The following is a 68616-nucleotide window of genomic DNA, read 5'->3' on the forward strand; positions in this document are numbered from 1 at the left end:
TAATCTTTATTTTAGCTTTCACGCCATCTTACCTTCCTGCCATTGTAACAGCAGCCATTGTATCCTTGGCCATGTGATTTTCCTATTCTTAAGCCAATAATAGTATACCCACCGATAATTGTATAGCATCAAACTCATTTAGTACTCCAAAGCTAATGAATTCTTCCCACATGATATTTTCAGTACCAGCTGCATCAACAGACACCAGGCAACAATTACAAATACGCAAAAGAAATTCAATAGAACATAATCCCTTAGTCAAAACAAAAAAAATTCCTTCCAGTAGCACCTTAAAGACCAACTAAGTCAGTTCTTGGTATGAGCTTTCGTGTGCATGCACACTTCTTCAGATACTTGAAGAAGTGTGCATGCACACGAAAGCTCATACCAAGAACTGACTTAGTTGGTCTTTAAGGTGCTACTGGAAGGAATTTTTTTTGTTTTGACTATGGCAGACCAACACGGCTACCTATCTATAATCCCTTAGTGTTCATTTTCCTCTACTAGATGCTTCACAGCCCTTGTCAGTTTGACACACATTGTTATTCAGGTTTGCTTCCGATGGCCAATAAATTAGTTGAACGCACTTGAGCACTTCTGTCCAAGTACTTGAAGTATGATTTCCTGCACTTTCATGAAATACTTTTTGCTTCATAAAAGGCATAGTGGTGAAGTCTGTGCATGTTGAAGGATCAAGGTTCAGCTTCCCACATAATGAAAATCAAGTGCCCCTTAGGCACCATCTTTTTGCACAAGAATCATAGTAAGTTAATTTGTATCTATTAGGAAGTGCGTAATCTCCCTTGAGTTCAATGGGACTGACTTCCAGGTAAGTGTTTACAGGACTGCAACCTAAGCAGCTCCTTAAAACACTGCAGTGGAAGTTATTTTTAGAGCTGGTCACTTTGTGTCAGTACATCTTCCGGGTGATTGAGTTGATTTATGTGCCACTTTCCCACAAATAGCTGTGCCCAAAATGGCTTACAGGGAATGTTCAAAACATCAAAATACAAATATACAAAATATGCCAATAAATTAAAAAATGACGCCCAAAAATGTTAATAAGTCACGATGAAAGAAGAATGGATACTGAAACTTAAGCAGAAATGGCGAAACTTTCCAGAAAAATAAGAAATCAGTATAAACTTTTTAGAAAAAGAATGGAAATAGTTTATTGAATATTTACAAATAAACTCTAAACAGATAAGAACACTGGCAGGATTATTATAACTGCAGTTTTTTAAGAGTATACACTTAAAGTAGATGAATAAATAAGTTAATTTTGAATATGCAGAAAAAACAAAAAATAGATTTAAGGAACCTCAGAAAGAGTTGGAAGGAAGTCGAGTTTAATGTCAAAATGATTGTAACATTATTGAAATATATAAAATTGAAAATCAAAAATAAAAAGTTAAAAAAGTAAATTCAAAAATGACAAAACTCAAGCAATTTAACAATAAATTCAATTATTACCAAAATAATAGTAATCTAGGTTTAAGTACATAAAGACCAAATCAAAAACGACATTGTTAGCCGACATTGCAGTTGTCTGGTACTAGTCTTCCTGCACCCTAAGGAGCCTGGAATAAAACACAGTTCAGGGCGACATATCGCTGGCTCCCATCTTCTTACTCTAGAGGAGGCTAGCAGCAGCAGCAGCAGCAGCAAAAAAAAAAAAAAAAAGGCAAATGCCGGAGACACTCCTCAGCAGCCTGATTGAAATGCACTTCAGAGTGTGAACCTAGACCACACACAGCTGGAGCCTTTGACGCTTTGCGCGCGCACCCACGCACCTGTCGCAGCAGCAACCACGCGTGCGCAGTAGCGGACGCCTCTCCGGCTTGGAATCAGACACTCTCCCGCTCAACCCCCGTCCCCTCTCCAGACCGGAAGTAGCGCGTGCGTCTGCCTTCCCGCGCCCGACGCTTCCTCGGAGCCGAAACGGAAGCGGAAGCGACCCGGAGAAGTTGATCTGCCTCACGCTTGGCAGTCACGCGACCTGGTTGACGGGAGGGGGAAGGAGCTCGCTTAAAGGGAGGGCGGCTGTTAAAGGCGTTGAACCCGGAAGAAAGCGGAGGTGCGTATGGGGAAAGGGGGACCCGACAGTTAAGAGGCCTTCAGGAGACCGGCAAGGGGGAGGGAAGGCAGGAAGGCTTGTCGCTGTGGGACCAAGAAGTGGGTTACTGTTGTTGTTGTTATTATTATTATTAGTTATTAGGACACGCTTAGTTCATTCCGTACGCAAAAGGAGGAGTGGCGATTGTTATTAATAATAATAATAATAATAGTAATAATAATTTATTTGTACCCCAGCCACTCTGGGCGGCTTCCAACAAAGATTAAAAATACATTAAAATGTCACACATTAAAAACTTCCCTGTCCTCTCCCTTTCCTGATAATTTCGGAGCTGAAGCCGAAAGCCATCGGCCCTTGTTTCCTCAACTGGGTTTGGGCGGCGACGGCTGGAAGTTTCTGGCTCCGTCGGGCTTCTGTACCAACTTGAATACAATACTGGGAGGGGGCTGGGCAGGTAAGCCCCCGCCCCCCGCGTTATCGATCACACCATTTGAATGGCAATGCCTGTCGAGGGGGCCCGACCCCTTCACATACAGTATTTGACTGAGGGGGCTGAAGGGACCTCTGCCCTAGAAGAGTCGGCTCCTATGCAGGGAGGTAATGATGGCGCGGTGATTTGGTCATCCTTAGCGCTGCTGATGACATTCTCTCTCTCCCCCCCCCCCCCCAGTATATAAGTGCCAAATGGTATGTATTTGGTACATTTTTGCTTTCGCCTTTATCTCTTCATGTGGGCATCCAGGAAAGAACTTGGGAGAGTCACAGCCCTACCTTGGTAGATAGACCGCGATAAGATACTGCTGGTGTTGTACAGTGGTACCTTGGTTTAAGTACTTAATTCATTCCAGAGGTCCGTTCTTAACCTGAAACTGTTCTTAACCTGAAGCACCACTTTAGCTAATGGGGCCTCCTGCTGCCGCTGCGCCGACGAAGCACGATTTCTGTTCTTATCCTGAAGCAAAGTTCTTAACCTGAAGCACTATTTCTAGGTTAGCTGCGTATGTAACCTGAAGCGTATGTAAAGAACTTGGGAGAGTCACAGCCCTACCTTGGTAGATAGACCGCGATAAGATACTGCTGGTGTTGTACAGTGGTACCTTGGTTTAAGTACTTAATTCGTTCCAGAGGTCCGTTCTTAACCTGAAACTGTTCTTAACCTGAAGCACCACTTTAGCTAATGGGGCCTCCTGCTGCCGCTGCGCCGACGAAGCACGATTTCTGTTCTTATCCTGAAGCAAAGTTCTTAACCTGAAGCACTATTTCTAGGTTAGCTGCGTATGTAACCTGAAGCGTATGTAACCCGAGGTACCATTGTATCACCGTTTACACTTGAAAGAGAGATAGAGAGCTTTCTTATTGCTGGTGGTGCACATGACTCCCACATAAGCCGCAGGAGCACACATTCATGATTATGATTATTATCCTTTCACCTGCAGGTTCCAGGGCAGGTTATGACAATTTAGAATTAAAAACAGTTAAAGCAGATTACAATCACAAGAATGGGGTAGGTCAAAGGGTACGTGGCGAAGCAGAGGAGGTCTAAAGGAAATGACTGAGCTTATCTCCAGCAACTGAAGGGCGGATCTATCTTAAGGTTGCAAAATTAGGAAATATAGTATATGTATTCTGCAATGTAATGTAAAGCACTGAGTCGTTTCAAAGGAAGAGTAGCTATTGCTCCTTTAGCCCAGATATTGCTGCAGCCTGATAGCCTCCCCCCCCCCACCAGATGGGGTCAATCCAGTTAAGCCCATGTATAAACTCTTCCGCACCACTGGACTTTTCATCCAGCCCAACATTATCTCCCACCAACCCCTTTGGGGTGGGGTTTAGCATTTGCCTGAAGAAGGGTTCGTTTTTTAGTTATTCACTTTTAAGTTGTTCCAAATAAAGGCTTTGGGTAATAGTCAACTAAGTTTTACTTAGAATAGGCCCATTGAAATCAGTAGACTTAATAATGTAAATTACTTTCAGTGGATCTGAGTAAAACTTTGTGCCACACATACTCTTGGTATTTGAATTGGTTCCCCTAGTGGATCAGCACGGTAAGCCTGGGGTTTTTTTTTCTTTTCGTGTGGGAGGGTGCCATTGCAGTCCTGTAACTCTGTACGTTTTGTATTCTTGTCTGTCTTTTGTTTATCATTCAGAAGGGGTTCCAATTACAATATAGATTTTCCTCCTCCTGTGTCTATAGGATCCCTGTAGTATAGTACATTTGCACTCCAGACAAATAAGTGGGTATACCTCGTTACTCTTTCTGGGAGAGTTGTTCTGTTGTCTAAAAAAACCATGGTCCCATGCCTGGGTGTCGGGCTTCACAGATTTGGCTTGTCACGGGTTGGAATTGCTATGGGTTGACATTTCCCAATAGCAACTCTGCATTGAGTGACTTTGAGAACAAGCTGTGAGTGCTAAGTGTAGCAGGGGTGTTGTAGTAGAAATTTGTTCTCTGCTATATTCACATAGAAGGGCAAATTGTTTTGTCACAAAACATGCAACTTTTTTCCCCCAAAGGGTTTGGACTGTTCATTTGAACACTTCTGACAACATGGCGGATGTAAGTATAATTAGCACTATAATGCACATTTTGAAGTGGCTTGTTGAATGTGACAGAGAGCTGTGTACCAAAGTATTATGCCTAAAAGAGTGGCCATTTCCCCTGCTTTCAGGGACAGCTTATGGTGTAATGGAGGTTTCCAGTGAGTGATTATGAGTGTGAATGGAAGACGTAGTTAATTCTCCAGTACATGACCTCTTAATGTGTGCTGTAAGTGACTAAGGTAAACAGTTTCCTTTTCTTTCCTCTTCTAGGAATTGAAAAGGTTCCTGTACAAAAAGCTCCCAAGGTAAGGTACCTATGTAGATTTACATTCTGAACTTTTGAGTTTCACATATCAGGAAACCTGTGTTGAAATTTCAAACCCAGTGCTAAGTGGGAGTTGGGAATAATTCTCATTTATCTCAGAGCAATGTCCTGAGTCAGTAATGCTTATGGAGTTAGCCTTAGTAGGATTTAATGTGTTCTATGAATACTGTACCTTGAAAAATTGTTGCTTTCAGGTACCTAATTGGAAAGTGTTGGGGGGTGGGAGCTGTGTCCCTCCACTTATTGAGGAACTTCATACTGGGGGCTGTAGGATATTGCATGGAGGTACACAGCTTAAGTCAGGGAAACTTGCAACACATACCAACCATTTTAGCAAGAGACTTCTGTTCTCTCCCCCACCCCCGCTCTCTCACACACACGTGTCTGTGGCTCCCAGCCTTGATTTAGTAACCTAATAATTAGGTAACCTAATATTAATACTAAATGGTTCCAAAGTTTTGACACTACAAGCCGAGACATAATACTTCATTAGACTTTTATCATCCTTTCTCCAAGTAGAATATATGCATCTGCTTAGCTTCAAAGTTTGGTCTGTATTTCCCATCAAATTCTTTTTTGGACCAAGAATGGGAATAATTTTCTGAACCTTTAAATTCTTCAAAGGGGTTTGAGAATGTTGTGGGTTTTGACTGAGGCATTAATACAGTGCTGTAATTGTTAAATTGCAGGTTGTGATTAATTGATTAGCTGAGTAAGGCTAAAAAAAGATGCAGGTGGCACCATCAATGTGAAATAGTTGACAGTATTTCTGGTTAGGTTGCTAAAAATTCTACCTCTTTTACTTTTCCAGTGTTGAGGGACTCCATGCTATTGTAGTGTCAGACAGAGATGGTGTACCTGTTATCAAAGGTAAGAGATAACATGTGTATTTATCTGGATAGGATATTTGCATCAATTTAATGGAAATATAAAATCCTTGTTTGCTCAAAAGCAAGACGTTTCCTCCTACTTTGAAATAGACAAAAACATGAAATCATTTTCACCTTTTAAACTTTTCCCTTGTGCATCCTGATTCCTAAGGAGAAATTTTAAATATAACTAGCTACACATATCCACTCCCTGTCACCCTAGTCTTCTGTTGGCTTATAGTGTAGACATGAGTCAGCAGAGATCGCAGTGCCTATTCGTCAGCTGTGATGCACTTTCCTGGATAGAATAAGTGGAAGAAAAGAATACTGTTTGAGGAAGCTGTATGTGTAAACCACTTTCTTGGTGCTTTGGTAACGCTCTGAGCTGGTTTCCTTCCGAGTTACATTAGAAGGAAAAGCTGCATTCAGGGCTGTGTGCACTCAGTCCTCAAAACTGCAGTCTTCATTGCCATACTGTACTGCATTAAACAGTGTAAAATGGCATATAGTTGCTTGATGTTTACATGCTTTGTATATTTGTGCCTTTACAAATATAGTTGGACTATAACTTCCATCATCCCTGACCATTAGCCAGTGGTGTGGGATAATGGGAGTTGTAGTCCAACATCTTATTGGGCCCCAAGCTTCAAAAAGGCTGGTATATTGCTTGATGATTTAATTTGTATACTGCCTTCAATTCTATTATGGGGTAGGGAGTGGGGGAGGTACGGTTTAGGCAAGGAAAGGATGGATATCGGATTTGCTCTTGGGTAGTTAGAAGAGATGGAGTTCAGGAAATTCTGCCTGAAGCAGATGATGGATAGTTGACCTTGGAGGGCACTTTAACTCCACTTGCTGAGCATTAGGAACCCACTTGAACACACCTTGGCTTTGTCAACAAGTTCTTTCACAGACATGACTATTGACTATTTTTTTAAAAAAATGTTAACTGTGCCATAGTATTGCAAGATCTTTTGGAATTGCACTGTGCTTCAATCTCACTACACTTGCGAGGACTAGTCCCTTGAGTGCTGCTGGTTCAACTAACAAAATGCCTGTTATCTGTGCAAAATGTGTCTGTTACAATATTTGGAGACTGGCTATAGAGTGTCCTCTTGTTCTAGTTGCCAACGATAATGCTCCAGAGCATGCTCTTCGACCGGGTTTCTTGTCAACTTTTGCACTCGCAACAGACCAGGGCAGCAAGCTTGGGCTTTCAAAAAACAAAAGCATCATTTGTTACTACAACACATATCAGGTAAGATGTATTGTGTTCCTTCCAGAATTGGCGGATGAATGGATTTTGCAAGAAATGTAATGAAGCATTGTATTGGAATGGGAGGAGTGGTGTTCTGTTTCAGCAAGCAATCTCCTTGTGCCTAGCTGTTTTGGCCAATATCATAATCTGGCAGGATGTTTCCTTCACCTTTTTAATTAGTCTAGAAAATTATTGTTAACAGCACTACATTGCTGATGCATTGTGTGCCAGTGTCTTGTAAAAATCTATTCTCATCCTTACCCCACCAATGGCTGCCAGTAATGTTGTGTAAAGTTGGGCTCCAACTGCCATCAGCCCCAGGCAACATGGCCAATGGTCAGAGCTGATAGGAGTTCAGCAACAAATGGAACCTGGTTAGAACCATAAGAGGCTAGTGAACTGCCTGCCAGAAAACATTTACTGTGTGCTGGATTTTGAAATGAAATGTCTTTCTTCTTGTAGGTGGTTCAGTTCAACAGGTTGCCTTTGGTTGTGAGTTTCATCGCTAGCAGCAGTGCCAACACAGGTACGTCTTCAGGACTGAGAGGCTTTGCTGCCTTCAGCACCCATACTGCTAGATTTAAGTTGTAATATGTGGGTACACTTGTGTTTTTTCAAAATGCTAAGTACTTAAAAGAAAAAGGCCAGTTGCATGAAATTGGCAGGCAGTTCCTCTCCAACTCCCAAGTTGTGGATAATATGATAGAAGCAGAGCCGTACAACAAAAGTCACAGTGACCGGACAACTCAGCTCCACTAGTCCCCTCACCTTGAAAAAGCCACGTGAGATTTTCCTAGGGCAGGGGATGGGCCAACTGGGAGCAAGGCATCCCTCTTTCTCTCTTCCTCCTTGCCCTGTGGACTGTGTGGGAGTGGGGAGGGACAGTTTGCCCATGCCAGAGGTCTAGGTTTCCCCCACCTGCATAAAATTATGCAGGAACACAGGTTCTCCACTCCTGTTAAGGGATGGCTCAGCAGAGGTGATTGTGTATACTGCTGCTTTGGCGCAAGGAGCAGAGTGTGGTTTCAGCACGTGAACAAAGGGAATGAAAGCTCTTATGGGCCAGATCCTGTGTTGCCTCTGCAAGTATCTAGTTTATAGTCAGTGGCAGTGAGAATGTCTTGCTCCTGTGCCAAAATGTTGGCATGAAGTTCAGTTTCCCCAAATAATGTATAGACAGGTTATCAGTTCACGTTTACAAATGGATCCCTCTAGTATGATATATAAACTTTGTTTTTCTCTCTCTTCCCTTCCTACTTTATATATATGTTTGTGTAGGGCTGATCGTAAGCTTGGAAAAAGAGCTTGCTCCCTTATTTGAAGAGCTATGGCAAGTAGTGGAAGTCTCTTAACCTGGCACTTTATCTCCAGAGTGAAGCATCTCTTGAATGCTGGACAGGAAAGATTGATTTCTTTTTTCCAACTCACTGCCGTGTAACAAATGTCTTGGAGCAAATGCTACTTTGTCTTGTTTTAAATAATTTGAACAAGTTGCATATAGAGCAAAATGTAGAATACGATGAGAAGGGGGTTCGGGCTGCAGGTGCATTTGTTAAAACTACAGGGTATTGTGGAGACCAGCTGATGACTCCCATGGAGTTAACTTCAGGCATGCACAATATATTTCATAGGAAAAAAATACTGTTCAGAATTGGCTACCCCCAGCTCACTTGCTGTACGAGTAACGGGTGTGCCTGTCTTTGAACTACCACTATATGAACAGTGCAAAAATACGTTTTCCTTTCCCATTCTTGCAAATGAAGACTTCCTAATATTTGCTCACATTGTGCATCAATGCTAGAAAAGCTTCCCCTCACAATCAGTGACTCATGGTTTGTTTGGATAGAGAAATACTAATAGCCTGGAAGCTTTTTTAAAAAAACAGGTACATGCTAGTTCTCTTCAATACTGCTACAGCTGAGCTCTTACAGAGATCGCATCAATCAGTGTTCTTTTTGCATACGTATTTGTAAAACAGAAGGATGAAATTTCTTGTTTTATCCCATTTCTATTTAAGTTCATGTAATTCTGTTGCTTTGCTGCTTCATCTTACATTTTGCATGTCCCTAAACAGATTGAAATAAAAGTGTGAATAAGATGTGTAGCCTGATTATTACCAGAGAGAAGAATCTTGCAAAACAGCATTCTGGCTAACTTGCTTAGATTTGGATAGTGTTTCTGTGGTGCAGATGTGGAGAGAACTTTGGCCCTCTATATGATGTAGGATTACAACTCGCCACTGTCCGTGCTTGCTGTGGCTGATGGGACTTATTGTTCAACAGCATCCGGAGAACCCACTCCTGCTTTGGTGAGGTAAAATGAAAACCCAGGCAAGGGTGAACTTAGTTGGACACTGTGCGGAGAGAAGAACAGAGCAAACCCTGTTTAATTCAGTGGTGCTTATTCTTAGCCCAAGTATGCAGTTGTAACCCCACTTAGCTGGAGTAAGTCCTCTTGAATTCAATCGGGCTTCTGAGTAAGCAAGGATAGGATTATCTCTTTGCACTGTACTACCTTTGTCCCAGGGAGAGAAGCGTGTGTCAAATTCCAGGAAAGGAAGGAAATGCTGCAAGTATCTGAGCATTGCACAAACATTTGAGACATCTGACATTTCTCGCTAAAAGATGCTTAGAAAAAAACAACAGGTCCTTGACTTGCGAAGCTGGACCCTGTTACTCTAGCATACAGACAAGATGTTCTCTTTTCTGTTTATTAGAAATTTTACAAGAGATACAAAATGCATTAAATTGTTCCAGATACAGCTCTGAAAAGCCTTCCTTAGTATTGTCCTGTTCTCTACACCTACCCTGATTCCCAGCACTCACAGTATATTTTGAAATGTTCCTGCTGCTAACACAGAAGAATATTAAATAATAGAACACACAGAGAGAGAATAAAAATGGTTGCTTTACAGGGTTAAAAAAAACAAACTAGTACAATAGGCTGGTCCCCAGTTATCTTACCTTACAGTAATCAGAAGAGCACTTTGAATGCTGTTGGCACTTATGCTCATTAACACGCACATATAAAAAGGACATTTCACTAAAATATATTGGCAGTTGCATCTGCTTTTGCATGCCTCCATGGTAATTTTCTCCATGTGCTGTGACTTTATGTCTTGAGCTTGGTTTCTAAAGAGCATGTGGGACAGGCTTGGAATTATTGGCACTGTATGCTAAACACATGCCCTCCCATGTGCTGCTGGTGGCGTGCTTCCATAAGATTTGGCTGGTCACCATGGAAGACAAAAAGCTGGACTAGATGGCAGTTTTGTCTGATGCATTTTTCATGATCCAGCAAGTGAGAGAAATAACTTGCTAATGTGGTTTTCCCTGCTAGACCAAAGAATGCATGTTGAATGCATGCAGATTTCATTGCTGGGTGCACATTCCGACACACAAGTTCCATTTGAATTAGCCAATGTCGATGGAGATGAATCTTTCCATCTGTGCTGCAGTGCACATGGGAACAAACATTCTCAAACACGGTCATGGGTCACTAACAAATCACAGAAGTCTGTGTGGGACCAGAAGTTCACTTATGCTAGAGTACATGGTGTAAATGGCTGAGAAAACAGTCCATGCCAGATGTGTAAGGATGAACATCTTCAGAGGTAACACAATGACCCATGCTATGAGAAGATCCAAGACATTTAAGCTGAAAGTTCATTCATTTGGTGCAGCAGGTGTGTGTGGGAATCACACCATGGAAGTGGAACCTTAGACATCAGCGTATGAGGATCAGCTGTTCGTGAATATGTATGATGGCTTTTAAAGAGGGTTAGACAAATTCATGGAGCATAGGTCTTCAGTAGCCATTAGCCACAATAGCTAAACGCAGAATATCCATCTTTAAAGGTTGCATTCTTCTAGTTATCAGATGCTGGGAACAAAGATTGGCATTTCCAACATGCCACTTTTGTAGGTTTTCTTTGGGCATCTGGATGGGCCTGAAGGGTTTTTGCTTTTAAGCAGTGCAGAAGTTCTTACGGTCACAATGACAGGTTTGATGGAGCATTAATTTGAACCAACCTGGGCCTTTGTGGCAGTTAAGATTTGCTGAAGAAATAGCTACGGCCTGAATGTGCCTGAGTCACGCTGGCGTGCTTGTCTCCTTATCTGCGACTACAAAAAGAAAAAGAAAAACCTGGTATTTATATAACAGAGAGATGAGTTTATCAAATGGGATATTTTCGCTCTATAATCTCCATTAAGGTGCTGATATTTTTGATTGTTCCCTAATCATCCAGCTTGGTAGGCCTGCACTGGCAGGTATCAGAAGTTAACTGGCGGCAGTGGTGCAGACAGTTGGCCTGGTTTGTTTATCACGCTAAACCAAACCATAGCTTAGTGCAAGCATGTGAGTTCCTGGAAGGAAGGTCTATGGCCTCTCTGGACATTCTGCTTCTGGGCTGAGCTGCCAAGTTTTGGCTTAGAGTGACAGGCAAACCAGGCTACTGTTTCCGCTATGTGCTGCTCAAGAAATAACTGAGCCTAAACATGTGCAACTGCTACGCTTGTAACCCTTTCCTCCTGGGTCCTCTGCTGCCGTCACCCATTGCCTCCAGGGCTGAACAGCTATGCCCTCCATGCCCAAGGTAGCCCCCTCACTTCTGTTGCCCTCCTCCCTCAGTAGTGTACGTTTCCGAGCACAATTCAAAGTGTTGGTGTTGACCTTTAAAGCCCTAAATGGCCTCGGTCCAGTATACCTGAAGGAGCGTCTCCACCTCCATCATTCTGCCTGGATCTGAGGTCCAGCGCCGAGGGCCTTCTGTCGGTTCCCTCGCTGCGAGAAGCCAAGTTACAGGGAACCAGGCAGAGGGCCTTCTCAGTAGTGGCACCCGCCCTGTGGAACACCCTCCCACCAGATGTCAAAGAGAAAAATAACTACCAAACTTTTAGAAGACATCTGAAGGCAGCTCTGTTTAGGAAAGCTTTGAATGTTTAATAGGTTATTGTATTTTAGTCTTTTATTAGAAGCCGCCCAGAGTGGCTGGGGAAACCCAGCCAGATGGGCGGGGTATAAATAATAAATTATTTATTATTATTATTATTATTATTATTATTATTATTATTATTTATTATAGCTAGATGCCCACACCCTAGTGCACACTTATAAACAAACCATTGCTACAATTCAGCCTGTAGAGCAGGGATTCAGAGTTATTTCCTCCCTTATGGTTTTGTCCCCCTCCACCAATGAAGCTTGGGGGGGGGGGTTGTCCTACGGAAGTCGTCTCAGATGCAGTGCAAAAGAACAGCAAATGGAATGGAAAACTGGGTCTGTGCTGCACAGAAGCACCATGACTTCTGCACTGGCTTTTGGATAGGAAAATAGGAAGTTGCCTTACCCTGAATCAGAACATTGGCCCATCTAGCTAACTCAGCGTTGTATAAACTTTATACTCTCTGACAGTGGCTCTCCAGGGTCGCAGACTCACTCCTCTTTGTGGAGCGGCTGGGTACGAAATGATATTGTTTAGGTAAAAGCATGTGCTCTATATCTCTGAGCTACAGACCTCCTTAGCTTATATACCGTATTTTTTGCTCTGTAAGACTCACTTTTTCCCTCCTAAAAAGTGAGGGGAAATGTGTGTGCGTCTTATGGAGCGAATGCAGGCTGCGCAGCTATCCCAGAAGCCAGAACAGCAAGAGGGATTGCTGCTATTCTGGCTTCTGGGATTCAGAATATTTTTTTTCTTGTTTTTCCTCCTCCAAAAACTAGGTGCATCTTATGGTCTGGTGCGTCTTATAGAGCGAAAAATACGGTGTACTTGTTTAAAGGCTAGGGATATCACTTTCTCTTTTTACATGCATAGTAAGGCCAGTGAGGAAATAAAGGGTTCGGCGTTACACATTTTCAACATGAAATGTTTCCTTTTATCTTAAATGCACCAAGCGAAAGCTTAAAACACTCATCTGAACTTGAGGGATAGGCACTTCCTTACCAGTTTCCATTGCAGTATTTTAATCCATTCGTCTGCTTCTACTCCAGTCTTTGCATAAAGGTAATATGTTCTCAGTGGGAATACTAAACTGTAAAAAGAAAAATTGTAAAAAGACCTGGTATCACAAACATAAGCAATACTAGCTGCAGCCAACACCCATACTCCATTTTACCAAAGAAGAATTGAAGCTAAATTTGGTTTTGGTTTTGGTTTGTTTTATTTTAAAAAAAAAAATGATCTCACTTTTATTCCAAGTAAGAATTCAAAGCAGCTAACATTAAAAAACTGAAAAGTAGGGTCAAAACACCAAAGTAAAACACAGAGCCAGTGGCAAAATAAATAAAACCAGCTGAAAAAGACATTTTCCCTCTGTCACTTCATCAGCATACAGAATTAACTTAGGGTCTTCAGCAGCACTGTTGGCTTTGGCTACATATACACAACCAGCTTAAAATGCTTCTCAATTTGGGTCAAAGCTGGATTGCAGGAAAACATGTAAAAATGCAGTATATTTCCTAAGAAACTACAAGATAGATACACATTCTGGATAATGTAGATTCAGTATACTGCTTCCCAGGCCCACAATGGGAACACACTGGATGCAGAGTAAACAGAGGGTGTACACCAGGCATGGCCAAACTTGGCCCTCCAGCTGTTTTGGGACTACAGTTCCCATCACCCCTGACTACTGGTCCTGTTAGCTAGGGGTGATGGGAGCTGTAATCCCCAAACAGCTGGAGGGCCAAGTCTGGCCATGCCTGGTGTACACACAGCCTTGAAGGAGAACTGGAGATTTAGAAATATGTCCCTTTCTCATGTGTAAAATGCTGGAGGAGGGTATGATTGGTTAAAAAAAAAAGAACATTTTAAAGCATATATATTATTAGCATATTTATCAACAGAATTTTGTAAGGGTACGTGCTTCAGGGCATTATTGAATAGCCAAGGTTTTGCATGCAGAAAACACAACAAATGTGGAACTCAAAGGCTGCCTTGGTTAAGAATAAGCTCATTCATAGACACAAAGGAAGTTGACTTATACCGAGTCAGATCACTGGTCCATCTTGCTCAGCATTATCTACACTGACTGACAGTGGCAGCTCTCCAGGGCTTCAAGCAAGAGTCTTTTCCAGCCCTACCTGGAGATGCTCTCTGCTAACAAAACAGATATTCTGCCACTGAGGGATGCCCATTCCCCCATGCTAAGCCACAGTAAGACAGAAAGCAAGAAGGAAAGAATAAAGTCAAGGAAGGGGCAGCTGCCGTGTAAAGCTGTTGAGACACCAAGGAAAGCAGGAAAATCACTCCGTGGAGTTCAGAGAAAGGGCTTGTTGATGGGGCTGGTAAATTGGAAGTGTGGGCATTCACTGGGCTCCTGAGAAGACAGACTAATAAATTTATTGTCTTCATAGTTCACGAGTATTGAAGTAATTTTACAAACACAGTAATTTTCATCTAGGTCTCAACTTACCAAAAACAATTGACTTTGTCCTGGGAATAGTCGAACTGCACAGCTGAGCATTCTGTTAGGTCGAGCGCTCTGATTGGCTCTGTGGACTTAAAAGTAAGTTATCTTTGAAACAATCATTCTTCCCCCCTCCCCCTGTAATGAGCAGAACCCCCAACTCCCCAAATAAAGATGCCGAGGAATAAGTGAGGCCCTGTCTACACAAGCACTGTTACCCACATATGTACTGGCACCCACCTTTATAATAAAGAAGCAATGCTTGCGTCATCCACCCACTCCCCATTTTGACTGAACAGACAAGACAGAAATGACTAAGACTTCCACAAAGTAATGTGAAGTGCGTGGGAACCGCTGGGAGCCATTAGCGGGAGGGCATTTGCTTGGCGAAATTGCCTTTGGCCCATATGATTTGGAAGGATCTCAACACTCATGTCCATATGCAACAAACTCAAGGGATCAAAACATGGCCGCCCAAGTGCAACTTGCCAACTCACCGTCTGGTCTTTGTAATATTTCAGCTCATTCCTATGCAATGTAAACCACCTGGTTTTCCAATTCTGAAAGAATAAAGATGGTGGTATTAGAGGAACTTAGGCATTTGAAAAAAATACAAGAATGAAAATGGCAACACAGGCATTGAAAATGAGCTCCCTTTCTTCTCTTCTGCTTCAGAACATGTATATAGTACTAACAACCATATACTTCTTGCTGTGCAGATCATATGTATTATTTTATTATTATTACCAGGGCTTCTTTTCAGCCAGAATTCACTGGAACTCAGTTCCGGCACCTCTGAGGTAGGCTCCATTGCCATTTTAAGAGAACAAGAGATGTTCCTAGTGAATTCCAGCACCTCTTTTTCTAGAAAATAGCTATTTTTTAATTAATAAACTATTATTAAATTTGCATTGGCTTTCTACACAGAAGGAAAGGGGAGGCACACAAGTCACTGACATTTCTTACCTTAACTATTCTGCCTTGTTTTGTCAAATATCCTTCTTTTGTGCCTAACTGCAAGGAAAGAGGTAAAGGTTAACCAAAAGGATGGGGATGAAGGCAGGAACATGTACACATTGATCATGGTCATTACACAAGCTGGCGAAGCAAAACACAGCAGGAGCTTTTATGACCTGATAACTGTCTGTTCATTTTATCCTTAAAACTGGGTCACTGTGTTCTCTGCCAAAAATATGGGCCCCTGTCTACACCTGAGGTAAACACACAAAATAATCATATTGGTTCTGATGAAATGACACCCTCTTGTATCACAGATTAAACCAGGCACTTGTCATATTCTCTGAGGTATATGCTGTCAAAGGGCACAGAGGGTCAAATTTTAAATAAATCCTGGGGCAATTCAGCATTGTTTGACTTCCAACAATGTGTTCATTGTATATGTGCAGTAACGTGGCACTAAATGCTGAACTAGGCCTTGATGGCTAACAGCATGATGTGTCTCAGATGGTCAAAGACCATTAATGACACAGGCAAGAAAGCAGAAGTGGTTTTAAAAAACCCAAAAAAACCTTTCCAGTCAAAGACAGCCCTTGTTCTCTACAAAGACTATTATTAATTATTATTTCACTTTCAATTGTTTCCCCTATGAAGCTTAAGGTAGCATACATGGTCCTTCTCCATTTTCCCCCTCTGACTGAACCAAGGTCAGACTCTGACTGAACCAAGGTCACCTGATGAGCTTCACGGCTAAGTGGGGATTTGAACACTGGTCCCACGAGTCCTAGTCTGACACTCTAACAACTCACCACACATAGCCAAGCTCAAATAAAGAAAGAATACTGTGCTTTTAGTAGGGTTGCCATATTTTGAAGAGCAAAAAAAGAGGACACATTTGCCAGCTTCTACTTTTAACTTTGGATCACTATGACAACTCTACCCATGAAAAGGAGGGTGTGTCCTGGCAAAAGAGGTCATATGCAACCCTACTATGCATTATTTATAATACCTCAAGGATCCTAGAATGAAATTATCAGCAGCCTGAGACTGAGATCACTTATTGAACAAATGACTGAGATAAGATTCAAACCAGGAACCCCTGACTCAGTTCACACACCCTAAGGGCCAATCTAGATGCAATGACAAAGACGCTTTTGCAAATTGCAGTCAGAGGAAAGGGAGGAGAGGTGACTAGATACAATCAGGACCCAGGTTGCAGACCTCGAGGAAAAACTATAAATCTTCCCCAAGCTGCTACTGAACAGTGAGTAACACTTAAAAGCAGTGACTCACTGACGGTGCATTGGGGACAAGGTCAGTTTCCGTCTTTCCGGTCTGCATTGCCGTGTGAACCCGCACAGATTCGTAAATGGAGGGCTCTTCCACCATCTTCGGATATGGGTTCTTCAATATAATCAGGGTACCTAAAAGAAAGTGGAAGCTAAGTGACCTGTACAGAAAAGGAAAATGCAGGAAGCACTCAAAAAAACCAAATGGCAGATGAGCTGGCAGCAAGATCAAGCAATAATTCAAAAAAGCCACAGGATCAAGCCAATTGAGAGACCTAAATGAATCATATAGTCTAGTCCCTCACCCTTGACACAGGATATTTATTAGAGTACAGTAGGCACACAACTTACGTGGGGATCAGGGGGGTTGTGTGCAAAGGCAAAAGTGAACCAATTCAGGAAGACTCCCGGAACCAGCCCTGTGTGACTAACCCTACCTCATTGGGCTCTGGGAAGGGAGTGCGAGGCCTCTGCAAAGCCTTCCAGAAACCTTGATGTGTGCCTCGGAAAGAGGTGGTTTCATAAGCTGGGAATCACAATGGAAAAGGACTGCCTCCAGGTTGTCGCAAGATGGGCCTCAGCAAGCTGTGGCACAACCAAAGACCTTAGCTCATGGGCAGGTGAGGTGTATGTGTCCCAGCACATCTTGGAGTGCCACACCCTGAGATTACGTGCCACTTCATTGGTACCTCTTAAAACATTGTCCCCCTCAAGCAGACCTTCAGCTGGACCAGCCACTGACCTGCCAATGTGGTGCAATCTTCTGTCAGGCAGTTCAGTGGTGGAGGAAGTCTCTCAGGCACCTGGTGTGGCGTGCTGAGGGGCGGGGCGAGCTGCCCGGCAGTGCACGCAACACCCCAAATGGATGCACAGACGGCACGCATGGTGCACAATATGGACGCACAGACAGTACCGCCAGGCCTCAGCCACCCTACAGCTGGGGGGATGGAAGCGGGCGGACAGCGTGGAGCCTGCAGGCACCTGAGATGCATGGCTCGGGCGTGCTGCAGGCCTCATGGTGAGTGCCGTCTGCCATTTTGTAACCCCCCTCAGGGTGACACCCGGGGCAGACTGCACCCCCCTTCCTACGCCCCTGAGGCAGTTTCTCCTCTTAGTCGCTGTTATAATGGTAGGCAACAGCCACATTACCCTGAGTGTGACCTGCTTCACCTTCCCTGAGGCAACACAAGAGCTTCGCAGAATTTTAATTGGGCAAAGGAAGGTTTGAGATTTTTAATCTATTGAGACATTTTTTAAATCTCCCAGGCTTTGTGGAATTTGCATCGCTTGCGTTATGATCTTGGGAATTATTTAGCTCAAGTGTCAACCTTCTGTTCCTGAGTATTGTTTCACAAAGGCAAGCAACGTGGAAGTGGTACTGTCAAGTTCAATGCCTGTTTTCCAGCTGGTGGCACTGTCCATTTTAGGCACATGAAAGGAGCTTCACAGAGCTCGCAAAATCTGATTAGGGAGCTGGTAAGCCACTGGGCAAGTCTATCATTCAACACTGGAGATCAGATTCACTGATCTCAGGCGGCATTAACTCCTTAACTGTTAATGGATCTAGCAGATGGCCGGGGAGTTGGTGGTGGGGCAAGGATGGAACAATTGTGTGCAAGGTTAATCAAAAAAGAATTAGGGTGTATAAGTGGGATAGGCATTTATTCTGTTGTATTTTTAACAGCTTACAATGGAGAGGAGGGATGAAGGATTTACATTGGGCAGGGAAGTATCATTTTTCTGTTTCTTTTTCTATATATATTTGTTTGCTGAATATACTGAAATGATTGTTCATTCTATTTATATTGTGGTGACCTATGGCTTTCAGCAATAAAGTTTTATTCAGTCATTCAAAAATAAACCAATTACTGTATAATCTAGCTTTTAAAATCAAGCTGAAATCAATGGCTCCAAGATAAAATAAGATAGTTCTAAAAAGTCTAGGAGATTAAATGCATTTTCACCTGATGCTAAAAGCATCTTAATGCAAGCACAATACAAGTTTCATTGGGGAGGGCATTCTATAATCAGGCCACAATCAGCAAAAAGGCCCTCTGCTTAATAGTCATCCACTTCACCCCTTTAAGGTAGGGAAAACTGGAGAAGGGCCTTCTATGAAGAATTTAATGTCCGGGCAAGTATAATAGGGGCTGGTGATCTCTCACCCACCCACAACGGGTTGTATCCGAAATAGTCCCAACTGCACAAAGACTTCCACTTGTGCAATTGAATTTACCCTCCCTCTCCTTCCCCTGCATAACCCCCAAATCTGCTTGAGATTTGGGGAAAATCCCAGAACAGATTTGGGGTTGGGTGAGGCAAGCAGAACTCCTTCTGTCAATAGGATGACTTTGATGGATACAATGCAAGTCTTTTATTTGACCATTGATATCCCATCTTCCATCCATGGAGCTCAAGGCAGTATCTACAAGATTCCCAGCTGGTCTCTCACCCAGATACAGTACAATCCAGACTCACACCTACAAACAGCAAAGATAATGTTGCACCGATTTCTGGCCATGTCCTGAGTCTCTTTGGTTTTATTTCTGGAAGCAATAAACTTGGGAAGCTTTGGGAAAGGGACTTATATTTGTACTGTTGATTGTTCTTCCTCTCCATCAAAGAAAAGGATAAATGACAGTAAGGTGAAATCACTCCTGACACATAGAACTTATGGTGGTCCAGACTATGCAAAGACAGGAAGAGACAGGGCTGAGTAGAGGACTGGAGTAGAGTTAGGGCATGCTAAAGCAGGCCATTGGTTTGTATATGTCCCACATCCACCAATCTCTCACCAAGCAAAGGAATCCTCAGATGGATCTTTCTTTAAACCCCAAAATCTGAACAAAACTAATGTGGGCATGTAGGGAGCTGATTCAGAAAAGGATACCCCCTTCACAAAGGCCACAGGGGCAGGATTCTGTCAAAGTATGAATTAGAGCCCAGGACTGCTCATAGTCCTTGACTAGCTCTGCTTCTTTCAGGTTAGCCAGATATTTTAGTGCTCTTGAATTTCAGTCCCCATAAATCTTATTTGCCAGCTAATCAGTTGATAATTGGAGCCTTTATTTTCCTTCTGGACCAATACCAAGCACTGCAGGGGGGAGAGGACCTCCGTCACCTCTTGTGTTAAATAACAAACCTATTTAGGAGCTGTTTAACAACAGAGCTCAAGTTTCAGGGCACTGAGTCAGTGGGGGCCAAGTCAATGGGGGTTTAACACTCATGTCAGGAAATAGATATGACACTTCAAAGAGATTAAACCCTTTCTGGCCTGGAAAGCAGTGGCTCTTTAAAACTGCACCAACACCAGACCCAGGGGCTACTCTTGGTTCTCTATTACCCCTTTCATCACTAATCTGATAAGATCTACTGAAATGTAAATATTAAGAAAGGAGGATAAATTCTTGATCCAAAAAGCAATACATACAACGATGCTTCTAAAAATAAATTAATAATAATAATAATCAGACTAACTGTTGCATCAGGAATCTACTGGCAGCACAATCCTATACATTGTGAAGTGAACCCCATAAGAAAACCCCATTGATAGGAATGGAAATAAACCCCATTGATGTCAATGGCAGGCAAATGTGCATAGGGTTGCAGCCTTCAGAAAACAATAAGTTTTCGGATAACACAGAGTTGGGTTCAATGGGAAGAGCTACCCTCTGGCTGAAGGAGTCCTTCCCTCGGAGGAATCTTTGGGTCCAACCCATAGAAGCCAAGAGGTGCCAGGGCCTGGGGGGCAGCCTCAACAAAGCACCTGCATGCTGCTATAAGGGAGTGTCTTAATCTGCTGAATGCCCTATAGGACATGTATTTTTCCACAGCCAGCAATTTTAAAGTCCCTCTTGTGGACTAGGCTGAGAGTGTTTAACATCCCCACCCACTGCAGTGCTGTGTCTACTATTTTATTGTTTCATCTCACTTCATTTCATTTTTGATGCCACCACCGAATCAGTGGGATCTTGGGGTGCCAGAAAAAATGAATGCGTGACCTGGCCCCCAGGGTGGAGCTTAGCCACCCCAGCTTCAATGCCTAAAAGTTTATTTTTCACTCTACTGTGCAAAATAATATCACTAGTGCAATGTCTGAACACCAAAGGCAGTCTAATATAATGTAAAGCAGGGATAGCCCATGTGATTTTGTACTGCAACTCCCATCAGCCTCAGCTAGAGGAGAGATGGAAAGGGATGATGGGCACTGCAGTCTAAAATACCTGTTGGCTATACCCTGATATACAGCATAAGGAAGCACAATGGGTGCATTCTGTCACATCTTAAAAGTGGGAAGAAGAACAGAACTAATAAAACAAAGGAATATCCAAGTGTATAAAGAGATGCTCAGCTCCTACTCAGAATTGAACTCTTGAAATTAATGGACATGACTAACAGAAGTCCATTCATTTCCATAGATCTACTCTTAACTTAGGTCAGACACAGCCCAGGTTAACAAATATAATCTAAAATATTTTTAACAGCTAGATGGATAGATAAGCAAATGTAAGTTACCTGTCTCGCTGCCAATTAAAGGCTGATTTGCAAAGTGCATGATCAGGTCTCTCAAGCTTAGAAACTCGTTAAATCCAAACTTGTATGAAGACCCAGTGTACTCCACGTGAAAATGTTTCACAGAATCCCTTGCTCTGAAACAAAAATAAGGCTGTTGAAACATGAAATATGCATTCTTCTTAGCTCAGGAAGGATAGTAAATTTTATGGAGATATCAAGACACCAGGTGAGCCATCAGAGAAGACAACCCTTTGTATGCATGAGTGGCTTGTTCCTAGTCTGTCTTTACAGCCTCCCTCCATCTGCCTGTTGCATCCCACCAATCACAAGAGTTTGTTAGTTGCCCATTTTCAGCAAGTCCGGTTTCATTTTCTGCTGTCCCATTATTGTTGTTCCCATGGCATACAGAGCAACCACAGTGGAAAGCACCGTATTTTTTGCTCTATAAGATGCACCAGACCACAAGACGCACCTAGTTTTTGGAGGAGGAAAACAAGAAAAAAAAAATCTGAATCTCAGAAGCCAGAACAGCAAGAGGGATCACTGTGCAGTGAAAGCAGAAATCCCTCTTGCTGTTCTGGATTCTGGGATAGCTGTGCAGCCTGCATTCGCTCCATAAGACGCACACACATTTCCTCTTACTTTTTAGGAGGGAAAAAGTGAGTCTTATAGAGCAAAAAATATGGTAGATGGGGGGGCTAGATGGGGGTAGATAGAAGTGATAGGTATGTGGGCAGGCAGGCAGACAGGTAGGTAGATGGATGATATCAATATCACACCAGGCTCTCAAAGCTAGCCAGCTCAACATTGAGCACTCAATGATGGCCGATCTCATTTAGGAGTATATTGAATAGTCACATGCCATTACAGTAAAGGCACTGTCTGTCATAACCCAGACACCAAATATACGACAGAGATGGGACATCATCATCATATTAACAACAACAACAACAAATAAATTTCTTATACCCTTCCCATCTGGCTGGGTTGCCCCAGCCACTCTTGGCAGCTTCCAACAAAAATACAGGAAAAACAGGAGGAGGAGGAGGTGGTGGAAAGGAAGGTCACAACTGTTGATCTCAACAGTATGGGATGACGTAAGGGATAGTGATGATACTGTACCTTACTGAGAGAGAGTAAAGATCAGCCTTGCCATCGCTCTTCCTTAGGAGGTAGCTTCCATCACTGCCATTGGAAAGAAGAAGTGCCTCTGCTGCATGACGAGTAAGACTGTCATGGTACCACCTAACAAAACATCAAAGTTCAGCATCCATTAGCTACTGTATTGTTAGCTATAGTGGTGGTGGGAGAGACTTTTCTGTTATAAAAATCTCATAAAATCAAATTATCAGGGGGGTAGCTGTGTTACTCTGTTACAGCAAAAGCAACAGAAACTTGAGTAAGATTATTATTATTATTAAGAATGGATACGTTTGATCTTCTTGCAGTCCATGGGACTCTCAAGAGTCTCCTCCAGCACCATAATTCAAAAGCATCAATTCTTCGGCGATCAGCCTTCTTTATGGTCCAGCTCTCACTAGCACTAGTAATAAGTAAATTTGTTCCAAACGGAACCAAATAGTATAAACTTGGCAAAAGAGGTGGGATGAACGAAACAAAAATGCTTTACCTGTCAAAGGTTGGGTTAAAGTGCCTTCTGTGCATCCATGTGTAAACCAGTGGTTTCAACTGCACAAGACATTCTCGAAGCGTCTTGGTGAGTTTCTAAATCTGCATTTCCTGAAGTCTTATTTTCCAGGAAGCCATCTTATTGTTACACTTCCCCTTTTGGACAGATGAAGCATGCTAGAAATGCTGCTGTGCTGAGCTACATATATACTTCACACACCCCTCTGTACGCAGCCAACCTCAATAATCTACTACATATTACACGCAGTAGGTGTGACCCAAGCTAGGCAGTAAAATGCAAGATGTTTCAGATATAAAACCAGTGTAATTGAGCTGTAGAAACAGATGCAGTAGCGTTCATAAATATCAATCTTTTGCACAGGGCATTAGCAGTCTGAGGGTCACATATTATTATTATTAATTGTTGTTATTACTATTACTATTATTACTATTATTATTATTATTAAAGGAAGAACTTTACAAATATTGGTATTTTATATAGATACATAATATGTGGACATTGTCCTGTGAAATCTCAGAAGTCGAAGAGGGCCAAGCAGAGTTCCTTACCATTATATATGGTAATGCCCATGACTTTATCTCAATTCACACCATAGCCCAGCCTTTTTCAACCTGGTGCCCCTGAAACCAGCCCTACCCAGCTCCCATTTTTGCCTCATTAACCCAATTCAATATCCCATAATGTAATGAACTAGGGAGCAAAACCTCCACACTATTAATCCTGGCCATTTTAAAAAGCCAAAATGAGGCTACATGCATTTACGAAATATGCTGTTATTTTTATTAGTCACTTTTGTACTCTGCTTCTTCAAGACCCTGGAAGAGGAGGATTCAAATCCCAAATCAGCCATGAAGCTTGCTGGGTGGACTTGGGCCAGTCACTCAGCTCAAACAACCTTACAGGGTTGTTGTGAGGATTAAATGGAGTGGGCTGGGGGCCAAGGAAACCATGTATGCCAACCTGAGCTTTTTGGAGGAAAACTGGAATACAAAGACTGAGGCGGCTCACAACATTAAAAAGTAAATAAATCACAAGCTATTGTGCTATCAATAAGGTAACACAATTAAGTGTTGTGTTGTCTTAAGAAATATGCTCATCAAGGGTTGTGGTGTCATGGTAAGGAGACATAATCTACATGTGGAAGGGTCTAGGCTGACTCTTCAGCTAAGACTGGGAAGGCAGGTCTGAAACCCAGAGGAGTCACTGCCTGTCAGTCTACCCCAACCTTCACCAATCAGATGTTTTGGACTACAAGTCCATTCAGTTCTAGCCAGCACAGATGTTGGTGAAGACTGGGGCTGATCAGTGGCGTAGCGTGGGGGTGCAGGGGGGCCAGCCGCACCGGGCGCAACATCTGGGGGTTAGGGTTAGGGGGCATAAATCCACGGGTTAGGGGGCGCAAATCCACGGGTTAGGGGGTGCAAATTACTTGCCTTGCCCCGGGTGCTGACAACCCACGCTACGCTACTGGGGCTGATGGAGGTTGTCCAAAACATATAGTGGCAGGGCTGGCTGCTGGCCTTGCCAAAGAAAAAGGATTCCAGGTTCCTGGATCGTGGATCGTGGAAGTAAAAGAAGCAAAGGCATATAGATTTGTCCTATCTTAATTGGAATTTGGGCTACTGGGTTAAGCTCAACACACTGAAACCTAAATAAGACATGTGAACGAAACTGAATGGTGGTTATTGATTTGATGTGAACGATTGTTGGACTAGCGGGAGGGGGAGGTTTTGTTTATTTTTATTTGTTCATTAGTGGGCCTGAGTATTGCTGTGTTTATTATTAAAGTACATTGGTACCTTGGTTTGCATACGTCTTGGTTTTGCATACGTTTTGGATTACAAACACGGCAAACCCAGAAGTGCATGTCCCGGTTTTCAACCTTTTTTTGGATTACTACCTATTTTTTGGAGATTACGAACCAAAAATTTTTGGAGGCCCCATTGGCGAAAGCACGCCTTGGGTTACAACCTGTTTTGGTTTACAAACAGACCTCCGGAACAGTTTATGTTTGTAAACCAAGGTATCACTATATGCTTTATTTAATGGATGTTATATGAGAGTCCCATGGACTGCAAGAAGATCAAACGCATCCATTCTTAAGGAAATTAGCCCTGAGTGCTCACTGGAAGGACAGATCGTAAAGCTGAGGCTCCAATATTTTGGCCACCTCATGAGAAGAGAAGACTCCCTGGAAAAGACCCTGATGTTGGGAAAGATGAAGGGCACAAGGAGAAGGGGATGACAGAGGACAAGATGGTTGGACAGTGTTCTCGAAGCTACAAACATGAGTCTGACCAAACTGCTTGAGACAGTGGAAGACAGAAGTGCCTGGCGTGCTCTGGTCCATGGGGTCACAAAGATTACGACATGACTAAACAACTAAACAACAACATATGAAATCTTAATGTATTATATGATTCCGCCCCACCCACCCACACTTTTTCCGCTATGGCAATATGTATTGTATATATATTTTTCTCTCTAAGTCACCTGGAGACCTTTGGATGACTAATAAATCTAATAAATGAAATGAAAATTCTAGCAAGCAACAAATGCTATGATTAGAAGCTACTCCGACAAGCACCTACACAGACCCCGCAGAAAGAAAATATAGTGGAAGCTCGGTTTTCGAACGTAATCAGTTCCTGAAAACCGTTCTACTTCCGAAATGTTTGAAAACCGAAAATTGAAAGCGGAAGCCTCAGTACAATAGGAAAACTCAAAATGAAAGTCGCGTGGCACATTCGGCTTCCGAAAATTGTTCAAAAACCGAAACAGTTAGTTCCAGGTTTTGGGCGTTCGAAAGCCAAAACGTTAGACTAGGGAGGCGCAGGGGCATACAAAGTGGGGGGCGGAGGGGGTGTGCCGCCCCAGGTACAACTTGTGGGTGTGTGACAAGATAGCCCCTGCCTCCCCCCAGCTGTAGAGCAGCCAAGGGCGCATGCAGTCAGAATGGGCGCCGCTCGTGCGCTGTCCATACGGGCGACCATACAGGCTGCCATACATGTGCACTCCGTACAGGATGCCATACATGTACACAGCCATGCGGCATCCCTTAAGGTTGCCGTGCAAGCAGCAGCCTGTACAGACAGCGCACACTAGTGGCATCCCATACGGAGTGTGCAGGCTGCTGCGCATGCACACTCCGTATGGGATGCTGCGTGTGTGCAGTCAGTACAGATGTTGCACGTGTGCCACCAGGCGGTTCGCCCCGCCCCCGGTGCCGGAGAGGGTTACTCCGCCACTGCAGAAACGTTCGAAAACCGAGGTTCCACTGTAATAATAATAATAATAATAATCATTTTATTTGTACCCCGCCCATCTGACTGGGTTACCCCAGCCACTCTGGGCAGCTTCCAGCATATACAAAAACATAATGAAACATTAAACATGAAAAACTTCCCGATACAGGGCTGCCTTTAGATGTCTTCTAAAGGTTGTGTAGTTACTTATAGTTACTTATCTCCTTGGTTTGGAGATCACAGGGCCGTCCTTAACACATGTTGTGAGCTAGTTAATAAATTTCCAGAATGAGAAGCAGTCAAATAGCAGTTCTGAGATGATCTGATAACAGGATGAGGATGATCAGATATAGTGGGGAAGGTAGGTAATCAAGGTGGATAAAAATGAATTTTTTTTTGTAAAAAATATATTAAAAATTGGGTTTTTTTATTTAAATCATTTTTTATAATTTAAATCAGATTTTAAAAATAAAATGCTTTGGAAGGAAAAATATTTCTAAAGATAGTTTTCTGTTTAAGTTACATTATAGTCCAAAGGCTATTCATCAGGAAATAAGGATTTGTTTTAAGTTAACTTAGTCTAAGTTTTTTAAAACGACAGCAACAATGTTTAACCACATCAGTTAACAAACATGGATACATATGCTATAATGTTATTGCATTAGTTAAATAAATTGTTTAAATTGTTATTAAAGAAATGATTGTTTTTCTCCTTCCAATAAAGTACAGCAGAAAAGCTGAAAAGTATAAACAGTTACCGGTAACTTATTAAACCTCGCAATAATTTCATAATTATCTGTCTATGTATTTCTAATAGCATAACCAAATCAGTAATTTTTTATATAACTGTAAAAACTACTATGAATATTTATTTCAAAAATGAAACCTTCCTCTGGTTGTAAATATTAAGATTATACCAGCAAGAATGAGTTTTTTTATAAAAAATAAAAAATGATTTAAATCAAGTCTTACTGACTAGTATTTAAATCATGATTTAAATCGATTTGATTTAAATCAAATCCACCCTGATTTAAATCGATTTGATTTAAATCAAATCCACCCTGTAGGAAATGCAAAGGGACAACACATTCGGGCAAAAACAAGTGCCCAAAACATAATGTTGCAGTCCTAAGCATATTTATGTGGGAGTAAGCATCAAGCGAGAGGAACGCGGGTGGTGCTGTGGGTTAAACCACAGAGCCTAGGACTTGCCGATCAGAAGGTCGGCGTTTCAAATCCCCGCAACGAGGTGAGCTCCCGTTGCTCGGTCCCTGCTCCTGCCCACCTAGCAGTTCGAAAGCACATCAAAGTGCAAGTAGATAAATAGGTACTGCTCCGGCGGGAAGGTAAACGGCGTTTCCGTGCACTGCTCTGGTTCACCAGAAGCGGCTTAGTCATGCTGGCCACATGACCTAGAAACTAAACGCTGGCTCCCTCGGCCAATAAAGCGAGATGAGCGCCGCAACCTCAGAGTCGGCCACGACTGGACCTAATGGTCAGGGGTCCCTTTATCTTTAAGCATCAGTGAACACAGTGGAGCTTTGCACTGAATAAATGTGCATTGTCAGGAACATTGCCAGCAGAGTGGTGGCAGTGAACACCTGAGGCTATACATGTGGGACATACACCCGAGTATGTACATTGGATCACAACCTTATACAATTTGGCACATGCATTTAAATCTATCCAGCTCCTTTGGAGAAGGCATGCAACTGGGGAGCTGCTGAGGCCAAAATTATCACCTGCTTTCACACAGTAACTATGTACAAATTAGACAAACAGGTATGCATAACCCAAAATAAAATTCAACAAAGGGAAGACAGGAGCAGAATTGGCCAGTTCTCTCTGGACAGCTATTCTGATAAAACAAAGGTCATCCTTCTTCCCAGTACAAATCAGCCAAAAAATGCATTCAGCAATACAGTGTTTTATTGCACTTGGCAACTTCGCTAAGCCTTATTTGCAGCTTCAAAAGGAAGACCAATGAGGGGTCTGATGCAACTTATTGGGATCAGGTCACATTAACTTACACTGATCCCAGTAAGTTACATCAGGCATCTGACTGAAGAATGCAGTAAGTGTGGGTGTAGAATTGAGGTTGTTAGAAAAGTGAGCCACTTTGCCCCTTTAGAAGGAAAACGCCTGGAAGAAAAGGTTCAAAATAGAAATTGTGTGTCAACAGAGCTGTTCTGAAATGCCAACATAGAACATGGAACATGGGAACATGGAAAGCTGCCTCATACAGAGTCAGTTCATTGGTCCATGCAGCTCTGCACGGTCTATATGGCAGTGGCTCTCTCGAGTTTCTAACTGGGAACATCCACAATCAGCTACTGTAGACTGAAACAGATCTTCTGCATGCAACGTATGTATTCTATGGCCATTCTGTCATGGGCAAGGCCTATATATACCAGGTCAGAATTGTACTCCACCTAGCCAGGTATTGCTTGTCACTGATGAATCCAGATCTTTGGGCAGGTATTTTCTAAACCCAATCTTTTAAACTGGAGATGCCAGGGCTTTAACATGGGACATTCTGGAAGTAAAGTTTGGACTCTACCCCTCTGCACAAGTTGTGATGCTGTGTGAGGAAAACTTAAAGGATTCCCCCTCCCCCAAGCATTCTATGTTCCCCATGGAAAATTTTCCATTGCATAGGTTTATTGGTAACAACGAATGAATGCCAACTGCAGATACGCTATTAGGCAAGCTTGGCAGCTTCCAGGTTTTTTGCTTTGTTTGCTGAATACAAGTAAAAGCACGTCAAGCTAGGTCGCCCTTTAGGGCATTAGAAAATTTCCCCAGTGCAAACAGAACATTTTCCAATGCAAATTAGCCTGTTTCCCAGGTTGCGTGGTGAGTCCCCCAGACTCATGACACAATTATTAAGGTTAATGGGCTAAATAAGGCCACAACTTTATTGGTTACAGGTGATGAGCGGTATTGGCTTAGGCATTGGTGCTAACTGACTATATCCAGCTTCAGCCCATCCGCTAGAAGTCCAGGAAGGGTTAACCACCAGTAAGGGGAGTCCTGCTGATGCATATCAACTAGGAACTCCCCGGGGTCACCACTCGGGGGCGTGCCTTAGGCCCTCACCTCCATAGGCTTTGGATAGGCTTCGGAATCCTTTATCGGACTACCCTTCAATATGCGGGGCAGGTGATGGCGTTTCCTCCCCTCTTCCATCTACATAACAATACCAATACTAATGCCTAACCGCCAATACTAAGAAAGTTGTGACGATTTGCTACGAGGAAGTTGAAAGCCAAGTGGCCGGTGCCAATTTGCCAAGTGGAAAAATTCCTACAAGGCCCCTCAACAGCGACCAACCAAGGTCCATAGCAAGGTCAAGGAACGAAAAACCTTAAAGGGCAGGAGGGTGGAGACAGGAACAGCTGGAGGTGGCAAAAGAGGGAGATCCCCGGCCGCCTGCATTAAATACCTGTAAAGCAGACCATGCCCCCAGAGCCGGCCGATTGGCTGGCCAGGGGATGACACGGCCAGGGATTTTCCCAATTGCACGTGTTGGGGCCATGATGCTCGCAACCCCACCTCCTCTGTAGGGCGGAAGTGGCTAAACCCACATCACTGAAATTGCGTGGTCATTTTTGACCAGGATAGATGGGGCAATCCTGGAGAATATTGGGGTCCTTGTGGCAGGGACTCCAGGGCTTAAATCAGAAAATCGTAGTTTGAGGCTGCTCCTAATGAGCTACCAGAGGCTGTGGTCACATACATTTAAAGCACATGACTTCTCCCAAAGAATATTGAGAAGTGTTTGTTAAGGTTGCTAGGAACTGGAACTGTGTGAGGGGTGAACTACAATTCTTAGAATTCTTTGGGGGAGTCATTGCTTTAAGTTGACGGTGTGGGGGTTCAAGCCTTAGATCCCTTCTGAAGTATAGACAGAAATAAGACACTCAACATCTTCCCTGCAAATGGCAGGTATTGTGAAGCTTCTAGATTGTTGACTAGGCAAGAGGAGAAGGCCTCACCAAAGAGTACTTTCTGCATACCAGAGTTTAGCCCCCAAAATCAGGGACCCTGAACTGGAAAACACACTTCCAGATCTAGATTTGGATATAGCCTTCCCCTGATATTCTGTGGAATTTAATTGCATTTAGAGGAGACATGTGCATGTTAGATTTTGCAACCATCATAGTTTGAGCAGCCAGATTTCTGTGGTTCATTCAAAAAAAGTTAGCTTAGGTGGGGCTGTGGTCTAAACCCCTGAGCCTCTTGGGCTTACCGATTGGAAGGTTGGCAGTTCAAATCCCCACAACAGAGTGAGCTCTTTGTTGCTCTGTCCCAGCTCCTGCCAACCTAGCAGTTCGAAAGCATACCAGTATAAGTAGATAAATAGGTACTGCTGTGGCAGGAAGGTAAACAGCGTTTCTGTGCACTCTGGCTTCAGTCACAGTGTTCCATTGCACCAGAAGCGGTTTAATCATGCTGGCCACATGACCCAGAAAGCTGTCTATGGATAAACACTGGCTCCCTCGGCCTGAAAGCAAGATGAGCGCCACAACCCCATAGTTGCCTTTGACTGGACTTAATCGTCCACGGGTCCTTTACCTTTAAGTGATAAATATATGGTGTTGAGTTGAACCATTTCTTCTGGTTCAGTTCAGTGGTTCCCAAACTTCCCCCTGCCATGGGCTAATGGAAAATAATGGTGGCCAACTTGGTGCTTTTTTCCTGCTTGTTGCAGCAGGATTGTAATGCAACACAATACAACATAAAAGTGAGAAGCAATTAAAATGCAATTAAAAAATCATCATGACTATTCAATGCAATTGATGTGCTGTCTCCCATCTTCAACCACAAATCCACAGACATGCCATGGACCACCTGAATTAAGTTCACTGATGGTCCACGGAACACAGTTTGGGGACCCCTGATCTAGTTGGATGGTGCAATGACAAGAGAAGTAATTGATTGAGGGTAGGCATATCAACAGACTCTATCAAGTATCTTCATTACATATGATACCAGAGACAAACGCTGATCTTAGAGAACCCTCCACATTGACAGTATTTGAGAGTCAGAGAGCGAAGCCTCATGTACAAGACTTGGCATATAACTATAGACGATACAATGGAAAGAGAAAGCAGCAGTGCCACTAATTACATGGAAGTAACATGGCACACTTTTAAAATTATTGCTCGTCTCTGAACATATTGCTAAGACCATCTATGACTCATTCTCAGTGTTTACATGTGCTGTTGAAACTGACTTGTGAAATAACGTGTTTGTGGTTGTTCCCTAGAACTTGCATGAGTTGCCTCTGAATATTGGCCAACATCTCTTCACACATACCTCTCAGGTCTCATCAAACAGGCCTTAAGCCAATTCAGTTTCATCTCCTTTTCTAGCAATGCTATGTACCTCTTCTGGTTCAGAAATCCCACTCTGATAACCATAAAATCAGAGTAGATATATTTTACTCATGACCTTTCCTGGCAATGTATGCATGTGTATATAAGCACACACACACACAACTACCAGTCAAAATGTGCCTGTTTTCACCCCTGCATGCTACTCTCACATTGTGCATGACTGTTAAGGTAACCATGTATTCTACTTTACAGAGGAAAATCCCTCATTTGAAGGTGTCCTCTCTTTGAAGGGCTGCCTAATCAACGTGTGGTTTAAAGATATAAAACCCTAAGAAGAGAGGGCAGCAGGGGTCTTGAAGTACAGTGGTACGTCGAGTTAAGTACTTAATTCATTCCGGAGGTCCGTACTTAACCTGAAACTGTTCTTAACCTGAAGCACCACTTTAGCGAATGGGGCCTCCTGCTGCTGCCGTGCCGCCGGAGCATGATTACTGTTCTTATCCTGAGGCAAAGTTCTTAACCTGAAACACTATTTCTGGGTTAGCGGAGTCTGTAACCTGAAGCGTATGTAACCTGAAGCGCATGTAACCCGAGGTACCACTGTATATTTTATGATGTAAATTGCAGTCAAAAGTGTTCTATACATACATCAGTTAATGAATGATGGGGTGGCAAGGCTAGCATGTGAGCGCTTGTCTGGTATGATTCTAGTTGTTGATTTAGTGGACAATATTTTTTAAAACCAGAATCTTAATCTGTGGTGGATGGTCAATTCAACAGACAAAATTAACAAAATAGATGGAAATTTAAGCCCCAAATGGCTATCTGCTACTTCACACGAAAATTGCTGAGGCCAATATGATTGTCAGCCATGTTTCATAGAATTGTAGAGTTGGAAGGGACCACAAGGGTCATCTAGTTCAATCTCCTGCAATGCCGGAATCTTGTACCCAACTTGGAGCTCAATATGTTTAGTGTTTCCTCATTTGGTCAGTTCTGCCATTTCTACCCACTGACAAATAAGCAACAGAAGTCAGCATGGATGGGAAGTTCAGTCCAAAAGCAGCTGTAGAGATCAACCCTCAGTTAAAGCATTATCGGGAGATACTTGCTGCTCTGCAGAAAAGTCACTGAGGCCAAGATGATGTCACTGCAGTTTCTAAGAAGATTTTAAAGATTTCCTCATTTTATAAACAACAGAATAGCCACTTTCAATTCAGCTTAGCAAACTAATGAACATTTGTGTCCAAAAGCAAGTGTGCCATGCACCCATGGATATAAAAGAAGTCTAAACAGTGAGGCCAGAAGTCCAAAAAAATACAGCCTGGGACATTTCTATGCAAAGCAAAGCACAGTAACTGCTTACAGCAGCAATAACTGGTGATAACACAATCCACCTAGAAAAAAACCCTGGTCTTGATTGAGCCCTAATCTTTATCCTGAGATTCCTTACATTGAATGCATGGAATCCTCTTAACAGCTTGTGAGCTGTTTAAAGATATTTGTTTCTATAAACCATTTAAGTCGTCCCTCTGAAGATGGTACGCATACCACAGGAGTTGAACACTCTCACAAAGAATTCTGTGTGACACCTTCAAGACTGAGGGATTTATTGTTGTGTAAATGTCTGTGGATTAGAGCCCAAGTCTTTTTAGTCATTAAGGTGTCCTAAGCCTTCTGTTTCTATTGCCTTTTATGAGAAGGTGTTGGGAATTTCTGTTTTCCAAATTACGTACAAGTGCCCCAAGACAACGATGACTGGTGGCTTTACACAAGCAAATACCTGTGATGTTTAATTACATTACCATTATTTGCTTGTGTACATGACATCTCTTTAAAAGCTTTCCCCACACAAACATGTTCAATCCTTCTATGAGAAATAAAAGCATAAATAAAATGCTCTCTCAGAATACACAAGTGCCCAGACTCATAAATGCCTAATTATATAGTAACTCCCTCTTCATTCCTAAGATCACTTAAATACAGCTTTTATATCTCTCTGGCTTTTACAACTCCACATTCCCATAGCATTTCCTTGTTAACTTTGTTCCTCCAGAAAAATAGAACTCCAAATTGAAAACGCATAGAAAAGCTCAAGATACATGTTGATCTACCCACATGTAGTTGTTATCTCTGGGAAACGTAGAAAATAACAGGATATATTTATACGAATCCTTCAAACTTACACAACCCTTTAAAAATTAGATGATGGTGATTACATCCAAACAGGGCCCTGTCTTGATTTCTGATCCGTAATTGGATATACATATCCTTATGAGTTTGAGTCTGTAATCTCTGTTTGAGTTTGTAATCCTTGTCAGAATACATACTTTTGAATGGATTAGTTTTTATTACAATTGACTATTGATTTGCGAGTAGGGACCACTCCCACTATTGAAACTTAATTGGCCTGAGTTCTTGGTGTGCTTTTTTCTTGGCACACTGTGTAATAAAGCCAGTCTGCCATTAGCTGAAGCAGGGTTGCAGTAAGATCATAGAATTGTAGAGTTGGAAGGACCCTGAGGATCATCTAGCCCAACCCTCTACAATGCAGGAAGATGCAGCTGTCCCATACGGGGATTGAACCTGCAACCTTGGCATTATCAGTGCCATGCTCTAACCAATTGAGCTATTCAGATAAAACATAGTCTGTCGCTTCTAAATTCTGGACGCTTCCAGACTGTTGGTATTAACAGGTGGGATTCCATCACAAACCAACTAGTTCAGGTTGCACGGTTTTAGACGATCTGGAGATCTTGTGCAACAAATCTCCTTCCCCGAAAGCTCAGACCTTTTGCAAGGAGGGATGGGGAAATGCACTAGAAAGTGGGAGATAACACTTGTTTTGACACAACATCAAACCTCACAAATAAATCAGGGTGACTGCTTATTAAATAGCCTAATCTCATTAAGTCGCCTAATCTCCTTGCAAACAAATCAGGATGAATGAGGTATCCTGGAAGCTCCCTCTGTGACCTTTTATGTAGGTATACAACTGAAAATATAGTACAGGGAGAAACCACCTTGTGTTTTTCAACATGGAAAACCAACGTCAGACTCTGCCCCCTGCCCCCCCACAGTTGCTCAAAGAAAACCAAAAGTGTCGTGAATAACTGCTGAATCTTAGGAACTTCTGACCCACAGACTTTTATTCCCTTTCTCTTTTCACAAGAAATCACATAATCACATGCTCATTTATGGCAGAGAGAGAGAGAGAGAGAGAGAGAGAGAGAGAGAGAGAGAGAGAAACCTTAATGTCTGAGACAGTTTAGCATCTATATTTTAGTTTTATAAGGCACAATGTGTCTCCTGTACATTTTTCCAGCTGGCTACATGGCAAATGTAACTTACTTAAGACTCAGGACATCAGCACAAGGGAAGTAGATCTGATGGTGTGAAGAGCACACATACACACCGCACCTTTAGGGATACTGTTTGTGTGGCTTTAGCTGTTAGTGCTACACTTTTTAAGGGGTTTATTAATCCAGGCAAACACAAGAAGAGCCCAGCTGCTGAATCAGAACAAAGGTCTAGCTAGTCCAGGGGTCAGCAACCTAAGAGAGTTTGGATTTGATATCCCGCTTTATCACTATCCGAAGGAGTCTCAAAGTGGCTAACATTTTCCTTTCCCTTCCTCCCCCACAACAAACACTCTGTGAGGTGAGTGGGGCTGAGAGACTTCAGAGAAGTGTGACTAGCCCAAGGTCACCCAGCAGCTGCATGTGGAGGAGCGAACCCGGTTCACCAGATTACGAGTCTACTGCTCTTAACCACTACACCACACTGGCTCTCTAAGACCCATGGACTGGGAGTGGCCTGTGGAGGTTGTTTGACCGGCCCACGAGCCACCCCCGAACTAAGCCACCCACTCACATGCTGCACTAAACTGGTGCGGAGACTTGCTTCCGCGGCACCGGAAATCACATCCATGCATGCACTGACGCCCAAAATTGTGGGCAGGCACGCAGTCTGGCCCACAGAGGGATCTCTGCGGGACCAATCCGGCCCAGGCAAGATAAACCTTGCCGACCCCAGAGCTAGTCCTATGACAAGACCACAAAATCAGTCTATTATTATCCCTCACTGTTGCCCCTCAGCAATTGGTATTAAGGGCATTTAGAGACTGCAGAACATTGTGGGGGGGGAGTGATTTACAGTCACACAGGAATGACTTAATTCAAAATGAGAGTCCACATATCCCTACCATGGTTTGGAGAACAGGAGTGTGCCACAAACTTCCATACACTCACACCACATCCTACCCTGCTCTTGTGCTCAGATTTCCCTTTCTCTTCCCTCGTTATCTAGAACCATAGTTTAGTGTTCTGTCTCTATAAGGCAAACCATGGTTAAAACCAATAGCCTCCTAACTATACATTGAAAATAGAATTTCAGGTGGGTTTGAAAACAATTGCTGTAGGCAGTCCTGGTTAGCTCAAACCATAGTTATCCTAGATGCAAATGTAACATTAACAGTGGTTATGGCCAACCATGGGGATAGACTATAGCTTGATGGTAGACTACATGCTTTGTATACAGAAGGTTCTAGACTCGATCTTAACATTTCTGGTTAAAATAAATAAATCAGGTAGTCAGCAATATGAAAAACCTGGAGACCTGTTGACAGAGTAAACAATATTTCTCAAAATGGACCAATAGCCAGAAATGGCACAAAGTTGCTCTCTGTGTTCATGGGAGATAAGTATTCACATGGGAGACTGGAGAGCAGAAACCCAAACTATGGACTGGAGATAGGAAACAGTGGTTGTTACTCAGCTGTTGAAGGAGATCCAAAAGTTTTCTCATAAAGTAGCACATCTCTTGCAGAGAAACTGCATTCTCGCAGCATCAAACGAGAATGTTTCGTCATGTTATCTGAAGCATGTGTGCTTAGCTCTGAATACTTTATATAATTGGTCTGTAGGCTGAATACACAATTAAACCGGCTGACTGAATATTTTGTCACTGAGGGAAAGCAGTATGGGATGCTAGGAGTGTTATCCTGTTGGATAATGCTCCAATATTGCCGATAACCAGTGACACAGCATTATTTCATTTAAAGAAAAATTGAAGGACTTCTTTTGAGGCTGAATGCACAGTAACCTGCACTGCAAAAGATGGTTCTTGAAGGAGTTTCAAGTAAATAAGTATCCCTAACTGAACACTTTCTCTCACCCCTTGCCCTGTCATAGAACTGTAGAGTTGGAAGGAACCTTGGGGTCATCTAGTCCAACCCCATGCAATGCAGGAATCTTTTGCCCAACAGGGGGCTTGAACCCATGGCCCCGCAATTAAGAAGGAGGAGGAAGAGGAGGTGTTTGGACTTGATATTCCACCTTTCACTCCCCTTCAGGAGTCTCAAAGCAGCTAACAATCTCCTTTCCCTTCCTCCCCCACAACACACACTCTGTGAGGGTAGTGAGGCTGAGAGACTCATGCATTTTTAAATTCAAGGCTCAGAGCTTCAACTTCCAGCACAGAAACACACCTGCCCTGTTTACTTCCAAAAGCGGGGAGGGAAGCAAACAGGAGTGTCAGCTTGCAATACAACTGTTCCTGCCCGCCTAGCCTATTGCATGGCGTTATCATGTGAGCTAGCACTAAAGAAATAAAGCAGACAAGGGTCAGCAGGAAAGGTACCTCTGGTGTCATAACATCAGCTTGATAATGTCAGCAGGCTTTCTTAGCCTTCTCAGAGCTTCCCTGGGAATGGAGGGTTCCTCTGTCTGCTGGAATTACGCACAGCTACTTGTTCTCACCCTAGATTCTGAAGCTCCTCTTCTACACCACTGTGCCCCAAGTGGCGGCGCTGATCCTGCTGGTAGCTCATCCTCCTTTCTTCCATCTCGGCTATGCCCATCTGTAGCACCTGTTGCGGCTCCTCTTCAGGGTACCATTGGCCAGAGGAAGAAAGAGGTGGGAGGCAGGGAACAAATGGGCATCCTTTTGCTTCGGCTTCTGCCTCCCTTCTGTGGACAACAGGAAATCTCTACAAGGCAAGCAAGCATGCAAGCAAGCTGTTTATGCTGCTTCTGCTGCTGCCTGGAGTGAATGAGGAAGTGAAAAATGAGTCCCTCCCAGCTTACACCAAAGTGCCCTCCCTTGCCTCTCCAGTTCAGGCGGAGAATGCCGCCCGGGCTGTTCCGCCTCTCCTGCTGTCATCACTCACTACAATGCTGGGAATGTGTATATACGGAACTAGCATTGCCTGAGCAAGTATTTGTCTCCAAGATTGTGTCTGTGCACATGCATGTGTGAAAGAGAACATTTGCCGCTTTGCATAACCATTTGTGCCTCCCTGCACGTATGATTTTGCTATTGAAGAGTCCTGGAAGGTAAAATGTCAGCCTGGATTTTGTTTGTTTGTTTGACATCATAATATGTGCACACAGTGAAGCAATTGCCTGGTGGTGTCAACATACACCCAGTCTCACTCAGCGCTCTACTCAGACCATATTCCGATGTTCCCAGGGTTCTGCAACTTGGATGTCACCCTGGGAGCAAAGCAGCTTGAAGCTTTCTTAAGGGTTTCTTTTGCACTATTGTGGAGAACTGTCTGGAGCCAGGTTGGCCAATGAGATGCCCTCCCGTGCCCTGAACCCCTGGCCTACCTAGCAGCAAGCCCCCATGCAAAAAGTTCAATCCAAAGGTAAGGAAATGGAGTCCAAATGGCCAAAGCTGAAGTCTAGCAGTTAGGATACAGTCCAGAGTCAAACCCAAAGCACAGTCCCATAGAAGTCCAGGAGCATCCAAGCCAAAGTTCATCAACATCAGCAGTTGAGCAGACCCAGCAGCTGAACTCTGCTTCCCTTTTGTATTTTGCATGTTGATTGCAGCATCTGGGCTGGATGAGGCATGCGGCCCTCACCTGCTCCAAGCCTACTCCAGTTGAGTCCCACCTGGCCAACTAAGGAGCTGGGCTGTGGGTCCTTGCCTGCTTCAGCCTCCTAGAGTGCCCCTCCTACTGCTCCCTACACCTCAGGGCCCACCATGTTCATCGAGACAGGGGCCCCTCCAATGATGGGTCCTTCTGCTGCTCTGGTTCCTGTGCACTGACCCGCATCCCCTCACCATCCTCTGTCACCATGTATTTCCTTCTCCATCCCCTGCTTGCCCCAGTGTGTCCTAGTTTTGGTGACATCTCTTGCTGGGAACCGCTTCCTCCTTCCCATCACCCTGCCAGTTCATGACATCTGGGTGTTGAGCTCCAGCTTCCATCATCCCTGATCATTGGGGCTGATGGAAATTATAGTCCAATAACATCTGGAGGACACAACTTTGGTTAACTCTGGCCTAGAGCGCTAGGCTAGGATCAGTGAAAACCAAGATTTAAATCTACACACAGCCTTAAAGACCATGTGGATAGCCTCAGACAAGCCATAATCTTCCCACCTAGCCTAGCTTGCAGGGTTGTTTTGTGGATAAAAAGAGACGAGCTTAAGAGTGCCAGCATGAAACCATGGAAGAACAATGGGATGCAAATGCATTAATTCAAGAAAATGGACTTCTTTGTGAGGCTCTGTGTAAGACCAAAATAGCCAGTATGAATGCTTCTAGACTGAGAATTTTTGGGGTGTGCCAGGCATGCTGATTCAGCAACCAGGCACACCACATGAGGATCAAACAGCTTAAAGAGCAAACTAAAGTGGCACAGCAGGAAAGAACGACTCTAGTAAATGAAAGTGGCACATTCCTCCCTGCCAACTTGGAATTTGTGTTCCCTGAGGTAGCTTCATCTTTCACTTCTAGTTTAGCACTTTAACTTTCTTAAAAGGAATGAGGAACAAGCCATAAAGTTTCTGTCTGCCAAGATGAGGTCTCATTAGCTTACAGTCTCCTATTAGAGAGGCTGGCCTAGATTGGCGCTGTTTAAACCAGTTGATGCCACAATGTTAGGTAAGCACGCACTGTCTCTTAGACTGCTGCCCACACATCATCTTGGCTTTCTGCCTTGGCTTTCTCTTCTGCTTTTGAGCTCAGTTTTTATCCTCTTGTGACCTGTAGCTCTGGTGGGCACCACTCTTGTTACAGTCAACACACACAGTGTGCTCCCTCAGGTGAACTGCTAATTAGGCATTGGACCTGATTTCCTTACAGCAGAGGTTCTCAAACTGGGCCACGCTTTCAGAATAAAAATTTCCAATATGTGCTTGGATCTCTCCTGCAAAATACTGATGGTCTGGAGTAGACATACACAAACACCTGTCTTAAACAGTGTCAGTGGCGTAGCAAGGTAAGGTGGTACCTGGTGCTGAAAATTTCTTGTCACCCCCCTCCACATTGAAATTATTAAAAAAGAACATAAGATACAGTTGCAAGTGTTATTTTCTGGTTTATTTACTTAAGATTGTGAGCATAAGCACTTAAACTCTTTCTTTCGTTATGGGAATTCCTTATGAATGATTTTTTTAACTTAATTTCACTATTTTCCACCTTTGGCTTAACATACAAATACAAACAAATAGCATGAATCATAACATTTACGTTACTTACCAAGCTCAATATCATAGAGTGCAGTGTTTCCCAACCTTGTGCCTCCAGATGTTTTTGGCCTACAACTCCCATCATCCCTAGCTAGCAAGACCAGTGGTCAGGGATGATGGGAGTTGTAGGCCAAAAACATCTGGAGGCACAAGGTTGGGAAACACTGGAGTAGAGGATGATCACAATGAATCAATGAACTAAAAAATGTTACAAAAATAAACTCAGCACGGCACTTATAAGCTTCAGTAATAATGCACAACTAACTCAACAGAATGACGTGGGGTGACTGACAGGCATGGCAGCAGATAGGATTGGTTGCGGGTTGAGTGATGATGAATCACCGGTTGTTTACGTCTTGCTTGAGTACAAACTGCAGAGACAGACTTCAGTGAATTGGCAGACAGACCCTATTCTTATCCATACGCACTCTACTACACAGCGTTGAGTTCAGCCATGTTTTGTTCCGTTTGTTGACTGAACTAAAAAATTTCAATATATATTATGTTGGCTTGTTGAGGTAAATTAATTATCACATGAAGTTATTAAACTCGTTTTAAATAATATTATTTTCCCCCCAAAAAAGTGTCATGAGCCCCCCCCAAAAAAATTATTGTAAAAACACATGTTTTTGCCATTTTGTCACCAGAGCCGTAGCTAGGTGATCTTGCGACCCTAGCAGAACTGTCCAGATTGCGCCCCCTAGTCAAGGCCACCACCCCCTGCTCTGGAAGTCCTCCTGGCGGCACTGGCCCTTCCTTCTTTCTCTCTCCCCCCTCACCTTCCTCACAGAACTACCCCCCTTTCCTCTCTCAGCAACACCAACACAAAAATATGTGCGTGAGGAAAAGTCGCTTACCCCAAAAAAAACTTTGTCAGGGGGAGAGAGAGGGGGGAAGTGGGGTAAGAGAGAAGGAGGGAAAATAAAGGTTTGCTGAGAGGTCAAGAGGTGAGGAATTTGAGTCTGGTCCTTCCACTGGTTGGGGAGAAGGATGGGGGAGGCTGTCCCCCATCTGAGAACACAATGGCTCTTCCCTCCTCCTCCTTCACTGTCCCCTCCTGTCACTACTGTACCTCAGAGCATCTTGTTATTGGTCCTGGAGATGGCAGAGAGGTGGTGGGGAGAGGAAACAGGACACTTTTCTCTCTCCCCCCCCCCCCTTTCCTTGGGAAAAGCCAGGAGACCCAACAACACCCAAACCGAGACTAGGGAAACTTTTATTCTTAGGAGAGTGAAGCAGCGCACCTGGTGAACGGCACAGGAACATGCTGTCCTGCCGCCACACTGCTCCTGCCTCGGCTTCTTGGCTTCCTTATCAGCTCAAGGCATCCAGACGCAGCTGGAGAGAATGACGGAGGGAGATGGAAATGGAGGAGCCTGCCATCCCGGCAAGAAGCGAGAGCGCTCCACAAAGAGGAGAGCAAACTTGGGTCACATATGAAAGCGCCCCTGGCGGGGACCTTCCTCACCACCTCCTAGCAATGGCCATGTTTGTCACCCCCCTCAGTGATGACACCCGTGGCGGTCCGCACCCACCGCACCCCCCTTCCTATGCCATTGTCCCAGCCTAGTCCAAGACTAGGCTGGCCCCAGGTCTATTGTTCTCCTGACATCATCCCCAGCTGGAAGTGAAAGGGGAAACCTGCCTTGCCCCTTAGCCAACCTTCTGGAGGCTTATTCATCTCATAGTTTCTGCGGCAACCAGTCATCCGTACTCTTTAGTCATGCAAAGAGATACTTAACAGATTTGGACCGACTTAACAAAAAGACTGATTTGACCATTCCAGCAGTCTTTTTTCCGCTACAGAATCCCACATTGCATATATAAAACTACAGGCTTGGAGGGCATCCCAAAATTACACCCAGACTAACCCTCGCCAAGTTCTGTAACTATATAATTTGTGAGTTTTTAATTTTCATTTCTAAGAGAAATGGCAACAAATAATATGAAGTAACAATATGAAGTAACTCAGTTTAGGAGGCATTTCCCATTACAGAGGTGAAATCTTTGAACTGGACAGAGAAATCAGAACTGACAGCATTCTGATAAACCACAAAAAGTTCATGCCACAACAAATTTGCTAGTCGTTAATGCCCTGCAAAACTCTTTTTGCTGGAGGTACAGGTACCCGTCTGTACATTTGCTAAGTACTTCCGATCGAGGGTGAAATTTCACAGGGCTAGCTTGAGGCTTGATCATTTAAGTACATCGTGCTTCAGATACCAACCAAAATTCAATCTGTACTGACACACGGCTTTCTAGCAGCAGGAGATTTGTTGGCCTCCATCCCAAAGGCACAGTTTATCTGAGAGGTTATTCCTTGGAAAGAGAAAAGTGAGGGTGCCAGGTGCATCCATCATAACAACCAGTGCCACTAGAAAGCAACAAACATATTTACAGGGCACAATCATGGAGTTAGAAGGTCTCTACCTAGCGCAACCTCCTGCTCAATGCAGGCTCACCAACGGAGGGTGCAACTAAAGCATCTCCTACTGATGACCCTCCATGATGACTGACAGAGGTTGATCAGTAAAGAGACTTGGGTCACATCCAGACCACACCATACATTTAAGGCACATGGCTTTCCCCCAAAGAATCCCAAGCACTGTAGTTTGCTAAGGATGCTAACTAAGAGTTCTGTGGAGAGTAAACTACAACTCCCAGGATTCTCTCAGAAGGCCCTCGGAGGTGGACCTCAGTGTCCGGGCTGATCAATGGGGGAGGAGATGCTCCTTCAAATCTCCACCTTTAGGATCGGTGGAGTGAGGAAACAGGCTTACCTCAGAAAGTTGCTTGGTCCATGATATCCTCTCAGAGTCTAGAACAGGGATGATATCCTCTCAGAGATGGAAGGAACCTTCAGGGTCATCTAGTCCAACCCCCTGCAATGCAAGAATCCAACTAAAGCCTCCATTACAGATGGCCATCCAACCTCTGCTTAAAACATCCAATGTAGGAGAGTTCACCACCTTCTGTGGGAGTCTGTTCCACTGTTTAACAGTTCTTACTGTCAGAAAGTTCTTCCTGATGTTTAGTCAGAATCTCATTTCTTGGCCCTGCCCTCTGGAGCAGGAGAAAACAAGCTTGCTCCATCTTCCATGTGGCAGCCCTTTAGATATTTGAAGATGGCTATCATATCTCCTTTCAGCCTCCTCTCTACCAGGCTAAACATACCCAAAATCCCTTAACCATTCCTCATTAGGCTTGGTTTCCAGACCTCCTCTACACACATTTCAGTTGTCAATACCCAGGGCTGTTTTATCAGCCGGAACTCACAGAAAATCAGTTCTGGCACCTCTTAGGTGGGCACCATTGCCATTGTACGAGAAAAAGGGAGGCATTCATGGTGATTTCTGGCACCTTTTTCTAGAAAAATAGCACTGTCGGTATCCTTTTTAAATTGTAGCGCCCAGAACTGGACACAGTATTCCAGGTGTGGTCTGAGCAAGGCAGAATATGATGGTGGGAACTGTAGTCCAGCAACAACAGAAGGGCCACAGTTTTGTGATTCTCAGCAAGTGGTATTCAAAGGTATGCCATCTTCAACAGTGGGCATAGACTGGGCAGGCTTCCAGTGAGGAACAGTCAGCCTTGGTACTGGGTGTTATTGCTGGCCAGACCTAGCTCTCAGAGAGGCCTGCCTCCTGCCAGCTTCTCCCACTGGCCTTAGTCCCAGGAACTTGCGGCTCCTGATTCTCCCCCTCACTAGCTCCCTTAAGGCCGAATAAGGTGTGGCAGTAAACACATCTTTAGCAATCAAGTTGGGTTTTTAAAAATAACAGCAACAGGTGTGGGGCTGGGTGTGTGTGTCTTTTTATGAAGACCATAGAGTGTGGGTGGGTATGTCCTTCCCCCACCCTTCCCCTGCCATGGTCCTGATGAAAATCCAACACACACACACACACACACACACACACACACAACACAGCCACAGTTAGCCTTGAACAGGAAAGCTCTTATTAAAGTCATGGATGTCTAGCAGCAGTCAGGGCTAATTGCAGCTGTGGGAAGGGAGATTTTTGTTAGAACCACAGCAAGAGGGGAAAGCATGTTTCCTCTGCACCTGCTACAGTCCCCATGAAAAGCACCACACACTTACTATTAATTTTTTTTAAAAAAGAAAAAGGAATTTAAACTGACCCAATGGTTCAAGATGCATTTAGGAAAGCACTGTTTGGCCCTTAGAAGTTGCATAACGGCCAGCATCACAGTTGCAATTTTGCATAGGACAAAAATTGAAGCATGCATTACCCCACCAGCAGCCTGATGTGGACTAATGGCAGGAACTCTGCATATTTCTTTTACAGTACAAAGCAGTGAAGTACAGGCCCTCAAAACAATGCTAGAGATCCAACTCATAAAATTCCTAGCAGAGTGGAATTCCCGCCCAGCCTTTGACATCCTTTTGTCTGCTGATCTCCCGTTCTACCTTGTCAGACTAGCAGAGGCAGCCTGCGGAGAAATCAGCTCCCTTGCATAGGACTGTGGTTATGGCTCCACCCTAATGGGGAAATGGAAGTTGCATGAGTAGTTGAGTAAAGAGGACATAGTGTGTTGATTCCGTCTGATCAGAGTCAAGAGGGAAGGAGTTGAGAAACAGGCCATCTCTGTCTCAGGTTGTTTAAATAGTAGCCGCTGCCACACAGTCAGCAGGCCCACTTGCTGGCAAGTCATAAGGATGTAAGAAGAGCTCTGCTGGCACACATCTGGTGCCACTGATGGCATGTGGCATAATAACACATAATGTGTTGCTTGCTGCAATACCTTTACGGTATGCTGCGTGAGTAGCTGTTGTCGTTACTGCTGCTGCTGCCTGTCCCAGGCACTTACACACCAGTTCAAATCCCAGGCAACCCTCCCAATAGTCCCTTTTAAATACCAAGACACAAGGGACCAACCATTCAGAGTTTAGAGAAGATGTACTGGACTGGCTGGATGCCGAGGAGTGGTGGGAGGCATCAGCTGGGGAACCCCCAGGGGAACTCCAGCAGAAGAAGACTCAGTGCCAGGGGATTGGTGGTGGGATGATGATGAGTGGTCAGAGGGAGAAGAGGGATCTGGGAACTGGGAGGAGGAAGTGTTGGAAGCTGAAGAGACAACAGGGTTTAGTGAGCAGGAAGAAGCTGGGGCAGAGAGCAGTGCAGAATCAGAGACAGAAGCGGAAGCTGGAGAGAAGTGGGAGCCATGGGGCTGAATAAGCCAGTGAGTTTCCCCCTCCAGCTCCTCTTCCTCCTGGTCTCCCAGAACATACAGAGAAATGAAGATAGCAGAGCAACAAGAGGCAAGACGACAAAGTCTTAGGCTGCTGGGGAAGGAACTGGTGAGCGGTGGGAAGGCAGGGATCTTCAGTCCTTGCAACTGCGGAGAAGTGTTGCTGTGACCACGAGGCATGAACTGTTTTTGTTTTCTTGAATAAAAAGTTAACTTCACTAACATCAGGTGATTTATTGCTTTATTGCCTGAATCCGACTCCTGACAGAAGATGTCTGTGAGCTATCCTATACCTGCAACAGGATGAGATGGTGCAATCATGAGATGGTATGGTAGACTATACTACAGTACTTTAGAACTTCTTTGACTACTCCCCCCAGACCTCCCTAGAAGGGGGAAATCAGGGGCAGCTGTCACCACCATGCCCCTGGCCTCCTTTCAGCGGCACTGCTGTGTTTACTAGGAGGGAGAGGGGTGAAGCAGTGGGGAGGTTGACATGGTACAAGTGCACTTGTGGAGCCAATCCAATCTGTTTGCACCATGCCAACCTCCCCACAACCTTTTACACACACACCCTTCCCAGTAAGCAACAGCATTAAATGTGTATTAAATGTATGGTGTGTATATTTCCAGATGCTAGTGGTATCTCCGTGCTACACATGCTTGCTTTCTGGTGACATAGATGTTGGTTCACCAGCCCAGCTTACTCTTCAGTTCTGTATGGGCATGGCTTAGCCACCATTAAAATGTGTGTAACCAGAAACCACAAAGATAACAAGTGGGAATTTGAGACGCCAGTGGCATTTCCAAGCCATTGACAGCTTGGCTGATTATTTAAAGTCGTCAAATGCCACCACTGCTCACTTGCACGAAAGACTTCTAAGAAGAAAAGGGCTCTCATTCCAGAAAGGCATTCAAAAGAGTTAAGAGGCTTTTAAGTCCTGTTGAGCTGTGTCCAGTGCACTGCATGCTGTATATTCTGACTCACCCGTCTTTCTCCGTTCTCCCCCTCACCAGTGCTTGATATGAATGACGAATCTCAGCTCTGCTGTCTTCCATTTTGGGTTGAGGCATCTGAGCCATGGTAAAAACCAATACTTTGTCACATTAACACCTGGTGCCAACAGCCTATCAGCATGCCGGTTATAAATAGAGATCCTCTCGAGAGGCATAGTCTTACCTGGAACGGCCATTTGGGAGTATTAAAAGCCATGATTCGTGCTTGTCTATTATTTGGCACTTCTTATCCATTTTCTTTTCCCCTCTGGAGGAGGAGAAGGAGGCAGGAAGTATTTCTTTCAGTACTGCATAATGTGCTTTGTAGGCAAGTTTAAGGGAGCGTTAATAAGATAATGCACTCTTTGGATCCAGGTGAATCTGTTCAGTACAAACATGATCTTCTGGTGCTCTTCTTGTGATCACTAAAATTTGCATCGGACTAGGACACCCCACTTCCCATATGCTAATATATGAATGTTATGTCCTAGATTAAAAAAAACTGGGGCACTCTTGATGATCACTACTACATTCCTTAAAATCTTTAAGGAATATCAAAAGTCTTCACCCAGAGACTGAAAAATCTTGATACATTCAAAATAAATCACTCTGATCTAGAAAGTTATTCATGCATTATTACCATATTTGGGCTGCAAATATATTTCTTCAATTAAAACTGTTCCACTACTAACAATAGACACACCTTACCAGTGCTCATAGTATCTCTTGTTCACAGAAAATTTACTTTCTCATTGTTTGGATTCCTTTTGTTTTTGTTGTTTAGTCGTTTAGTCGTGTCCAACTCTTCGTGACCCCATGGACCAGAGCACACCAGGCACTCCTGTCCTCCACTGCCTCCCACAGTTTGGTCAAACTCACATTCATAGCTTCAAGAACACTGTCCAGCCATCTCGTCCTCTGTCATCTCCTTCTCCTTGTGCCCTCAATCTTTCCCAACATCAGGGTCTTTTTCCAGGGTCTTTTCTCTTCTCATGAGGTGGCCAAAATATTGGAGCCTCAGTTTCAGGATCTATCCTTCCCGTGAGCACTCATTGTATTCCTTTGGCATTATTTTAAAATGATCGTCTGTGACCACATAGTCTAGAAGTAAAATTACTTTAGGACAAAAGTAGGGACAAAAGGCCATTTAATGTAAAAGGCCATTTCAGTGCCCCTTTGGGCGCTCAAATCTCAGTAGCACCCCATGCAATGCTAAAATCTGCCTCCCACAGATCTGTGAGTCGTCCCACAGATGAACAAACCAACCATGGCTTGTTGTTCCAATACTTGGCTTGATTTCCAGCTGCTCTTGCCTCACACGTCTGGGGTGGGCTGGTCAAAGAAGCCATGGTCAAGGAAGAGTGCTAAGTTCACAAGTAACACATAAAACAAACCAAGGTTCATAAATCAACCATGGTTTTATTTTACGCCTCGATGGCCATAAACAAACTGTAGTTAAGTTGCCGGGCAGGGCTTACACATTATGCTAAACCATAGTTTAATAAACAACTACTTAATAAAACACGGTTTGGCATTACTGTATGTGCAAACCAGGCCAATGAGTTAGGCTGCAATCCTAACCCCACTTACCTGGGAGTAAAAAGGTAAAGGTAAAGGGACCCCTGACCATTAGGTCCAGTCGTGACTGACTCTGGGGTTGCGGCACACATCTCGCTTTGCTGGCCGAGGGAGCCAGCGTAGAGCTTCCGGGTCATGTGGCCAGCATGACTAAGCCGCTTCTGGTGAACCAGAGCAATGCACGGAAACACCGTTTAGCTTCCCACTGGAACGGTACCTATTTATCTACTTGCACTTTGACATGCTTTCGAACTGCTAGGTTGGCAGGAGCAGGGACCGATCAACAGGAGCTCACCCCGTCGCAGGGATTCGAACCGCTGACCTTCTGATCGGCAAGTCCTAGGCTCTGTGGTTTAACCCACAGCGCCACCCGCGTCGTACCTGGGAGTAAGCCCCACTAAATTCAATAGGACTTAGTTCTAAGTAGATATAACCTTACAGGGTTGCTGGGAGCATAAAATGGGGGTTAAGCCATGGGTGCCATCCTGAGCTCTTTGGAAGAAGAGTTGCAGTGAAAATGTAATTGAAATACCATCTTGCTGAATGAAGGGCTTTGTTAGTTTAATCACTGGTGTAGGTGAGCTGAGCATGAAGTGATGCTTTACTTTCTCGCCCTTGTCCTTGCCCCCCCCCCCGCCCAATCCAGTGTGATCCAGTCCTCTTCCTTTGGTTATTTATTATCACATAGGTGATAACAGCTGCTCAAGGGCCCCACGTGGCCGACATGCTCGCTTTCTGCCAACAGGTCAGCCAGTCCATCAACCCTCCTTTTTTATTTTTACGGCATCTATTCATAGCAGATCTCTCGACCCACTTCAGAAGAGTTATAATTAGACTGCATTAAACCCCATTCAGATAAACAAAACACAGATGGCACACAAGCAAGGGAGCCACAGAGACTCATTCTTATGGGCAAATAAGGCAGGGTGGCTTGGCTGCAGAGGCTCCTGTCCAAAGCCCAGCTTGCCTGGTTTGATATAGGGAAACTGAAGCCTGTACCCTCCTCCTCCTCCTCCCAGGTACAGCTTAGCCCAATTTGGTCTGTTCATCAAGGGAAGTGTTTGTTTTCATTATATTTGCAGCGAGGCAAGTGGCTATGGCAACATTAAACAGATCAGGTTTCAGTTCCTTGTCGGAGGGACTATTTAAAGCCTGCCTGGCCCCTTCGTGGTCACTGCTGTGGGGTCTTTTGTTCAGGTCACTGCTGCTCAGTCATTCATGTGCACGCCTAAGGGCTCAGAGAGCTAATAACAATATTATTGCTGTTGTTGTTGTTACCTGCCTTGGTGCTCTTTCAAAAGAAATGCAGGAAATGATGCTGCTGCTGAACTGGGAGGCGAATAACATCTTCATTCCCCCAGCCCCTCCTGCATCTGCCTCCATGACAAGGGCTTAGAGAGGTGGAGGAGGCGGCGGCAGCAGCCACCCAGCAAGGAAGTTCTCCTGGCCTGTGTGGGTCAACCATCTAGCATTCTAGCGGCTTCCAAAGGCCAGGAGACTCAGCTGCAGAATAACACTTGTCAAAACATCGGAGAATGGTTGGGGTGGGCATACGGGACCTTACATACACCTCTACTCTGCTTCCATGACTTTTGTATCGTTGTGTGGTTTATTGTGTTTTAAACATATTGTAAGGCACCTCGATAACTTTGGTTAGGTGGTACTAGTATGGGGTAATGTCAGGGCCATCTTAAGCATATCTGGTGCCATGGTGCAAAGATCCCTCTGACAGCGCCCCCCCGCCCCCGTTTCCCAGAGTTGCTGACCTTTTTTAGGGAGGACAGCACTGCCAGCAACTTGCCCAGCTTTGTGGGGCTGGAGGAGGCGGGCAGCAGCTGGAGCGCAGCTCCTCCGGTGGGGAAGAGTTGGAGGCTGGATGCAGTGGCTCCCAGCTCAGCTGGCTGCTTCGTGCAGTGGTGGCCACGGCAGGTGGAGGCTCCGGGTGTGGCGCTGCTTCGGCGCAGCATGGCGGAAGCGGGTGAGGGCGGCGAGCTGATGCCGGGAGGTGCCGTGTCCAGCCTCTGCCTCTTCCCTGGTGCCCTCCAGAACTTGGCGCCCTGGCACCTTGCGCCACTAGCCTCTATGGGTAAGACGCCCCCGGGTAATGTGTTGGAATAGGACTAATCCTCACCAAGCCATGAGTCTCAGTGGGTGATGCTGGGTCAGTGACTACCTCTCAGCCTAGCCTACCTCACAGGTTTGTTGTGAGGATAAAATTGGGGAGAGGTGGAGCATGGAGGAAAAGATGGTGCATAAATGTAACAAACAAATAAAATACTCCTAAGTAAGATGGGAGAAGAGCTCGTCTTTCTTTCAAAAGAAAATGAAGGTAGCACACACACACACACACACACAGCAATTCCCCAAACCCAAAGAACAGTGAAATTATTTGGAAGTACAAAAACAAACTGACAGCCCAAGAGTTTCAAAAGGCAGGCTTTAAAACATGGGGTCAGGAACAATCAGTCAGTTAGGTTTTTATTTGCTCCAATGTGTTAATTGATCAGTTAGGGATGATAGCTTAGTCGATGAATTAATCACCCAACAATTAAACGAAAGAGCACCCAGAAGAACAGAATGGCAACAAGGCTGACAATAAGGGCAGCCATGCGTCCTACTTTACAAAGAGTGGTCCTCTATTTGAATAGCTGTCAAGTCCAGTTGAAAGATGAAGAATCATTAAAATGGAGAGCAGGAAAAGCCTTGAAGCTGCCCATCAAGAGTGAACACCAAGAGATACAAGAATCCTGCTTCCCAGGTCACCTGGTCACAGGCTTCCCCACTCTGTCCAGGTGTATTGTATTTCCATTTAAAGTGTAGCAAGTATCTATAGATATAAATTTAGCATGGACAGATGTTTGGTGATGAAAAATCCTTTCCCCTGCATGATCCATTTCCTTTTTGGGGGTGGGGAGATGTGTAAGTGGCCACCATGATCACAAGTCCATATGCCAGATCCCCAAATTCCAGCTGTTCTCTATATGGCAAAAGCAGAAGAATGAAGAAGCCAGATAGGCCTCGCTAAGGATGGCATTCGACGTCTCACGTTGCCATAGCTGAAGGAAAAGGCTCTTGCCTCTTATATCCACCTGCTGAACTTCAGGCTGTAGGAGAACATGAAGCAGGAGCTCTGAAGCAGATCTAATTGAGTCGGGCAGGTGCAGGCAGGAGGAGATATTCCTCAAGGAACACTCATCTCAGAGCATTCAGGTCTTTCAGTTGAGCCCAGTAACAAAGAGGCAACCAATATACCGGTAGTTGTATCTCACTCCAAAATAGTGACAGTCGGAGGTTCACACAAGAAAATGGTGCAACTTTAGGGTTCACATTTCCAGACACAATCCCAAATTTGGATGGTTCCCACTCCATTAGAAGAGTTAAAAAAGAAATGCTTCTTTTCTTGGTCAGATGAAAGCACAGGATACTTTGTGAACCGACTGCAAATGGTGTAGCAGAGTTTCTGGCAAGCCTACACCTAAAGACTTTACAGTAACTCTATCTGGATGTATGAGAGAGGACGATCTCCTCAGAAGATTTCATGTGAGCATTTAATCTATCTCATATTTTGCAGGTGATAAAATTTGTTTTTATTAGTCAATATATGCCCCACTCCACCCCATCACATTGGTCCAGAGCAATTTACAAATCCAAAATAGTCTGGAGATGATGGCTCAGAAGTGCAAAAATAAAGATAGCAGTCAACAGCAAATGTGTGAAGAAAACCTAGCGGGTGAATTTGGATGCAGGTTTTATTTGGTGTCAAGAATGAAAATGTTGCACTGGCTCAGCTTCCTGGAAAAGAGATCCAGCGTCAGATCTTGGTATTGAAGTCAACAAATTTAATTTCGGTTGCTGAAATCTATAGGATTCCAGGGGTTAAAAGGGGGATATTGGAGAACCTGCAATATCTGGTATTTTGATTTAAGCTTCTTGAAGGTGTTTACCCCATTTGGGGACTTCCCTGGCTTTTTTCTGGCCCATGTAGGACCAGTCTGGAAAGTTAGCCTTGGTGAAGACGACGCTTTCATCCCCAAAAAAGGTTTTGATTGGAGTTTCCATTGAAACGAGGCTGTATTTTAATGTTTAAATGTTGTATTTTAATCTTGTTTTTAAGTTGCATTTCAATCAATTTGTTTTTGTATCGGGTGTTAGCTGCCCTGAGCCCAGTCTTGGCTAGGGAGGGCGGGGTATAAATAAAAAAATTATTATTATTATTACTGATAGATCAACTGTTGCAATTATTTCCTTGCGTGTTGTTGGAAAGGGCATCCCAACTCCTTTATCTGGACTTTCCAGTGCTTCTTTTCTCTCGGAAGTTTATTAAGTTCATTATTCAACTCATAAATCCTGCATTCACCTAAGCAATGGTTTCCTTGTGGAGCTTCTCCAGACAACTTGTTTATTGAGCATTTATCTTGATTTGTTTGCACTAAACCTATGGGCGCCTCCAGACTTATGGTTATGTCAGTGAGACAGTAATAGTGCATTTGTGACTTGGGTCTCCACAACATCATTCTGCTTTATTAGTTGTACTGCAGTGCATCCTCAGTGTTACCGCATGCTGGTATCTGGAGGGACGCTATTGCACTATACTGCAACCAAAGCAGGTAAAAACAACAACCCCGACACGGAACATTTGTGGTATGAAAAGTTACATGATTTTAGTAGGAAGTTACAGGAGAATACAGTATGTTCGCCCCAAAACCTCTGCAGGTACAAAGAGTACTGAAACCAGAATTCTCCCTGATTGGTTTGTGGGGTGTTCAAATGTCTTCCTGCTAATCATACCACACTTTCTAATGTATTTCCCTGTAAAAAGTCATTTTAAAAAGTGGTGTGTGTGTGTGTGTGTGTGTGTGTGTGTGTGTGTGACAGAGAACTTTAATCCACTTTAATTGTACAAACCTAAATTTCCAGTACGTGCTTGAATCTCTCTCAAAATACTGACAGTAATGAGCAAGTTGATCCCATCCACTGTACAATAACTTTATCCCACCTTCCCTTCAGTTAGTTCTCTCACCTACTCATTTTTACCCTCATAACAACCCTGTGAGGCAGCTTAGGCTGAGAGATGGGATTGGTCCATGGCAACTCAGTGATCTCCAAAGTTAAGTGGGGGTTTTAACCCAGTTGTTTGTGGAATAGACTCTAAAGACTACCCTACCCTGGCTCTCAGTGTAGTTCAGAACATACCAATATAGGTTATCTCTCTGCCTAAACTGTTTCCCAGATGGGTTCCGTGCAGATGTTGCTAGTCTTATAAAACATCAAATCAACTTTAATTTGGCTCTGATCCCTCAAAAACAAATATGAACAAGCTCCAAGTTTCAATACCCCATGATTCCTTCTCATGAAACTCAAGGCACCCAAATGCCTTCCCTTCTGCACAGATCATTCACAAACCACAAGACTGATTCTGAATGAGCAAGAAGTGGTTCCAAATCACGACTTGCCAAATCTTTCCAAATGTCACTAAGCATTATATATGAACAGGACGCAGTGCCATGCTAAATTAAACACAACCCTCTTTAGACTTCAGGGTCCTCCATGCTAAGGAAAGGTTACAGATCTCTTTATACTTGTACGTGTCTAGCAGACAAGTGTATGGTTCCAAACAACAACCTAAACTTAGCTTATTTGTGAGAGGAGCAGGAAGGAAGATCTGAACCTGACATTCCTCATCAATTGAGACAAAAACACTCCCCCAAAGAGGTAGAAAAAGTGTTGCTTACTGAATGGCCATACTTTGTGTGGAGGGCAAGCTGATGTAGCGTCCTTTCCCCCACGCAATCCCAGGAATGGTTTGGATACAAATCAAGAGAAGAGAGAACATAATAACATAAGAAGAGCCTGCTGGATTAGGCCAGGGTTGGCATGAGACATTTTTGCTGCCTGAAGCAAAGGACATGGTAGTGTTTCCTCTCCACCCAATTCCTTGCCGGGAATTGACTGGATTGGCAGTTGAATCTTATTTCAGCACTGGCAACGGGATAGCATCTTCTACTGCACCTGAAGCAGCCCAGTAGTTTGGGGCAGGGGTCAGCAAACTTTTTCAGCAGGGGGCCGGTCCACTGTCCCTCAGACCTTGTGGGGGGCCCAACTATATTTTGGGGGAGAGAAAAAAGAACAAATTCCTATGCCCCACAAATAACCCAGAGATGCATTTTAAATAAAAGCACAGATTCTACTCATGTAAAAATACCAGGCAGGCCCCACAAATAACCCAGAGATGCATTTTAAATAAAAGGACACATTCTACTCATGTATGTAAAATGCGCTGATTCCCGGACTGTCCACGGGCCAGATTTAGAAGGCGATTGGGCCAGATCTTGCCCCTGGGCCTTAGTTTGCCTACCCATGGTTTAGGGGGTATATGACAGGCAGTGTGGCACATACAGCTCAGATAGCCAATGATGGGGTATGGTCAGGGGCTCAGGAGGGAGCTGCCACTCCCTGCCCCATATCTGCTACTTGGGTCAGTTGCCTCATTTTTCCTGATGGTATGACCAGTCCTTCCATGACTGACAAGGGCTGTTGAAAATCTTGTTTAGTGACACCTGCACAGACCAATCTAATCTACACTTCCCAGATAACAGATTAAAACCAGATACACAACTCCACGCTAACCTTTAGTCCTTTATTCAAGGTGTAGTTAAGGTATCCCACATTACTATGAAAGAGCTCAAAGACATGCAAAGGCTGTTGAGAGCCAGTGCAGCTAGATCAGAGTATTGTATGACGAGGCCTAGTTTCAAATCACTGCTGAGCCACAAAGTTTCTTGGGTGAACTTGTACCACCTATCTTCTCCCAACCTAATCTACCTCTTAAGGTTCTTTCAGAGGATAAATGAGGAGTTGAGCGAGGAATACAGGCACCTTTAGCTCCTTGGGAGAAAGAATGGGATCAAAGTGTTATGAATACCATTTGAAAAGAGTAACCCATTCCCAGCACTAAAAGGTAAAGGTACCCCTGCCCGTTCGGGCCAGTCTTGACAGACTCTAGGGTTGTGCACTCATCTCACTCTAGAGGCCGGGAGCCAGCGCTGTCCGCAGACACTTCCAGGTCACGTGGCCAGCGTGACAAGCTGCATCTGGCGAGCCAGTGCAGCACACGGAACGCCGTTTACCTTCCCGCTGGTAAGCGATTCCTATTTATCTACTTGCAACCGGGGGTGCTTTTGATCTGCTAGGTTGGCAGGCGCTGGGACCAAAAGACGGGAGCGCACCCCGCCACGGGGATTCGAACCGCCAACCTTTCGATTGGCAAGTCCTAGGCGCTGAGGGTTTTACCCACAGTGCCACCCGCGTCCCCATATCCCAGCACTAGCCACTATCAATAAGTGAGGGCACCATTACATCACTCAGCTGAATGGTAGTGATCCCACGACTATATTCTGGAAGATGTGACTTTTTAGAAGGGAGGATTCTTAATAGCCAGTTGAGTTTCCAATGTGGCTTTAAGCCTAAAGCACAGCACAGATTCATATGCTGAGGTTTATGCCCTGATATAGAATATGTTCATCATATTGGCCATTTGTTCTGAACTGTATGATGCTGTGATGTTTTCATTATTATTATTTTTTGTTCACCACCGTGACATTTTAAAAATGAGTTACCCATATGTAAATACTCAGATAAGTGAATAAATAAAATTAACCACCCACTTGGCTGTTGTTTCCATCTTTACTATCACTTGCTTTAGTGGAGGGAGTGTGCAATTCTGTGCATGCATTTCTTGAACGGAGAAGTCTGCATCTCGATGCCAGGGAGAGGATAACACTATCTCTGGTGTGAGGCACATCTGTTCTCACCTTCACTGAGAACAGCAGCAGCAGGAGTTTCAGTATAGCAGTTGAGATCCCCCCCTACCCAAAACGATTGTATTTATAGTAAATGTAAATCCATGGGACTTTCATGTGGTTTTTCTCTAGAAAATTGTTGTGAATCTTGTCTCCCATGCAGGCAACCCCCCAAACAAGACGTAAATGACGGGGGTGGAGCACATTATACAGAAAAGCCATTGCCAAAATTGGTGGGGTTAAAAAGATTGGGGGGCAGATTAGCCTCCCAGGCAGGGTGTTTAATCACTTTTGCCCTAAATAGTTTGGGATGAGGATATCTGTATAACCATTTGCTCTTGTATGAACCTGCTGGGCCCAGTTTGCATGCACACCACAAAGGTCAGTTAGAGTGGTGAGTATAAGAAATTGGGTCTTTTCACAGGAACATAAGAATACAGGAAGCTGCCTTATACTGAGTATAAGCTCACAAAAGGAAGGATAAGAGCATAAGAATATAAGATGGGTCATCTAGCCCAGTACAGTGGTACCTCGGGTTAAGAACTTAATTCGTTCTGGAGATCCGTTCTTAACCTGAAACTGTTCTTAACCTGAGGTACCACTTTAGCTAATGGGGCCTCCCACTGCTGCCGCCGCGCAATTTCTGTTCTCGTCCTGAAGCAAAGTTCTTAACCCAAGGTACTATTTCTGGATTAGCAGAGTCTGTAACCTGAAGCATCTGTAACCTGAAGCGTCTGTAACCTGAGGTACCACTGTATTGTCTACACTGGCCAACAGTAGTTCTCCATGGCTTTTAAAGTAGGGGACATTCCCAGTGCTACTTGGAGGTCCCAGGGATGGCATGCAAGGCGAATGCTCTGCCACTGAGCTACAGCCCTTTCTCCATACATAGCAGAAAATTCCTGTTTTGTCCGGAGGCCATGGAAGTCTTAGAACCTAGTCTCTTGCAGCTTATAAAAACCAGGTTGCATTTACCTTCTCAGGAGTCACCTATTCAAACATAGCAAAACACTCCCTAGTTCTTCCATGCAGTGTTCTGCCAGCCCAGCTAGTATATAGCATCATGTGGACGAGCCCAAGATGCTGGCTAGGATCAAGATCTATTGCATGAACTACAAGCCCCATGAACCGCCTGATCACATTTGGTTAATTACAAATTACAAAATGCAGTTATGGTATGGTTTGGGTCACCATCCATCAGTATCATTTTTTTGTTTTTAAATGTGTTGTTAAATTATCCAGTTGTTTTTTCTTTTCTTTTCTTTTTGCAAGAGCCCTGTTTGGTCTTTGGTTAGGTAACTGTGCCTCCTGTTTCCTTGGGAATTAATCTTCCACGAAAGAACAGCTCATCTCTTACACTGTGAAGAAAATTTGAAAGCAACCGAATGCAGGAGACTGATTTAGAAGCAGCAGAGCAAAAGTCCATTAGCAAGCCAATTAAGGTCACTGAACTTTCACTTGAGACCTCCTGGAATTGCTGGCATATTTCTCTCTCAACCCCCCCCCCCACCGCCCCATCAACTCTCAGCAGTCCTAAGCACACATGCCCACAGGAAAGGTTTTGGCCCCTCGGGCGAGAGAGAGGCAAAATTAGTGGCATTTGTACAAGGAACTATTTTTTTATAGTAGCTTTTTTTTAGGTGAGGATAGGTGAAGTGTTATTGCCTGGCCTATCTAGAAGGTTGGAGAAAGTGGTTTTTGTTTTTAAATCCAACAGGCTACTGGGGATAGAAACCCCTGCTGGCATGTGAGTCAGTATTTGTCCAGATTTATCCAGGTTTCACGGTGTAGCTATGTGAGTGGGCTGTTGATTGAGAATGTAAGATTAAAGTATGGGAGTGGTTTGATGGTGTGTTAGAATAGTAAGTTTGAGTATAATGGTTTAGAGAGTTTACATGTTTACATGATGTGAGTGTGTACTTGAGCAGAACTGTATCGAATGCATTTTTAACCATAATTAGATCAAATTGCTTTTATTGCTGTAAAGGGGATTGAGAATTTAATTGGATTCACTTGTCTAATTGTTATGAATGATTGGGCATATGATGCTTAGGTTCTATTTTATCCAGTTATTTAAAAATGTGGAATTTGTAGATTTTCACTTGTAATAATGTTTAGATAATATTATGTCTAGTTGCTTATTGTATTTTTCAATGTGAAGTTTTCTATATATTTTTGTAGCATTATGTGCATTTTTATTTTGATGCTAAAGAAGATAAGTTATTTAGTGGTTAATTGTGCTATACAGAATATGGAGGTTTCCTGGGCTTTTTTGAATCTGTTTATTTTATTTACTATGTCTTAACCTGTGCTATAAACCACTTAGAGATTGGTTTAAATAAAAGTGGTATATAAATTGTCCAAGTTATAAAGAATAATAAAACAAAGAAAAACCAAGGATTCCCTTTTCATAATTAGTAGCTGAAGCCTTGGTGCTGTGATTTTATTATCCTATTATCCCACCTCCTTTCTACAGAAATAATTAAAATAGGTGTAAGGAGTCTTTGGGCCTCCAGATGTAATTCCCATCATCTCTGACTGTGAGTGATGAGTCCAACATCGGGGAGGGGATTCCCCATCCCTGAATTAAAGTAAGAATCTTCTAGACTAGAAGAAGGTAGAGCTGCCAGCCACTCAAGGCTGGACAGTAAAGGACCCGCATCCTGTACAAATCCAGGAATGAAAACATGGCCAATATGGTGAATTCTGTATCTCAGACCTGCTTCTCAGTTCCCTGCTCCTAAGTACACAAGCAGTTGTTGTTCATAGAGCTGAATCACCCATTCATACAGCCAGTTTCAACCTCATGAATGATCAGGGCAGACAGGTACAAACTACATGTAAAAGGTCTGTCGGACCCATGCCTGGAGCTTGAACTGAGGCTCACAAGAGCCCTCTGAGGAAAGAAAGCTTTAGTATTTGTTTGCTGGTGCTGCAATCCCACTTGTTTTGTCTGAGTAGGCCAAGCACATAGGTAAATATGCTTTCACTGTTAGCTAGAGAAGGCACCTTACTGTTCTCTAGCTAGAGAAGTTAGAGAATTCAGATGAAAACAGAAAGAAGCAGTGGAAATTGTTCACTAATTCATCTAAGGTGCAAAACAGAAACCAGTTCAACTAATGCCTGACATTGGTATTGGCTGTTGTTGCTTTCAGATCACAAATGATAATGTAACTGATTATGTTTCCGCTTTCCCCTTGCATTGTTTCTTTTGCACAGAAATGCATAGGATGGAATAACTTAACGGCAACGTAATTTACATAGATAATTAGCTAACTTATGTAATTTCACCACAACAGACAGAGAGACAAATAACATAGTTTTTGGCAGAAGACAAACTGCAGCATAACAGAAGCAGTGATGTGTGGGGTGAATGCAGGGCAGACTGGAAACAGATGCTTTCTTACATCCCTTTCTCTAGCACAGATACAAGAGTAATAGTGCAGTAATGGTGCAGTTCCTTAGTGGCTACTGCCAAGGAAATGCAGGCCTAGTGCACTATTCCTTTCCGTGGGAGAGAGTAAATGATTCAGTAAGCAAGTGCAAGCTATAGCACTGGGAGGGCTGGAACACGTTTAGCTATGGGTCCTGTAGCAGCTATCAGTTCTGACTGCTGCTGCTGCTACTGTCACCCAGAGGCTTCTGAAGATGCGATGGCTAGTGGCCATCCCTGTGTGCCGCTTTGTGAAAAAGACGTAACCTGTGTGATTAGTGATACCTCCAAAAAGTAGGTATTCCTGAAACAGATACTTGAAATACCTGTGGAACCTTAAACATCTAGCGCTGTGCTCCCAGAGACCTGTACAATATGATTCAGTCAACCTGCCAGAGTATTCGGCCTTGTGACTTTTCTAAGCCCTTTTGTGGCTTTCGGGTATTTCACACTCCTAAGTGTTTCTCTTACAGAAAATTCTGATTTCTGCTTACTGATTTCTGCTTCTTGCATACACACCATACATTAAAAGTAACCCCTAAAGTGTCCTGGAAACTGCAGTTAGTTAAAGGTGCTGGGAACTGTAGCTCTGTGAGGGGTGCTTTAAATGTGATTTAAATGCATGGGGTGTGCACATTTCAACGTAAGCTTGGCAAATGGATTTATCATTAGGATCATGGTATATTGGAATAAAGGGATGCAGGTGGCACTGTGGGTTAAGCCACAGAGCCTAGGACTTGCCAATCAGAAGGTCAGCGGTTCGAATCCCCACGACAGGGTGAACTCCCATTGCTCAGTCCCTGCTCCTGCCAACCTAGCAGTTCGAAAGCACGTCAAAGTGCAAGTAGATAAATAGGTACCGCTCCGGGGGGGGGGGGGAGGTAAACGGTGTTTCTGTGCGCTGCTCTGGTTCGTCAGAAGTGGCTTAGTCATGCTGGCCACATGACCCGGAAACTGTACGCCGGCTCCCTCGGCCAATAAAATGAGATGAGCGCCACAACCCCAGAGTCGGTCACGACTGGACCTAACGGTCAGGGGTCCCTTTACCTTTTTATACTGGAATGAAGCTTCCCCCCCTCCACTTAATACAGTTCATCTGGACTTGCTGGTGTGGGTGTGCTTGGGTATATGTGTGAACAGGTCTTTTAAATCAAAAAGCAGACATTTCCCACCTTGTTCTCCCCCTTCCCATTTAACATTTCAAAGTAACCCAAGGCCACGATCCCCTCCCCCTTAGTTCTAAGGTGCGGGTGGACAGCTTGTGATGAGGTATGTATTTTTACCCTCAGCTCATCAGAAGCTGATGGGCCACCTGGCAATGTGGTGAAGCAATTAGTCAACCGCTTCAACGAGTGTCCACTGCAATGCAGCAGTAGCACGGATCAGCTCCCATGCCAAGAAGTGCAAAGGGTTATGTGAACCGGATCTCAGATAAAGCTACTGAGAAGTGGAGAATTTGCAACAGCCCATGAAATTCAGTCAACATCTATCGTGAAGCATCAGCGAAAAGGCAAGGGGCACTTCAAAGGGTTCAGCATCAGTTCTTCAGCCCTGACCGGTTTTACATTGATGGCACAAATCTCTAAATAAGAACATAGGAGCCCTGCTGGATCAGACCAAAGGACCATCTAGTCCAGCAGTCTGCTCTCACAGTGCACAACCAGAAACATATGGCTACGAACCTGAAAAGAAAAGAGCAACCAGAATTCTTGAGAAACTCCCCTATGAGGAAATGTTACAGCATTTGGGGCTTTTGAGTTTAGAGGAAAAGGTGAGTAAGAGGCAACGTGACAGAAGTGTGCAAAATTATACATGGCTAGAGTGGATAGAGAAAAGTTTTTGTCCCCCTTGCATTACACAAGAACTTGGGAACATCCAATGAATCTAAATGTTGGAGGATGAAAGGAAGTACTATTTCACACAGTTAAACTATGGAATTTTCTCCCCTGAGAGGCAGTGGTAGCCATGGCCTTAGAATATTAGGCAAATTCATGGAGGATATGGATGCAAATGACTACTAACCTCCACCTCTGCTGTTGGAGGGAGCATGCTTCTGAAAACCAGTGGCTGGAAAATGCAGGAGGTGAGAGGGCTCTTGTGCCTGTGTCCTGCTTACAGGTTTCCCCCAGGCATCTGATTGGTCACTGTGAGAAAGGATCCTGGACTCAAATGGACCACTGGCATAATCCAGCAGGCTCTTTTCTTCCTGTGACTTGAATGCAACCAAGCTTGTGATATATTCCAACAGTGGAGGCAGAACACAGGCTAATAACCATGGTCATCCTCCATGAATTTGTCTAACTATCATGAGTGTTTTTCCAGAGCAATAAATAAATAGATTCTAGAGCAGGGATTCCCAGTCCTGGACATCTAAGCACTGGAACCTCCTGCTCCAGAATGAAAGTTCATCCTTCACTTGGTAGCTCAAGGTAAAAAAGGTACAGGGACCCCTGACCATTAGGTCCAGTCGTGACCAACTCTGGGGTTGCGACGCTCATCTCACTTTATTGGCCGAGGGAGCTGGCGTACAGCTTCCGGGTCATGTGGCCAGCATGACTAAACCGCTTCTGGCGAACCAGAGCAGCGCACGGAAACGCCGTTTACCTTCCCACTGGAGTGGTACCTATTTATCTACCCGCACTTTGACGTGCTTTCGAACTGCCAGGTTAGCAGGAGCAGGGACTGAGCAACGGTAGCTCACCCCGTCGTGGGGATTCGAACCGCCGACCTTCTGATTGACCTTCTGATCCTAGGCTATGTGGTTTAACCCACAGCGCCACTCGCGTCCCGTAACTCAAGGTACACAGATGCAAATGCACAGGGCTGCACAATTCCAGCAGGCTACTCCAGCTCCTCTCTCCACTCTTCATTTTACAAACACTTGCAACAATTACAACAGATCTGCCATTACCCAGGACAATTATTTTTGTTTTCCAGTCCTTACAGTCATTTAACAAATTAACTGGGCAACCATCACATTCTTCCTTCCTTAACAGAATGTCTCTATAACTCATGTTCTGATGCGTCAGCATAGCCAGCCAGGAAATGGCTCTGCATAACACATCAATTGCTTTTTAAGATTCATCTGAAAGATCAGCACTTTTCACAGGGATAGTGACAGACGTGGAGGCAGCTTTTAGCAAACGCTGCTGCACTTCATGTACTGAATAGATCAAGCTTATTTTTATTTATTTTTTAATGGCTTCTGGTGTTAAAAATGCACAGAGCATTTCAGAAGAGAAGAATAACATTGCAGGATCAGTCCAAAGGCCCATCTAGCACTGCAACTTCCTTTCTCAGTATCCAACCAGATACCCATGGTAGGGCCTGAGTGCAACAGCCTCTGAACAGCTGTCCATAAATGGATGGTTTTTCTGGTTGCCTTGTTTTTTTTTACATCAGACTAATTGCTCTGGTCTGGATTTTAGACCTGGCAAATAGACAAAAGCAGCTTCCATATGAGTTTTTGTCTGCTTCTTCTTCAGTTACCCCCTTCACTGTAACCTTGGATGACTATTTTTCTAAGTTAAGGAAGAGAATTCATGCACCAGAGAGTCCAACCTCATCTGTTTCCCCACTTTACTGGATTTATGAGCCCTGGTATCATTCCTGGGGCTGGTCCAGATTCTTTTCTTGCCTCTGGGTGGCATTTTAGATTCAGGCTGTTAAAATCTCAGTCGTTAAGAGTATCAAATTCAGCCGACTTCCACACTTTTCACTTAATAAGTGGGGTGCTGACAGTGCAGATAAGCTCCAGCTCCAGGTTTGTTAATTACTGCTTACCTCACAGCTCAACATTCTTCTGCTCTCAAGCTTCAGGTTAAAAAGAAACGGTTGGTGATTAAGAAAAATAAAATACTTGGTCCAAAATGAGTTAAAACGAGATAAAATCAATTAAAACTCAGTTAAAAATTGTGGAGCTCTGGAGCTGACTGCCTGACCTGCCGCCATCTTGACCCGAAGCTCATGCACCAGAACTCTCCTTCCATTACTGAGGTCCCAGAAGTCTTGAGCTGAAACTTCTGGTTACATTATATTTGAAAATTGATTGGGACACTTACCTTGATGGCTTTGTCATTTTATTAAAGTCCTCAGTTATATTTGGCACTGTGTTTTTGCTATTGTTGCTGCTATTACTATTACTAATACTGATACTGCTGCCGCTACTGCTACTACTACTACTACTAAAATGCATGTACATTTCAATCCTCCTTAATCCATAAAGGGTTGTGATAGGGCAAAGAATCAGTTGTACAGCCAATCCCAAACATTTTAAAGTACCAAATATTTTTAGTAGAAAAATATGAGGGAAAACCTAGAATAACTAAAATATATTTATTCTGAAGCAAGTTCCCCCAGGTTGAATGGGAATGTCATTCGTGATCATTTGTACTCATGATGGTATCAGAATGGTTATATGCTTTCAATACTGTTTGCACCTGCAAATGTTTTGGACCTGAGAATGCCTTGTTTCCAATCAGTGGATGCCTTGTATCTTGCTGCTATGCTCCTGTAACTTCTTATACAACAAATGCTCTGGTTCATTTTGAAATGCAAGAGTGCCCCTCCAGATTGCAGGAATGTAGTGGCATTGGGGAAGCATCACAGAGCCAATAAAGTATAATGATGTGTGGACAGTCCAGTCCTAACCCACTACTAATCCATCATTATTGTGCCAATAGGTAAGGTAAAGATATATGACCCCTGGATGGTTAAGTCCAATCAAAGGCAACTATGGGATACAATGCTCATCTCCCTTCAGGCCAAGGGAGCCGGTGTTTGTCTGCTGACAGATTTCCAGGTCATGTGGTCAGCATGACTAAACCACTTCTGGACACCATGATGGAAGCCAGAGCACCACCATCATCATAAACAACAAAACCCCACTGCAGCACCCAAATTACAAGAAAAAGGATGTAGAGAAAACTTTAGGAAGAACATCCTGATAGTACAAGCTATTCAACTGTGGAACAGATTGTCTCAAAAGGTGGTGGACTCAGTGTTGACAGCTAGGCAGTTTTAGCCTCGGGACCTAATGGTCTTATGGGGACTACCTCTTTAGATGGCGATATGTGCTAAGCCAACCTGCTCCTTCTGTTAAGCGGGCTCCTGGTCTCTGTCTGCTCCTGATAGTACCACTGGGGTGTGCTCTTCTTCATTGCAGGTTTTTAAGCAGAGGCTGGGTGGCCACCGATCAGGGTTGCTGTAGTAGTCTATTCCCTGAATTGGCAGGGCGTGAACTGGATGTCATTTGAGGTCTTTCAACTCTATGGTTCCATGGAGCATTCCCTGTGGGCAGTTCTGTAGACTGAGCTCAATAGGCAATAGGCCAAACCAAGGAGGAACATCTTGCTCAATGCCCTGGTGCCTCCCAAAATCTGGAGCCAGCTCTACTTAGGTCCAAGTAAATGAGCATAGGACTGTAGCCTTAAACAGATAAAATGCTGGTGCTAAGGCCTCTCTGCCTTAGAGGATTAATCATGGATGCCAAAGGAGTCGTATCATTTGCCTGACTCATGTGGTATGAACATTTGTGCAGCATGAGATCCAGACATAGGGAAGTGTTCCTCTAGTAACAGATAAATCAATTTCGAGTGTGTAGAGGGGAAAGGATCCATGGAATAAGAGAGCCATAAGATAATCATCCACTCTATAAAGCTGGTTAAACATCGTTCCCTCTTCCCAGGAAACCTAGGGAACTGTAGTTCTGTCAGGTGAGATGAAGGATCTCTGAAAAAGATTACCACTTTGGCAAACTATATTTTTTTTATGAATATTTTATTAAGATTTTTGAATAAAAATGCAAAGATAAAGAAACAGAATAACATATATCATAACATACTTTCTTAACATCTTTGGACTCCCTCACACCTCCCGCTCCCATTTGCATCGTTGTCAATTCTTGCCCGCAATTTATCATCTTGTTTACACTCTTGTGTCAGGTTTATTTAAATATAATCTGTTAGTTCTCCAATAGGTTTATGATTTTTCCTCAAACTTACTTATCATCTTAATTCCATCTAATTTAGTGGTGCACAATTATTTATGATCTAGCATCCTTTCTTAACATTCAACCAAATTACAATGTTTTTTTAAATAAGTCTTGAATTTCTTCCAATCTTCTTCGACCCTCTCCTCTCCCAGGTCTCGGATTCTGCCAGTCATCTCAGCTAGTTCCATATAGTCCATCAGTTGCATCTGCCACTCTTCCAGCGTGGGTAGATCTTGAGTTGTCCAATTCTTAGCGATGAGTATCCTTGCTGCCGTTGTTGCGTACATGAAAAATGTTCGGTCCTTCTTTAACACCTTCTGACCGACAATGCCCAAAAGGAAGGCCTCTGGTTTCTTAGTGAAGGTATACTTAAATACCTTTTTCAGCTCATTATATATCATTTCCCAGAAGGCCTTCACCCTAGGGCAGGTCCACCAGAGGTGAAAGAATGTTCCTTCATTTTCTTTACATTTCCAACATTTATTATCAGACAAATGGTATATCTTGGCAAGTTTAACTGGGGTCATGTACCATCTATATATCATTTTCATTACATTTTCCTTCAAAGCATTACATGCAGTGAAGTTCAACCCAGTGGTCCACAACCTTTCCCAGTCCTCGAACATGATATTATACCCAATGTCCTGTGCCCACTTTATCATGGCTGATTTAACCATTTCATCTTGTGTGTTCCATTTTAACAGCAAGTTATACATTCTTGAGAGTACCTTAGTCTTTGGTTCTAACAATTCTGTTTCCAACTTCGATTTCTCCACCTGGAACCCTAGCTTTTTGTCGTTTTTAAAGACTTCTTTAATCTGAGCATAATGTAACCAGTCTCGCACTTTATCCTTCATTTTCTCCAAACTCTGCAATTTCCAATTGTCTCCATCTTTTTCTAATATTTCCCAATATTTTGGCCATTTGGCCTCCATATTGGGTCTTTTTCGGGCCTTAGCTTCCAGAGGTGAGAGCCACCTTGGAGTTTTGTTTTCCAATAAATCTTTGTATTTTGTCCAGACATTAAACACTGCTTTCCTGACAATATGGTTCTTAAAGGCCTTATTGCTCTTAACCTTATCATACCATAAGTATGCATGCCAACCAAAAGCATTATTAAAACCTTCCAAGTCCAGTACATCAGTGTCTTCGAGAAGTAGCCAGTCTTTTAGCCAGCAAAAAGCTGCGACTTCATAGTACAACTTTAAGTCTGGCAGGGCAAAGCCCCCTCTTTCTTTCGCATCAGTTAATATCTTAAACTTAATTCTGGGCTTTTTGCCACTTTGGCAAACTATAGTCCCACTCAGAGTAGACCCAATGAAACTAATGGCTCTTAGTCGTGTTACATTTCAATGGGTTTAATTTGAATAAAGCTCGGCTGAATACCACCCCAGGATTATTTGGAAGAAGCTGTTATGACAGCCAACTTCTAAAACTGATATGAGTTTGCAGAGGAGCCGTGGAAAGAGACTCAATGGGTAGGGTGGCTGAAGGAGATATGTGATAGAGATGGTGAAGTTTTCGTTTGTGTGAAAAGTGGGGGGAAATCGGGATAATGTCACTGTCTTTCAGCCCAGACTGCAGAGCTTGTAACTGCAGTCCAGGTTCATTAGCAATTGCCTTTCTTGGAGGAGGATGGAAGAGCTGGTGTCCTGCGTGCCACTGTCAAAATGTGAAAGAGATTAAAGGAGGGCACACCTGTTGTGTTTGGAAAGTACCATAGTGTCTGTAACACAAATGCATCAGGGCCAGGCAGCTGGCAAATGCATCAGAAGCCCGAGCTCCCTCTCGATTATCAGGCTGCCAACTGCAAAGCTGAAGCAGCTTAAGGAAAGGAGAGTAGCTGTGGGAGAAAATGAACCACACAGATCTCCATGTGTAGGAAGGGGGAAATAATTCTGCAGTTTTTTTGCAAATGTGTGTACTTATGGGGGGGGGGGTATGGCAGGTTGCAGAGGACGGCCTTGTGAAATTCAGAATGTTCTGAACTTCGTGGGTCAGGCTCCGTGTTAACTAGCTTTGTTCAGTGGGGTTTCCTGTGATTAGGCAACGGCAGGCTGCAGTACCCTGAGTTCAGTTACAAAGACAAGCAAATGTTTCAAAATACAGTACCAAGCTGTATTCATGTGCACTGGAGTTGAATGCACTTCTCCTGTACAATACTCATTTAAAAAGTGAAAGATATGAAGCACATGAAGTACCCAGCCCGTGCTTTGGTGCTATCTACCTATATTCTGCCACAATATCATTTTTCAGTCTCGTAAAAATGTCAAGTCATTAGAGATTTGGCACGATCTGCTCTTGAACCTGACCTTTACAGTGTGTTTTACAACTAGATGGAAATTCAATTCTGAATTCTGTTCAGAAGCTCATTAAGGTATACAGGCTCTCATTCCTGATACATTTTAGCTTGCAGTTAATTTTTTAAAAAAACTATTTTGAGTTGCTATGATGCTTTTAAATGTTTATTGATTATTACATTTAGTTTTGTATCATGGATGGTAATTATTACTGCTATTAGACAATAAATAAATAACTGAGCAAGATTTCACCTTTTGACTTACTGATTTTTTTACAGCAGCTGTAGTGTTAAGACTCCAAGCACGACCTCTCTCACTATAATTTGTATTGACTAATTTACTAACACCACATTCCTAACCACATTGACTCAAATTAAGTCCTATCAAATTCAGTGGGGCAGACTCCCAGGTAAGTGGGGTTAGGATTGAAGCCTAAATGATATTAAATGTGGTGATGTGCATGACAGAGATCTAATTGTATCTCAATGTGTAGGTATGTATGTATAAACACACACTCACACACACAAATAATCTCAAACAGCAGGCTGGAAAACAATTCACAATGGTGTTTATTGCACTCATCTATATATAGCAAATGCAGTTTCATGGAGGCTTTGCTTTGAGAGCTGCTCCATCGGCCTTTCCATCACCATGTGATAGAAAGTACTTCTTTGCCCCACAAGGCAAGCCAAAGAAGAAATTTGCGGTGCATGTGCTTCAGTTAATATCACCAAAAGCAGGTGTCACGGATTGTCGCTAATATGGCAAAGAACATTAAAGCAGTGCAAATCCTGGCTGCTGCTTAAATCCAATGTCTCAAGCTGGCAGATCAACAGCATAAATATACAGTAGATTAATCTGCACATTTCATCCCATTAAAAATTGTTGGGGTGTAGCCAAGGACTGGTGCAGAACAATGAATACTTGTATGCTACTTCGGGCAAAAAGTGTACATTTTCCTGTTATGCACAAATGTACAATGTGGATTTGTGTATGCATAGCAGAGAGGGGAAACCAAACATACCCACATCCCAGAGTCAAATTTAGACTAAAATTAGCAACTGGGTATGTTCAATGTTCAATGCATGAGTTTGACCAAACTGCAGGAGGCAGTGGAAGACAGGAGTGCCTGGCGTGCTCTGGTCCATGGGGTTACGAAGAGTTGGACACAACTAAACAACAAATGTTCAATGTCCATCTGCACTGAAGCATTATGGAACTTGTTTCCAGATTTACAGCATGTAGCATAAACAGGACCTGCATTGGGATGCCTCACATCTTAATGCTGTTACATATCTGCACCCAATCTGTGCTTGCAATTCCCAAACCAGCAGGGGACTCTG

General features: G+C 43.7%; 2 protein-coding genes across 4 annotated transcripts; one reads left to right on the forward strand and one right to left on the reverse strand.

The window, feature by feature from the left end:
* Nucleotides 1-1934: 1934 nt before the first annotated feature.
* LAMTOR3 (late endosomal/lysosomal adaptor, MAPK and MTOR activator 3) lies at nucleotides 1935-9168 on the forward strand. Of its 2 annotated transcripts, none has more exons than XM_083757011.1 (7): nucleotides 1935-2077; nucleotides 4592-4634; nucleotides 4889-4923; nucleotides 5755-5813; nucleotides 6937-7070; nucleotides 7533-7596; nucleotides 8349-9168. In XM_083757011.1, the coding sequence occupies exons 2-7, from the start codon at nucleotides 4626-4628 to the stop codon at nucleotides 8420-8422; spliced, it is 375 nt and encodes a 124-aa protein (XP_083613137.1). In that variant the 5' UTR covers nucleotides 1935-2077; nucleotides 4592-4625; the 3' UTR covers nucleotides 8423-9168. The 2 variants fall into 2 exon arrangements, with proteins under 2 accessions (XP_083613137.1, XP_083613138.1); XM_083757012.1 differs by having other exon boundaries at nucleotides 2067-2175.
* A 594-nt stretch (nucleotides 9169-9762) lies between these two features.
* On the reverse strand, nucleotides 9763-37541 carry DAPP1 (dual adaptor of phosphotyrosine and 3-phosphoinositides 1). Of its 2 annotated transcripts, none has more exons than XM_083756924.1 (9): nucleotides 37241-37541; nucleotides 22366-22488; nucleotides 21244-21377; nucleotides 16733-16863; nucleotides 15449-15496; nucleotides 14980-15042; nucleotides 14489-14565; nucleotides 13018-13105; nucleotides 9763-11194 (listed from the first exon to the last, which is right to left on the reverse strand). In XM_083756924.1, the coding sequence occupies exons 1-9, from the start codon at nucleotides 37339-37341 to the stop codon at nucleotides 11141-11143; spliced, it is 819 nt and encodes a 272-aa protein (XP_083613050.1). In that variant the 5' UTR covers nucleotides 37342-37541; the 3' UTR covers nucleotides 9763-11140. The 2 variants fall into 2 exon arrangements, with proteins under 2 accessions (XP_083613050.1, XP_083613049.1); XM_083756923.1 differs by having other exon boundaries at nucleotides 14489-14574.
* Nucleotides 37542-68616: the final 31075 nt, after the last annotated feature.

Source organism: Podarcis gaigeae, assembly GCF_964106915.1.
Source record: "Podarcis gaigeae genome assembly, chromosome: 9".
NCBI lineage: Eukaryota > Metazoa > Chordata > Lepidosauria > Squamata > Lacertidae > Podarcis > Podarcis gaigeae.

What these genes read in the sequence shown, in the direction of transcription:
- DAPP1 (XM_083756923.1), bottom strand. Translation starts at nt 37,341, where the DNA reads ATGGGCATAGCCGAGATGGAAGAAAGGAGGATGAGCTACCAGCAGGAT. An exon ending in GAGGAGCTTCAGAATCTAGG is followed by an intron (nt 22,489 to 37,240) that starts GTGAGAACAAGT and finishes ATGTTTTGTTAG; the next exon opens with GTGGTACCATGACAGTCTTA. An exon ending in TTTAATTGGCAGCGAGACAG is followed by an intron (nt 16,864 to 21,243) that starts GTAACTTACATT and finishes ACTTTCTTTTAG; the next exon opens with GTACCCTGATTATATTGAAG.
- LAMTOR3 (XM_083757011.1), top strand. An exon ending in CTGTACAAAAAGCTCCCAAG is followed by an intron (nt 4,924 to 5,754) that starts GTAAGGTACCTA and finishes TTACTTTTCCAG; the next exon opens with TGTTGAGGGACTCCATGCTA. An exon ending in TGGTGTACCTGTTATCAAAG is followed by an intron (nt 5,814 to 6,936) that starts GTAAGAGATAAC and finishes CTCTTGTTCTAG; the next exon opens with TTGCCAACGATAATGCTCCA.